The following is a 72,089-nucleotide window of genomic DNA, read 5'->3' as shown; positions in this document are numbered from 1 at the left end:
ATTCTATATATTTGGTTTATGTATCTATCCTATTAATTCTATATATATTCTATTATCTCTCTATATTTTATTTTGTGAATATATCGTAGTTTATCCATTCACCCATTGATGGATATTTTTATTCTTTCCAGTTTGGGCCATTAAAAATAAAGATACTGTGAACATTTGTGTACAAACCTGAATACGGATATATTCTTTCATTTATCTTGGATAATGAAATGGCTGATAACCTTTAAAAAAAACCCATCAACTGTTTTTCAAAGTTGTACTATTTATAATTCTGGCATCGGTGTATGAGAGTTCCAGTTCCTCCATATCTTCACCAAAATTTGCTATGACCAATCTCTTTTTAATTACTTTTAATACTTAATTTTAGCCATTCAAATAGTAGATAGGGATATCTCATTGTGGTTTTCATTTGCATTTCTCTAATTACTAACAACATAAGCATCTTTTTATGTGCTTATTTGCCATTCATATATGTGTATGTTTTGCTGAAGTGTCTATTCAAATCTTTATCTCTTTTAAAAATTGAGGTATTTTATTTTCTCCCAAATTTTGAGGATCTTTATATATTCTGGATAGAAGTTTTTTTTTTTAATCATTTATATCATTTAGAACTATGTTCTCCCAGCCTGTGACTTCTCATTTTTTAACATCATCTTTTGAAGAGCAGAACATTTTAATTTTGATAAAGTCTAATTCGTCTGTTTATTCTTTCATAGATTGTACCTTTGATGTATCTAAACAATCTTTGCCTCTCACAAAGTCAGATATTTATTTTCCCATGTTTTCTGCCAGAAGTTTTATAATTTAAGGAGTTTACAGTTATATCAGCGATCCAGGCAAAATTAATTTTTGCATGTGATACAAGATATAGATTGAAGTTTATTTTTTGCCTATGGCTATCTAGCTGTTCCAGCATTGTTGTTGAAACGACTGTCATTTCTCCAGTAGATTTCCTCTACACCAATGTAGAAAACTTAGTGTATTGCTCTATTTCTTCATTGATCTATTGGTATGTATTTATACAAATACCACATTCTCTTAATTACTTATAAGAAGTGTTATAATAGTGTGGTGTTAAATCTTTGACTCTGTTCTTCTTTTCCAAGGTTGTTGTTGACTATTTTAGGTTCTTTGGATTTCCATTTGTGTTTTTGTGAATTTCAATTTGTCATTTTCTACAAAAAGCCTGCTGGAATTTTGATTGGAGTTGCCTGTCATTTGTAGATCAATTTGGGGAAAACTGACACCTTAACAATATTGAGTCTTCTGATCAATGCCTATATCTTTCTATGTATTTTGGTTTTTATTTAATTCCTCTCAACAATGTTTTGAGGTGTTTAGTGTTAAGGTTTTCCACATCTTTTGGGTGATATATCCCGAGATATTTTATATATTTTTGATGCTATTATAAGTAGCATTTGAAACATTCAGTTTCCAATTACCATTTGCTAATGTATAGGAATTCAGTTGATTTTTGTATGATGATCTTGTACCTGAAAACTTTGCTAAGTTCACTTTTTAGTAGCTTTTACTTTAAGTTCTGTCAGATTTTAATACAGATGATCATATTGTCTGTGAATAGAAGTTTTATATGCCTTTTATTCTGATTTGTATGCCTTTTGTTTCTTTTTCTTTCCTTATTGCACTGGCTAGAATCTCTAGTAAAAAGATTATTAGAAGATGAGAGTGGATATTCTTGTCTTGTTCTAGTCTTTCATCTTTATGATGTTGGCTGTAAGTTTTTCATAGATTTTTTAAAAATCAGATTGAGGAAATTCCCTTCCATTTCTACTTTGCTGAGTGATTTTATCAAGAATGCATATTGGATTTTTGTCAAGTGCTTTATGTGCCTATTTTGCAAAGATTATATGGTTGTTGTGTTTTTCTTTTAGTTTGCTAATATAGTGAATTACATGAATGGATTTCAGGTGTTAAAGCAAGATTGGATTCCTGAGATAAACCTCATTTGGTCATGGTATATTATCCTTTTTTTTATATATTATTAGATTCAATTTGCTAAAATTTTGTTAAAATATTTACATGTATTTTTATGAGGAATATTGGTTCACAATTTTCTTGTTTTGTCTTTTAGTTTGGTATTAGGGTAATATTAGTCTCATAGTAAAATTTGGGAAGTATTCCCTCCTTTTCAATTTTCTAGAAGAGATAATGTAGCATTGGCATCATTTGCTTCTCAAATGCTTATAGAATTCCCCAATAAAACCATCTAGGCCTGAAGTTTTCTTTTTTGTTTAAATTTTTTTTTTGATGTGTGTTATTTTAATTTTTTGAGAGAGAGAGAGAGAGAGAGAGAGAGAGCGAGCAGGGGAGGAGGAGGAGAGAGAAAAAGAATGCCAAGCAGGCTCCCCACTATCAGTGCAGAGCCCAATATAGAGCTCGATCTCATGAACCATGAGTACATGACCTGAGCCACAATCAAGCATCAGATGCTGAACGACCTGAGTCACCCAAGCACCCCTAGACCTGAAGTTTTCTTGGACAGAGGTTTTTTAATAATGAATTTGATTTCTTTAATTGATTTAGAGCTGTTCATGTTATCTACTTCTTCTTGAATAAGTTTTGGTAGTTTGTATCTTAAAATTTTTATTTCATCTAATTTGACATATTCATAAGCATAAAGTTGTTTAGAATTTTCCCTGAGTATCATTTTAACATGTATAGAATTATTAGTATTGCCACATCTTTATATTTAGTGTTTCTTTTTCTCTTTAATTATTTCATTTTAACTATTCTTTGTTTAGATTCCTAGAGTAGGAATTGAAATCATTGATTTGAATTTTTTCTTTACCTGTAATATGTAATTTAATATATTTTGAATTTTCTTTATTTCTTTATTTCTAATATAACACATTTACTATGTCAAATTTCCCCCAACTTCTGCTTTAATAAAATCACATTTGTACTTTTTTTTTTTTTTGGTATGGCTTCTTATTAAGTATAATTATTTTGAGATTCATCATGATCAGAACTCCTCTATTCTGCTCCTGATTTTCTGTGTAATTTTCCTTTTATTGAGAGTGGGGTGTTTCAATCTCTATCTATAAATGTGCATCTAAATTTCCTTTTAGTTCTATTAGTTTTGCTTCATGCATTTTGGAGTTCTGTTATTAGGATTATTGTATCCTTTTGATGATTTGACCCTCATTGCAGAATGGCCCTCTTTATTTTTGGTAATATTCTTCCCTCTAAAGCCTATTTTATCTGACATAAATATATCCACTCCACTTTTATTTTTATTAGTAAGTTTGATCCTTTTACATCCTTTGACTTTTAAGCTTATTCATATCTTCATATTCAATAAATGTTTCTTGTAAGGAACATCTTTGTTGGGACTTGATTTTTCTTTAAAATTCAGTTTGCCTAACTCTGGAATGTTTAGACTGTTTGTGTTCAGTATGATTTTTACTATGGTTAGGTTTAAACTTACCATCTTGATACATGTTTTCTATTTGTCCTATCTATTCTTTGTTCCTTCTTCTTTTCTTTAAAGTTTTTATTTAAATTCTAGTTGGTTAACATACAGTGTAATATTAGTTTCAGGTGTACAATATATAGTGATTCAACACTTCCATAGAATACCTGGTGCTCATCACAGGTGCACTCCTTAATCCCCAGCACCTATTTCACCCATCCCTCCATCCTCCTCCCCTCTGGTAACCATCAGTTTCTTGCCTGAGGTTAAGAGTCTGTTTCTTGGATTGCCCCTCTCTTTTTTTTTTCCCTTTGCTTGTCTGTTTTGTTTCTTCAGTTTCACATATGAATGAAACCATATGGTATTTGTCTTCCTCTGACTTATGTCACTTAGCATAATATTATCTAGCTCCATCCGTGTCTTTGCAAATGGCAATATTTCATTCTTTTTTATGGCCGAGTAATACTGTATTGTGTATATATACCACATCTTCTTTATCCATTCATCAGTTGATGGACACTTTGGCTGTTTCCATAATTTGGCTATTGTAGATAGCAATGCTATCTACAGCTATAGGAATGCTGCTGTAAACATCAGGGTGCATGTATCCCTTTAAATTAATATTTGTGTATTCTTTGGGTAAATGCCTAGTAGTGCAATTGCTGAATCACAGGATAGTTCCATTTTTAACTTTTTGAGGAACCTCAATACTGTTCTCCACAGTGGTTGCATCAGGTTGCATTCCCACTAAGAGTGTAAGAGGATTCCCCTTTCTCTGCATCTTTGCCAACACTTGTTGTTTCTTGTGTTGTTGATTTTAGCCATTCTGATAAGTGTGAGGTGACATCTCATTGTAGTTTTGGTTTATATTTCTCTGATGATGAGTGATGTTGAGCATCTTTTCATGTGTCTGTTGGCCATCTGTATTTCTTCTTTGGAAAAATTTCTATTCATGTTTTCTGCCCAGTTTTTAATCGGATTATTTGTTTTTTGGGTGTTGAGTGTGATAGGTTCTTTGTAGATTGTGGATACTAGCCCTTTATTGGATATGTCATTTACAAATATATTCTCCCATTTCATTGGTTGCCTTTTAGTTTTGTTGATTATTTCTGTGCTGTTTAGAAACCTTTCATTTGGATGTAGTTCCAATACTTTATTTTTACATGTGTTTCCGTTGCCTCAGGAGACATATCTAGAAAGAAGTTGCTATGGTTGATGTCAAAGAGGTTACTGCCTATGTTCTCCTCTATGAATTTTATGGTTTCAAGTCTCACATTTTGGTCTTTAATCCATATTGAATTTATTTTTGTGTTTAGTTTAAGAAGGTGGTCTAGTTTCATTCTTTTGCAAATTATATTACAGAGTTGTAGTGATCAAAACAGTGACACTGGCACAAAAACAGACACACAAATCAATGGAACAGAATAGAAAACCCAGAAATGAACCTACAACTATAAAATCAGTTAATCTTCAACAAAGAAGGAATGACTATCCAGTAGGAAAAAGACAAGTCTCTTCAACAAGTAGTGTTGGGAAAACTGGACGGCAACATGCAAAAGAAGAAACTTCTTTTTCTTTTTTTTCTTGCCTTCTTTTGGATTAATTGAACATTTTTTCACGATATCATTTATCTAATTTTTTGGTTTAAGGCTATAACTGTTTATTTTATTATTTTAGTATTGCTTTAGGATTTATTGTATACATATTTAACTAATAAATGTCTACCTTGAAGTGATATTATCCCACTTCACATATAGTATAAGACCCAGATAAAGCTATATTTTCATTTATTTCTCCTAATCGTTATGCTACTGTTAGTATATATTTTACTTTCACATATTCTGTAAACTGAATGCTACATTGTTATTTTTTGTGTAATAGTCAATTATCTAAAGAGATTTAAATAAGAAAACTATCTAATATATTTGGTCAAGTAGTTACCCTTTCTGGTGCTTTTAATTCCTTTCTATACATCCATATTTCCATCTGGTATCCATTTGCTTCTTTCTGCAAGACTTTCTTTAGCATTTCTTGTGGTATGGGTCTCTTGGTGATAAATCCTTGTAGCTTTTCTGTGTCTGAAAAAGTTATTTCACCAATGTTTTTGAAATATATTTTTACTGGATATAGAATTTAAGATTGACACTTTTCTTTCATACTTTAAAGATATTGCTTTACTATCTTCTTGATTATATTAATTCCCATGGAAAATATGCCATTTACTTTGGTTATTTTTAGTATTTTCTCCATATAACTGATTTCAAGCAATGAGATTATGATGTGCCTTGTTGTGGTTTTTCATGTTCCTTATGCTTAGATTTCTTCCTGTTTCTTGAGCTGTTTCTTGATAGATTTTATCAAGCTTATGGTTTTCTCAAGCTTAGAAAATTTTTGCCATAATTTCTTGAAACTTTCTCTGTCCCATGCCTCTCTCCATTCCTTTGTGAACTCCAATTTCACATATGGTAGGCTGCCTGAAATTGTCCCAAAGTTCATTGATGCTAAAAATTATCTTTTCTCTCTGTTTTCAGAGAGACATAGATTAGATATCTATATATATTGTTAGATAGTATCTATAGCTTTAAGTTCACTAAAGCTGAACTTTGTTTTTCCCTGTTATGTTTAATCTGCAGTTAATCCTCTCCAATGTATTTTTCATTGCACACATTGTATTTTTATCTCTAAAAGTTTGATTTGGATCTTTTCTATATATTCCACATCTACACTCAACTTTTTCAACATATAGAATGCATTTACAGTAACTCTTGTACTTGTCTGTTAATTCTATAATCTGTGTTAATTTTAATTAGTATTTAGTTAATTGCTTTCCTCATTATGGGTTATATTTTCCTACTTTTTAAATGCTGGAAAATTTTGATTTCATGTCAGATGTGAGTTTTACTTTTTTGCTTCCTGAATATTTTTTATATTCCTCTAAATATACCTGAGTATTGTTTTGGGATTCCATTAAGTTACTTGAAAACAGTTTGATCCTTTGGGTCTTGCTCTGAACACTTGTTAGGTGGTAGCTTGAAAGTACTCATTTTAGGGTTGTTTTCCATTACTGAGGTAAGACCTTCTGTATACTTGTCCAATGTCCTGTGAATCTTGAAGTTTTCCATTCTGTCTGGTGGGAATGGACATTATTACTGATAAGCCTGTGTGGGTACCAGGTACTCTTTCTTAAGGATGATTCTTTTCCTGGATTTGGATAATTTCCTCACATGTCTGTGCTGATCAGTACTTTGCTGAATGTACAAGGCTGACCAATGGTAGATCTCTTAGGTTTTCTCTGTGTGCCACTCTCTCTTCTCTTCTGCAATAAGCTCTTGTTGCCTGGAGGGTTTTTGGCCCTCAACACTGTCTCCCCAACTCAGTGTGTCTCTTGGTCTCTACCTGGGGTTTCTCTTATTGGAAATTCTATCTTAAGGCCGATTCCTAGAGTTTGCCTCATTCTTGCCACCCTCAAGGTGAAGGAATCTCTATTCTTTATTGTCAGTGACTTTCACACCATTGCTTTGTATATTTTGTCTGTATTTTGTTTGTTTCAGGCAGGAGGATAAATCTAGTCCCTGTTACTCTATCATGGCCAGAAGCAGATTTAGATTGATTTATTTTTTGAGTGTCAAACCAACCTTGAATTTCTTCAAATTCACCCTACTTGACACACCCCATTTGACCATGCTTTAAAAAAAATTTTTTTTAATGTTTATTTAGTTTTGAAGGAGAGAGAGACAGAGCATGAGTTGGGGGAGGGCAAAGAGAGAGCGAGACGGAGACACAGAATCTGTAGCAGGCTTCAGGCTCTGAGGTGTCAGCACAGAGCCTGGTGTGGGGCTCAAACTCACAAGCGTTAAGATCATGACCTGAGCCGATGTCAGAAGCTTAACTGACTGAGCCACCCAGGCGCCCCATGATTTTTTAAAAAATAATGTTGGTTTTAGTTTTTAAAAGAATTTTCAGCATATATGAAGGATATTGGCCTTTGTTGTTTTTTGTTTGTTTGTTTTGCTTTTTGGTCAAGTATGTCATATTCTTTGTCAGGTTTTTGTTCCAGAATTATGCTGGCCTCATAAAAATGAGTTGGGAAATGTCAACTCTACTGAAAGAGTTTATGTATTATTTGTATTTTTTTTCTTCCTTAAATATTTAGTAGAATTCACCTGTCAAGCTAACATTGCTTGGATTTTTTTTTTATGGAAAACTTTTTGATTACATATTTAATTTTTTAAAAAAATGTTATTTATTTTAGAGAGAGAGAGAGAGAACATGCATGCAAGCAGGGGAGAGGCAGAGAGAGAAGGAGACAGAGGATCCAAAGCAGGCTCTGTGCAGACAGCAGAGAGCCCAATGGGGCTCGAACTTACTAACTGTGAGATCATGACCTGAGCTGAAGTTGGTTGCTTAGCTGACTGAGCCACCCAGGTGCCCACATATTTAACTTTTTAACATATGTTTAGATATTCAATTTCTTGCATTGTAAGTTTTGAAATTTGTGGTTTAGAAGAAATGTGTCCATTTCACCCAAGATACCGTGTCTATTGACATAAATTTTTTAATAATATTTCAGTATCATTTTTTTTTTCAAATCTGGAGGATCTGTTTCAATATTCCTTCTTTAATTCCTGATAGTGATAATTTAGTTTTATCCTTTTGGGGCATCTGAGTGGCTCAGTTGGTTAGGCATCCGACTTTGGCTCAGGTCATGATTTCATGGTTTGTGAGTTTGAGCCCTGAGTTGGGCTCTGTGCTGACAACTCAGAGCTTAGAGCCTGCTTTGGATTCTGTGTGTGTGTGTGTCTCTCTCTCTGCCCCTCCCTGGTTCACACCCTGTCTCTCTTTCTCTCTCTCAAAAATAAATAAACATTAAAAAAAATTAAAAATTTACTTTTCTCCGTTTTACTTGGACAAGCTTGCTTAGAGTATATTTATTGAATTAATTTCTTGAAGAACCAACTTTGACTTTATTTTTTAATCTTCTCTTTTAATTCATTGATTTATGCTATGCTGTTTATTTTCTTTTACTTACTTTAGGAATAATTTGCTGTTTTCTAGTTTCTTAAAGCTTAAATAATTGATTTTATACTGATCTCTTAAAAATAAGTTCTTAAATTACAGATTAGTTTTTAAGCACTATTGTAGCTGCAACTCACACATTTTGATATGCTATGTTTAATTATCTTAGTTCAAAATATTTTTAGTTTTCCATGTATTGTTTCCTTAATCTGTGGTTTGCTTAGAAGTGTGATGCTTATTTTCTCAATATTATATCTTATTTTTATTGATTTGAACTTATTTCATCATGGTCAGATAAAGTACTCTGCAGTATTTGGCTCCTTAAATAATTGGGACTTATTTTAAGGAATAGTATATTATTTATTTTGGTGCATGTTCAGTGTGCACTGAAAATAATGTGTATTTTGCTATTGTTGAATGTAGTGTTTTATAAATGTCAAGCAAGTCAAGCTAGTTGATAGCATTGTTCAAATATTCTGTATACTTTCTGATCTTTTTATTTTGGGGTTTACATATACCGAGATTTTAAAATTTCCAACTATGAATGTAAATTTGTCTATTTCTGCCTTTAGTTCTGTCAGTTTTTGCTTTATTTACTCTAAAAAAATCTGTTTGGATGAGTATACACTTAGTATTCTTATGTGTTCCTAATAAATTGATCCTTTTTGATTTTGAAATTTTCTCATTCCACTTTCTTCTGGATTTCATTGTTTTTAATGATTTATCAGACATAATTCTCATCTTTTTTTTTTTTTTGTATGTAATGTTTCTGTTGTCTCTGGCCACTTTTAACATTTTTTTTTTTAACCATCTTTGACTCTCAGCATTGTAACTCTGGTTTACATAGGTGTGGCTTTTTTGTGTGTTTATCCTCTTTTGGAAGTACTACAATTCTTGATTCTGAGGTTTTTTATCAATTAAAAAAATTCTTGGTCATTATGTCCTCAGGTATTTCAAGTGTACTTGAAAGTTTTTTAGGCTATTTAACATTATCCTACAGATCATGGACTCTTTTCAATGTTTCCACTCTTTTTTTTTCCCTTTTAGTTTCATTTTGGATAATGACTTAAGTCTACTGTTTTTATTTGCTCTTAATAGTCTATTGTTCATAAATGTATTGTTTATTGCTGATATTATATTTTCATTTCTGGTATTTCACTTTGGTTCCTTTTTATAGTTTCCATTTCTCTGCTAAAATTCTCCATTGATTGATGCATGTTGCCAACTTTTTTCCACTAAATTCTTTGACATGGTTATCATAATTATGCTAAAATTATTTCCTGAAAATTTTAACTTCTGGGCTCTCTAGGGTCTGATTGTATTGACTGTTTTCTTATTTGGTTGCTCACATTTTCTTGCTTCTTTGTGTGCTTCATAATTTATTAGACTGCATATTGGTCATTGTGAGTGAAAGAAAAAATAAGTAGAGATTGAAGTAATGAGTATTTCTTCCAGAAAAGGGCATGCCCTTTCTTCTGTCAGGTCTTGATTTGGGAAGGTTGAATGAATCTGATGCGTGTTTGAGTTGTGTGCGTATTGCTTCAGCTTTAGGTTGATTTATCATTGACACTAAATATTTTGGGGAACATAATCAGGACTTTTCCATCATTAGGGCTTGTAATCTCAGCACTGGCAAGATTTAGAAATCTCTTAATGCTTCCAGCCTGTTTTGGTTGCTTAGGAGTTCTCTTTGTTTTCTTGATCCTGATTGTATTCATCTTGGGAGGTCTTTCTTCTTTCTGATGCTCGCTTCCAGCTTTTGGCATCCAGTGCAATGTGCTTAATGAAAGTCCACAGTACCTTTAGGAATTCCTCTCAGGTCTCCTACGTCATTTCTGGTTTCCATTGCAACTGTCTTAAGTGAAAGCCCAGGTTTTCTACCCAGACTCCAGAGATGTTGCCTGCATTTCGGGAAATTCTCATGTGCCTCAGGGATATCTCTCATAGATTCCTAACTTTCCTCTAGTCTTTAGTATTGTACTCCTATGTCTCTGAGGAATGCCTACTATGAAGTGTTGGCAGGTAGATGCAGCCACACTCTGTGGATGGGCTCCTTGTAATTCCAACGTGTCAAACCAGTCTATACACAGGTGCTAATAGTTCTTTAAGATTCATATAATTTCTCCCCCCCCCCTCAATAATGCATTCTCCTTCATGACACTTTACCAGGGATGAAAGCATTCATTGGTCCCCTCTTTCTTAGAATAGGATCGTAAATATAGATTTTAGTTAAGTTAGCTTTGTGTCCTCAGCTCTCTTTATGGGTTAAAAAACTATGATTTTGTGTATTATCTGCTTTTCCCTTAGTCTTAAGTTTGAGCAATCATCTCTATAATTCCTAAATTTCAACTTTCTTGTATAATTAAAAGTTCTTAAAAGCAAGCATTGTGCTAAAGTCAGATGATGGGTTTTTTAGGTAGAGTACTACTTTTTACTGTTTGTGTAGCTTTGGGTAAATTAGTTCTGTGAACCTGCTTTGCCCACTTCACAAGGTAGACTTTTAGCTCCACATGGGCAAAGACTAGGTCTGTATTTGATTGTCATTGCATCCTCAGTGTCTAGCAAATACTAGTATCTAGTATGCATTAGGAACTAAGTGGATTGTTATTGAACCAATGAAAGCAATTTGAAAGAGAAAATGGATATGATTTTATAGATTTTTAAACTCCATTTTTTAAGTCAAGTTTTTTGTTTTATAAGTTTAATGATTGGAATAAGTCTTTTAACCAGGAGTCCATAGAATGCTGTAGATCTGCAGATGTATTCAAGGTTCATAAATATTGGGTTAGAAAATGGATGAAAGATTGGTGTTTGTGTGCTTATTAGAAAATCTGAATAGGAAGTGTGATTCTCACAGGAAAGCCTTAATTGAAAGAAAGATGAGGTCTGTGTTCTGCACTGCAAAAATATACTGGCTTGATACAAATTCCTGCCTTAACAGGGTTCTAGTCACATTGAAGGATAGGAAACAGGCAGAACCCTTGGATTTGTACCAGAGCTCCAGGAAAAGAACTGAGAGAGTATGCTCCTACTGTCTTAAAGTATAATGATAATATGAGGTGGGTGGGCCGGGGGGCAGATCATGGTATGTGTATATAGGTATATATACAAAAGATGTATGGAGAACTCTCAGTCCTTTGAAATAATGTTTATGGAAAGTCTTTGTCCAGAATTTAGCTAAGCTACTCTACTGCACTGCTATCTTGGCATCCATTTTGTTTGTCTAAGCAGCCTGTGAGGGCCTTAAACTGACACTAGTCCCCTCATGTAAGTGCATGCCCTAGAAAACAACCTGCAGAGTCACAAACAAGTATAAGTTCCTGACACCCTCAGTAGCCCTTTTGATCAATGATGTCCCCTGCCTCACATGTCTTCATTTGTGCCTACTTAGAAATTATTCCCATGGAGCTTACCAATACTCTACTCTTTTTGGATAGAATTGACCAATCCGGCCTTAGCCTAGAATGCCAAAGCACTGTATCATGGACCCTAGTAAAGGCATATGCCCCAGGTCCTATTGTTCTCTCTCTGCCTGCACCCTGCTTTGACCTTTCAGCATGACCTCCCAAGGCATGTTGTATACTTTCTCTAGTACCTGTAAGTAATAAACCTGTCTGTGTTTCTGTTATAGTCTTTTGTTGAACCATGGCTCACTGTCTGGTACCCTGTGTTCTCCTTAACAAATGTCAACATTTATTGAATGCTTTCTCTGTGCCACTCGCTTTTCCAATTTTTTCCTAAAAAGTAATTCATCTAATCCTTATAGTAATAGTAGGAGACTGGTTTTTATCCTCATTTTTCCAACGAGGAAGCTGAAACACATAAAAGTGCAGAAACTTACTTAGCATTTTACAGCTAGTAAGTGATAGACCTGGGTTGGGACCCAGATAGTCAGGATCTAGATCTTGTGCTTATGACATCTCTTCTATGGTGCCTCCCAGGAGAACATCTTAGTACTTCCATTGTTGTGTCTGTTATTATTTTCTTCTTTTTTTTTTATCTCATTGGTGGAAACTGGCTCTGAAGTTGTACTTGTTGGATTCCTACAGTCTTTGCTCCTTACCAGGCTTAGTCTCTTGCCTTTTTTTTTTTTATATTCCTTTCCCTCCCCCAAATTTTAGAGATCTTATCTTTTTGACAGATGAAAATTTTATATATTTAAGGTATGCAGTATGATGTGTTGATATACATATACATTGTGAAGTGGTTATCATCATTAAGCTAATTAAGATACCCACCACCTTACATAGTTAATTTTTTGTGGTGGAAATACTTAAGATCTACTTTTTAAGCAAATTTAAGTGTATAATACAGTATTATTAATTATAGTCACCCTGGTGCACATTAGATTTCTCTTATTCATCCAGTATAACTGAAACTTTGTCTCCCCATTGCCCCCACCTCCCTGGAAACCGCCACTCTACTATCTATTTCCAAATTTGGCTATTTTAGCTTCTGCCTTCTCGATTGTCACCTGGGCTTAGCCAGGGCTTTTTTGTTACCTTTGAAATGGCACTGAACCACCAAAGCCCGGTTGTTACCTTTGAAATGAAAGCTGAACTCACAAAACATGTTGCAGTGCTGCTAGTAGAATGACTCTATGTTAGAACTACCACTCTTTTTTCTGAATCTAGTGCCATAGCCATTTGAACTAAGGATATTTAAAAATATCAGTAAAGGTTCTGGAGCAGCAGCGGTGATAGCTTCAATAGTGGTGACAATAGTGAATTTGGCTGAGTCTATGAATGAGATAGACAGATTTATTGACGGCAGAGGAAACTCTGGGATTTAACATTTTATTCCTTCAAAAACTATTTACAGGACACAGATACTGGGTACCGCAAGTCCAGTGAGAATAATACAGACACAGTTCTCACCTTCATGTACCTTACAGTGTAGCGAGGGGAGATCAATAGCTTATGGATAATAATAGCAAACACCATTCATATACAACTTACTATGTGTCAGATGCTTTCCTAAATGCTTTACATGAATTAACTTACCTCCATCAATTAACCTAAGAGATGGGTACTCCGGTCTCCAGTGTACAGATGAGGAAACTGAAGCACAGAGGTTAAGAAACTTGTCCAAGATCTCACAGCTAGTACATGACAGAGCTGATATTTGAACCCAGGAAGACTGGCTCAAGAATCTGGCACCCAAACACTATCCTAGTGTATGGGCAGTCATGAGTCACTTGACAGCTGTGGTAAGCACTACAAAGACAATGAGAGGATGAGGGGGACTGAACCTTGTTTGGAGGGTCTGGGAAGGCTCGTCTGATAAAATGATGAGGAGGGATTAAAAAAAAAGGGTCACGAGATGAAGGTGTGTATGCATGCGTGTGCATGTGTGGTGGGTGGTGGGTGGTGGGTGGGTGGTAGAGACACTGGAGGAGCATTTCAGGGAGGGGGAGAAGCTTATCTGTAGGACTTGTGGAACACATCTCTGTAAATATCTTCGAAGCAAATAGCAATTTGTGATTCTTTTAATGAAAATTCACTTCCTCTACAACTTTCAGGGCCTATTTTGTAGCATAGTTCAAAGTGGTGCTGGGTTTGTATATGATTTTAAGCCAACTGTGGAGTATGTACGTCTGGTGTTTCCTGCTCTATAGGCAAGGAATGGGAAGCAGCCGATCTTGGGAATCCTGGAAAGCTAAGTTCACATCCCAGCTTCTTAGTCATGGTCGTTTCTTAGTTATTTAAGGTTGTGTTCTCTGTTTTCTGGATTAATAGAAAATGCATTAAAAGTGCATAAAATATAAAAATTACCTCAGATTGCTGCAAACGTCCTCATAGCTGAAGGTTTTCATTGCTTCTAGCTGTCTGGTAACCCTCAGACCCCTCCAGCCAGCCAATCAGGTTGGTTCTGGGCCCTATCCTCAGTCGATGGGCCTTTAAAGACCAAGCTGTAGTTTACTATCAGTGAAGACAAACGGAATTTGGAGAGCTGTGGCTTTAAGCACTGCAAAGACAGGGTGGAGAGATTAAGTGAGAAAAGAGAAGGAAGAAGAAGACTGAAGCACCGAGACTACTTCTATGCCCAACTCGGTTCTGTTCTAACATTAAAAAAGAAGAGATGAACTAGGAAGCAAATAGAAATTAGATTTTTAGCAAGTTTTTAGCAGTTTCTCATCAAGTTACACATGTGGTATTTAGTGTTCCTAATGAGTTGGCCTAAAATTATTTTTACACTTTTGGACATCTGTGGAGTGGTAATTGTGTTCCTAAATATTACAAATAATTACAAGGAAATATGTTCATATAAATTCCTTTGGTACCAGGTTATGACTAGTTTTTTAAAGATATATTTTTTAAATGTTTATTTATTTATTTTGAGAGAGAGAGAGAGAGAAGGGAATCGAATCCTAAGCAGGCTCTGCACTGTCACCATGGAACCCAATGTGGGGCTCAATCCCATGAACCATGAGATCATGACCTGAACTGAAATCAAGAGTCAGATGCTTAACCGACTGAGCCACCCAGCCACCCCAACTAGTTTTGTTTAATCAGGGTTTTAGATTATACATGACTTTCTTTCCTCTCTCTCTTTATTCTAATTAATTGAGAGATGACTGTATTGGGTGTCTGAACTTGAGTTTCTGCACCAGATCTCTTTGAACCTTGGCTTCCTAACCTATGAAAATGAAGCCAGTACCCCTATCACTCAAGATATTTGTAAGGATGACATAAAATAATATGCAGCAAAGTGACATGTGTGAGGTCTGGTACAGGATGGATACCCAAATCATTTTAATTCCCTTCCTTCTTTCTTCTCTTCCTTTCTGTCTTTCTTCTTGCCTGCCTCCCTTTCCTCCCCTTCTGGTAAGGGTGTAGAATGTAAGGAGAACAAATCTGAAGTTTGCTACTCAGAGGCTGGTGAGCTTGGCTTAATCCTTCTGCTCCTTAGTTTTCTCACTGTTAAAAGGAAAGAATTCATTAAGTAGATCCCCTAGGAGCACTGCAGGTTATCAAATTCTACAAGTCTATTTTCTTTGATTCTTGAATTATGCATGAAAATATTTCACTGTACTTTCAGTCAAAAAGTTGTTTCAGTTTTTGCCATCTAAAAGAAGGTTGTGATCCTAGCTCCCACCCATTGTACACCTGGGAAAGATTTTCACAAATACAGCTTTTGTTGCCTCCCAGCTGACTTAGCAAAATCCAGGCAGCAGAATGGATGGGCTTCTATTAGCACAATGATGTTTGATTATGCAGCTGCAGCACTGGGGAGAAGAGACTAAACCAGTATTTATGAGGTGGGACTGTGCCTTGAACTTTAAAACTGGTTCTCCTGGAGGATTTAGATCATTCTTTTTCATTTCCTTGGAAAAATGAATACCCATGTAAGGTTGGCCGAATAAAGTCCTCCCTCCCCCAGGATGTCCATTTTCTAGTGTTTAAAACCTGTGAGTATGTTAAGTAACATGACAAAAGAACTTTGTAGGTGTGATTAAGTTAAAGATTTTGAGATGGAGAGATTATCCAGGTGGGCCCAGTGTAAGCATAAGGGTATTTATAAGTAAGAGCCAAGAAAGCCAGAGTGAGTAAATGGTAATGTAATGATAGAAACAGAGAGAGGGTTGGGTGTTTCGCGGGTGGTTTGAAGATGCCACATTGCTAATGTTGAGGATGGATGGGTTCACAAGCCGGGGAAGGTAGGCAGCCTTTTAGAGCTGGGAATGGTAAGAAAATGAACTATGTCATAGAGCCTCCAGAAGGAATGCAATCCTGCTAACACCTTGATTTTAGCCTGTAAAAGTGTCTACTATTATATACTACTGCATTTGTAGTGATTTAGTAAGTAGCAATAGGAAACAGATATACCATGGCTCCTGGAGCAAAAACTATATTTTAAGACATTTATTCTTCTTCCAAATAAGTGTGGATCAACAGCTTTAAGGATGGGAGAATAATTTTACTCATTACAACTTGGTACATGGAGAAAGAACTTAGTGAGTGGAGTATTTTCAATACTTTGAGGTAAAAAAGCTTCAAAATTTCTAGTTACTGTGGGGCCTGAGGTAGGCTACAGCAGAAAGCTTCATTCAAGGGAGTTATTGATTTATTGAGGTGGAAATTGATTTCAAGGAATCTGTTTCCTGTTGGGAATCCATATAAGCTATTCAATTTCAGCTCTATTTCCTCTCCTGTTCCAGGAATATGACGCCCCAGAAAAGCCAATGGGTATTGAATGAGATGGTATTAAGACTATAGCTCCTTTCCCCCAATCCCACTTTTCTATAAAGCTTAGCAGGGTTTCTTTCCTTTGGTAGAAGTAGGAGACTGTTAGCAATAGGGTGCCTCTTTGTTGGAACAATAAGGAGGGATCATGGACAAAAAAGTAGCCATGGACCGACATTGGGTGTGGGGGTTTTCAGTGAGGCTTTTCCTTTCTAGGTTTCAGTCCAGTTTTTCTGTACATAAAGAGAGTTCCTTCTGTAGGTCATGTTCTGGGTAGTCAGCTCTGAGCCAAAATTTGTGGGCAGGAAATTTACTGAGAGTCTCTTAGGAACAATACTTGTTTGGGAAGCAGGATTGGACAGAAGGAGAGTTGAAAAGTGATTGAATCGCAACAGAGCCCTCAGCTGATCCCACATGAAGCTCTGAAGCGTGATAAGCCTACAGAGATGTCCTAAATTGAGGTGAGGGGATCGGGCCTTTGTGTCCCCACATTGCCCGGTCACTCGATGTGTGGCTGCCTCAGGTCAGTTTGCTTAGTTTGAGGTGAGGCAGCTCCCTTCTGCTGAGGACAATACCCCAGGAGAGAGTCAGCTGTGACCCACAGGCAGCCAGCACCTGCAGGCAGCAGGGAAATGAGGCCTCAGTCCTGAAGCAGTATACCCAGTCCTGAAGCTGGGCAGTATACCAGAGCTGTCCCACAGACCGGTGATTGAGTGTGGAGAAGGGAAAGCACAAAAGTGAGGTCAGTACCGAATAGAGCACTCAGCTGGATTCAGATTCAGAAAGACAGATTTATGGGTTCTATGCCATTGGCTTAACCAAGGTACTCGCTTAATTACTTAGTTCCACTTCCAGTGATCACCCTTTTCATTGCTTATACATCCCCATGAGGATGAGGAATAGAGAATTAAGATAGTTGAAAGTCAAAGATTAGCCTTATTTTAAATCTCTAATTTCAACCTTGATAAGAAACATTTCCATGTGTCTTCTCACATTTACCTTCTTTGAACATTTTCATCTTTGCCTTCTTTGTCTACTGTGATTGAAACAGTATTAAGCAAAAGAATTCTGCATAGTTGGGTATGAGGAAGGAAAATAAACACAAGTAAAGGACTTGGATTCAGTGTGACATATGTTTTTGGAACTTCTGTGTCCAGATCAAATATTTATTTTAGGTGATAGAAAATCCATAGGTTAAGAAAAAATCCGTAGATTAAGTAATCTTTTTACATGAAAGTAGGCAGCAGGTTTGGGCTGATAGCACATCAAGAAGGTCAGGAGTCTCTCTTTGGAAGTTCCTTATTCCTACAAGTTATTCTTAGTTTGTTTCTGTTGATGAAGAATCCATTTTCTTCTGTAACTTAAGTAATATTGTGAGGACTACTGAAGGTAGATTCTAGCTCATTTACATAAAGTTACCAGTCATTCTACATGTCTGTTAAGTCCTTTCACCCCAGTTGTTGTTAGCCTTTCCTTTTCTCCCATCTCACTTTTATATTTTACAAATGTTATTCCCATCTACCCTATCTTATTATTAATTCATTTAACTTCTGTTACAAAGAGACCAAGCATTCATTGCTTTTTGAACATTCACTTCCCTAATAAGCTTAGAAATATTTGACTGACAGCAACAGCTACCCCCATGAAGCCTGTGTAAACATGAGTTTATGGGCTGCTGTGCAGGCATCTTTGGTGATTTACTTTCTGGTTCTCGGGATTTATTTATTTTTTGATGGACTGGTAAATTATGAGGCTGTGGACCTTGCCAGGTTTTCAGGTATCAACTCAAAATGCCTTGCTGGAAAAACTGTGGCTGGCACTGCAACACAGAGAATGATCAATGATGCATCATATTTTTTTAATAGATATAATGTTTTAATAAACACTCTCCTCCTAAAGCAATGGATTTTAAAATAGGCTTTTGCCTTGAGCCATGTAGCTACCCAGCTGTGAGTTTTATAAGGCAACAATCTCCACATCATTAGATGTTATGACTAATATTCCAGCAACTGAAATAATAGCTATTTACATGAGCATAAAAAGTTAAAATGATGTTTAAGGTGCACTTACACTCAGAAAAGTGTTCTTGTAAAAGTGATACCACAAGTTCCTCATTCATTTTCCCCTTATTGAACTTTGTCTTGAGCTTTCTACTGAAGTTTCCTCTTCTGGGCAGGTGAAGAAAAGAGGATTGTAAGGATTCTTTGCAAGCAAAAAGGTGGCTTAGAAAATTTATCCCAGGCTGACACCAGGGACCTCCCCAACCTTGAGAGCAAGGTAGGATCGCCTCTCACCTCCAATCCCACTACCGTTTAAGAGGTTAGGCTTCCTGAAGATTCTGTTCATTTTGTTGGCTCATGGCTTAGAAGTCTGTTCCTGCATTTGCAAGGTGCCTGTGATGTTTTTCTTCAAGTTACCATTTTGCTCTTCTACTGGTTTCTATATGAAACCTACTCACATCAACATTTGCTGAGCTTTTTGTAGGTTTTACTAACAATTTGGAAGATTCTGACAAGTCAGTTGGTACACCTTATAGCCTGCCATTTCTGTGGCTCTGTCTGCTTCCCTCCTATCCTACCCCCCCCCGCCCCCCGCCCCCGCAACTTCACTGGAAAAACAAACATTCCTCTCCTTGTCTTATTCAGACCACTGCTTGGCCTTCTGAGATCTCATCTCTTATTCCACCAAACACTTCTCAAGGTGTATTTTTCCCCCTAAACAATGAGTCTGTTACCAATTATAACTATAAAGTTATTTTTCCCATCTCATTACATGTTTGAAGTCTTTTTAAAAAAATTCTTTTTAACATTTATTTATTTTTGAGAGACAGAGAGAGACAGAGCACAAGCAGGAGAGGGGCAGAGAGAGAGGGTGACACAGAATCCAAAGCAGGCTCCAGGCTCTGAGCTGTCAGCACAGAGCCCGATGCCTGGCTCGAACCCACAAACCATGAGATCATGACCTTCACTGAAGTCAGACGCTTAACTGACTGAGCCACCCAGGAACCCCAGAAGTCTTTTATTTTCTATTCCCGCTAAGTATTTTGCTCACAGGCATTCACTGGTTATATGGACATGGAAGGGGAATTTCTCTTGAACTTTCTACTGACGTTTCCTCTTCTGGGCAGGTGAACAAAAGAGGAAAAGTACTAGCAAGAAGTTCAGGATGGACAGCTTTTAGAGAGGAAATGCAGGTGTTTTGGTTTCCTCTCTCTAGTGCTACATGAAATGCTCAATTAAGAGATTTGCTTCTACTCAGTCTAACTGGCTCACCCTTAGAAACATGCAATCCAATCTCATCTATTTTTTAAACTGTAAATCTTTATCATTCAAATGACAACTAGGGGGCTTCATTCTATCTCCCCTGCTACTTTGGCTTATCACATAGACATTTTGATTCTTTTGGAAACACAGAACAGCATAATTTTTCCTCTTCATTTTCTTCTCACATCTTGCCATGGTCTGACTGCCTGTGTCCCTGCCAAATTCATATGTTCAGATCCTAATGCCCAATGTGATAGTATTAGGAAGTAGGGTCTTTGAGAGGTAAATTAGGTCATGAGGACACAGCCCTCATGAATAAGATTAATGTCCTTATAGAAGAGGCCTCTTTCCCATGCGAGGACACAGTGAGAAGTCTGTGACTCAGAAGGGGGCTTTCACCCACACGTGCTGGCACCCTGATCTTAGACTTCCAACCTCCAGAACCATGACAAATAAACTTCTGTTGGTTACAAGCCATCTGACCTGTGGTATTTTGTTATAGTAGCCCAAATGGATTAAGACACATCTCTTAAGTGATTTATCCTATTAAAAGAATAAACAGCATATTTGGCTCAACCTCTGCTATTTCATCTCAATAAAATATTCAAATATAGCATGAGTATCTGATTGGATTATGAAGATGTGAAGGGTAATTTACTTCCTAAACTTAATCTAGTTTTAGTTGTATAATCTAGAAAATTATATTTGATATGAAGGAACTGAATTTTATTCAAAAACTAAGTTTTTAAAATAATAGACTTCAGTGGATTCTATCCTAATGTTTTTCTTGTTTATTGTGTGTGAAAGTTGCACCTATTTTCTTTATCCCTGGAGAATGTGGATTAAGTATCAGTGACAATGTCAAGCTTTAAAGCTTTTATTTATTTTAAACTATAATTTTGGTTGTTTACAGGATTGTGTTGTTTTAAGGGTCCTTGTAAAGTGAGTGAATCTGATAGATCATCTTCCATCCTACTCTACATTCTAATTTTAATCTAAATATAAAATTCCTTTAAGTGGCCCAACCGCCACTCCCCATGGTATATGGAAATTCTTGAGAGACCAAGACCAAGAATGCATTTCCATCATAGCTTTGCCCATAATAGGTGATCAGTTTGCTCTGTAGAGTGAATTCTTCCTCTCTTAATTTGATAAGAGAGCATTAGCCCCTGAAGCTGTTTCATGCAGTTGTTTGTCAGTACAGAAGAAAATATGAATTGATCTGAAAATCTTTCTGCTCTTACACTGAACCCATCTTATATCAGGCATCCAAGAATTTTTTACTTGGTAACACTGAGTGTCCCTGCACACATCCCTTCCTCCTTAGTCATTTGAAACTATTAAGGCATTTTGTAAATAATGGGGAAAATCAGAGTCCCTTTTCTTAGTTCTCTGTGGTTTTATTGATATTAATGAAACAGCATGAAAATGTTGCTTGAAGAGAAAACAAAGTAGGCCAGTGGGTACCGAGCAAATAGAGCTGCCTTCTTGTCAGTATATAATTCCACTGTGAGTGAATCTGGTTGCTTCAAAAAGCAGGAGAGGTATTTCTTGTGATTTGATTTCCTCCCCCATCTTATCTGTAGGAATCCCAGGATTCACAATAGAGTCATCCTGGCATATGCTTTCTCCTTCACTGTTTTGATACTGAAAAAGGAGTACCGCATTGCCTAGCACAATATTTGCACAGCATGCCCACAGCTTCAGCTGAGTCTTGAAAGACTTTGCGGGTTATGACATTCCCCTAAATGTGCTGAGCTTTCTTTAACCTTTCATAAAACATTGTGATCTTTATGGACTGTATCATATTGTGCAGTAATGTGCTTTATTGTCCACAGAATAAGCTTTTCTTAAAGATAATTGGAAAGCTGGAAATGGCTGCTATCGGCTGATTTTTAAAAAATACATTATTTCTGAAATGGGGCTGGTGTAATAATGACCCTATCTGTTCAAGATTTAAGATTTGTCTTGGCAGAGAAAATTGATCCATTTCACCTTTGTCTAATGGAAATTTTTATCTAGGATTATCTGTTTATGTAAATGAATGTTCCTCTGAAAAGGGAACTTGAGAGGCTGTAAATCTTGGTGACACTTCAGTTTCATAGGGGAGACATTGGAAAGGATTTTAGTATTTATCTGCCTGAAATTGGTTATAAAAACAAAATTATCTTCATGTACCTGCAGCATCTGATGTTTCCTGGAATTTCATTATATTTTTGAATAATTCAGTGCAATAGTAAGAATGGTGTTTCTCTATTACCTCATTCAGGAGTTGTTTTTACTTCTATTTTCCAGTTGCTTTCTAATGCTGACATTAACAAGGAAGGAAAACCTTTCGCTTACCCACATTTTTAGAGATGAGATTTTTTTTCTGCATAATCTTAATAGTCTTCAGCCATTGTAGGCTCGTTATCTGCAGTTATATGAAATGTGTTAGCAGAACAGCCATCATTTCTCTTCTTAAAAAACTATGGTTTATATGAATTCTGATCTGTTGACCAAAATACTGAGGTTACTATCAGAATTGCTCTACATTAAACAAAATATTTAGGTTCTTCAAAGTAATCTTAGGGCCAGGCTTAATCTGTAGTATTTGGAAGTTGTAAGGGTGATAACTTTGAAGAGTCATCAGTGTTACAACAGATTCTTTTTCCTCAAGTCAAAGGAAAATTGGAGAGTAAGATGAAGTCATTTAAATGTCAGCTGATTAGAGAAAAATCAAGGGAGGCAAAAATGTAATTGCATTAACTTTTTTTGAAGAAATGCATTATTTTTCTTTATAGAGACTGCTAACTTTCTTATTACCTGGTAGTTATCAGAATTATACTGTTTTTGTGTTTCTCTTATAGCTACTTGCTTGGAAGTTTTACTCCTTAAGATAATATTTTAATTATCTCACCAAGACTTGGGGAGAAAATGTTGCAATCCAGAGATGAGATTAATGTAATTATTTAGTTGTGTGACATATAGACTAAAAATTGGTAAGAAATTTTATTTTTTCAGTATGAATCCATTTGTAATAAAGTATGGAAAGGCAGCAACCAGAAATAGTTTTGCTGCTTGGAATATTCATATTAAAAATCATATTTTGGTGCCTCTATTTAGGTTAATCATTGCAGTTACCTTTCAGTATTAAATGGACATGAACAATAAGTAAGGTACACAGTCATGCCTGTTTTCCAGGAAATTGAAGGAAAATGTAGCAGTGTGGTATACAAGACAGGGCTTGGGGCTGAGAGTCAGACCTGGGTCTGGCAGCTGGAGAATTGTGTGACTGTTGAAGAATCACTGCAGTTTACTGAACCCTAGAGTCCTCAGGTTTAAGATAAGCATTGAAAAGCAACTGTGCTGTGAAGAGTCAGAATCGTGGTTGTCTTGGTGGGAGAAACGATGGGGCAAAGGCGGGGGTGCACATCAATGGCTATGGGGCTTCTAGGATGCTGCCAGGGGTCTCTTTCTTGAGCTGGGCATGATTTACACAGTTATATTCACTTTGGGAAAATTTCTCAGGATGCATGTACACAATGGTCTGGCCACTTTTCTCATTGTGTATTCAACTAATGTTGAATTAAAAAAAGTTCCCTCAAATTCCTGTTTTTCACAAGATCATTTAAAAACGTGTAAAAATGGTAATATGCATTCCAATTTTAGGTAAAAGCTTCTTTAAAAATTTGTAGCTATTTGGTATAGACCACATGTATTACTTTCCACATACTTCTCACCTGACTTCTTATTTATTTTTTCTGTGTGTTTCAGTACCTTACGAAGTTCAGTAGCTGGATGTTATGAAGGTCCAATGAGTTTATTTCGTACATATAAATACATATAACGTGTATATGTACACATATGTATAAATATATATAATAAACTCTCTGTGTAATACACTCTAGTTAGAGCATTGGTTAAGAAAAAAGACCCCAAGGGGCGCCTGGGTGGCTCAGTCGGTTAAGCGTCTGACTTCGGCTCAGGTCACAATCTAATGGTCCGTGAGTTCGAGCCCCGCGTCGGGCTCTGTGCTGACTGCTCAGAGCCTGGAGCCTGTTTCAGATTCTGTGTCTCCCTCTCTCTCTGACCCTCCCCCCATTCATGTTCTGTCTCTCTCTGTCTCAAAAATAAATAAACGTTAAAAAAATTTATAAAAAAGAAAAAAGACCCCAAAATACAATCATATGCAGAACCAGTGACATTACCCAATCTGACACTCTAAATATTTCCTTTTACTGGAAGATGCTCTGAGCCCCTCTGATCATTGACTCCAGCATCTGCTTGGCACCTTTAAGGATGTAAATAGAAAACAAACTTTAATTTAAAAAACCTTTCATTTGCATGCTGGATGTGACCTTTTAAAACATCTAGTTCAAGTCCAACCTTCTAATTTTAAAGATGAAAAAAGTATAACCTCTTTAGTTTTTCATATCAATATTAAAAAGTAGCTCTAAGATAAAAATAGTCACAAAGTTACAATAGTTAGAAATATTTAAATAAAAGAAACCTTCCATTTAAATATTTACATTTATAAAAAACATAAGGGATAAACATTGAATCACTGAAGACTACTTTACAAATTATTTCCTTTAAATAGCAAGCCTCCTCCCCTGGTACAGTAAAAACTATTCCTGTATACATCTTTTGTATGAAGCTTGCAGTAGACATTTAGGTTAATTACTGCGAAGACATGTGAAGTCAGGAGGCTTCCCAGGAGCATTCCAGAAGCATCAGGCCTTTATGAGGCAGATTAATGTTAGGGTTGTGGTAGAAAGTAGGTGTTTTTTTGGGACCTAAGAATGGACAGCCCTTTCCAACTAAGCTGGAGCTCTGTAAGGACCGGGGCTCTGCACTATTTATCTTTGTGAGATATGAAGTAGCTTCATCTCGGAGGGGAAAAGAGTTCTGCAGTAGGCTAACCTGGGTTTGATTCTTATTAGCTGAGTGACTTTGGACACATTTCTAAGCTTCACTTTCCACAGCAGCAAAATATGCATGGGAGCACTTACCTAGCAGACTTGTGAGCACTCACCAAGAAGACCTTCGTAGAGTCAGCTGTCATGCATGGTACAGTGAGTTCCCTTCTCCCTACCTGCAATCTCATAGTCTGACATTGGGGTCAGCTTTGTTACTGATAAAAGCTGGCTTGGAGAATGGCTTACATATGCAACAATAAGGAACTTATTGATAGAGAATTCCAGAACTACATCACACATACCCCATCCCAGATAACACTAACCAGCCTTGGGCCTCCCCAAGTAGGCACCTGCCTCTTATTGACTGAGGATATTGAGAAGATATGGGTGTTTGCTCTTTTTTAACCAGTCTTGTTTTTAGAAGGAAGGAGAGCTGAAGAGGCTAAGCCATTCATGTTTAGTTTCTCCTTCCAAACTCATCAGACTGGTAAGTAAATTTGCCTCACTGGAGAAGTGAGAGAGCAGTAGAGGGAGACCAAGCACTAATGGATGTGCCTCCACGGGGAAGAAAATGTTAGCTGTGAAGATCAGGATTTCCCTCAACACCAGCATAGGGGGCATGATCCAGAGTAGGTGAGAGATGCATGTTTGATAGGTAAATGGGTTTGTATTTATCCCTAATAAAACTTCATTTTGTTGGAAGAAAAGGCTACGTTTCAGGTGGTAAAAAGTACTTTGGATTCTGGTTTTCTTATCTGTGGTAAAACTCATCCTATTCTGACATGCTTGTTGGATCAGCATGATCAATATACTATCCATGTCCTGGTTTGAGGTACCAGAGGCTGAACATTTTACAGTGCAAGGCTATAGGAAGGGGATATGGCTTAGTCCGATCCCTAGGAGTCAACCTGCTTTTCACGGTACCATCCCTTCACTAATTGTCAATGTTACTAACCCAGTTGGGGATCTTAGCTACACTAACTTTCTAATGCATGGCTGTCTATTTTGGTCACAAATGTATCACAAGATATTTGGTTAGATGCCTTGCCAACATCCAGGTAGGCTATTAAATATCAACAGTTTGGTGTAACAGAAAATACAGAGGTGAACTTCCAGCTCTACCATGACTTATTTAAATTTTAAAATCAAACACATAGGTAACAAACTTTCCACTTCTCATGATAGAATATTTTTATCTCAAAAGCAACCTGAAAAATCTCATAAAATTTCAACCTAATTTTTCACTGTCAACAGAGACTTGTTGGCAAATGTAATTATTACCATGTACTTATCTGTACTTTCTAGACATAGAGAAAGTAAAGACTTAGACGTTTTTCTTGAAAAGTCAGAATTCAAAAGGAACAGCAGGAATGCTAAAGGCTAGTCTGGGTGGGAGAGACATACTCTGCATGAACTATTAATTTTAGTCAGCCATGCTGAGAGCAGAAGTTGTTGCCAACTGGTTAGATCTAAAATAAATAAATAAATAAATAAATAAATAAATAAATAAATAAATAAATAAGTGTTTGTCAGGGTAGAAAAATAATGCATTGCAGTAATAAAATTCAGTATATTTGTTACCCAAACTAAATAGGGCATACTGTAAAGTTTGAGGTTTGCCAGGTTGGAGGGAGCAGAGAAGTTCTATATTTGTCAGGGTTCTCTCAAGGCAACTTTCCTAAGTGATATGTTATAACCCTGCTGGATTTTGGCACCTGAAGTTTATCCAATGTCCTCGTGGCCAAGTTTTCCTTAGAATGCCCTTTTATGAGTGAAGGAGAGTTCAGGGCACAAAGTAAAGGGTCAGAGGCCACAAAGTATCTGTTGATTTTTCTCTTCTTTTTCACTTCTCAAATTTTAGGGAAAACCCTCACTGTCTAGGTATAGTTTATTCAAATTATAACTCTGTCTCTGTCTCAGGTACTCTGCTAATTGCTGTCCCTGAATCTTCCTACATCATGGTGTAAAGTGACTCCCTATTGCCTACTCATCAAATCCAACATTTCTGGATTTCAAATCACTCATAGTCTTCGCTCCCCCTCTTAAATAAAATGAATGCTAAAACGTGTAATTTATATCAAAATAATGGTTAAAACATATATTTGTACACATCACCCACTTTAAGAAGTGAAATGTTGTAAATACCCAACCCATCCTCCATTGTATTGCATTGTATTCTCCTCCTAATCCCAAAGGTAGATACTGTTCTGAATTTGAGTTTAATATGCTAACGCAAATATATGTATCCATATGATATTATTTGCATAATTTCAAACCTGATATAAATAGTACTGTTATTATATATATTCCGTAACAAGTTTCATTCACCATTATTTTTGTGAGATTTATCCATTTAAATATGAATAGTTCTAGTTCATTTATTTTCATTGAGTAGTATTCCATTGTAAGAATGTTTCACAAACCTAATTCCATTCTCCTATTGATGAACACTTACATTTTCAGTTTTTACTACTAAAAACAACAGTACCATCTGAATTCTAGTACATAGCTCTTTGTACAGAAGTGTAAAAAAAAAGTTCTGTTTGTTTAGGGTGATTATCTAGAAGTAAATTTTTGGTTTATAATGTATGTTCATTCATACTAACCTCACTTAAAATAGTCCATTACTCTCTGACATGGTTGTACCTATAAATACTTCCATCCTCAGTAAGAGTTCCCTTTGTTCTATATCTGTTCTATATCTCTCTATATATAGAACAAATATATTTGTTCTGTATTTCCTGACATTGACCATTTTTGTCTATCTGATGAGTGGAAAATTGTATCTCACTGTGGTTTGAATTTTTATGGCAGAACATCTTTTCATGTTTCTTGGCCAGTCTAATTTCTTTTTCTGTGAATTGCCTATGTATATCTAAGGTGTTAGTACTATTTATTAACATAGTGATTCATTCTACAGCTGATAGACATTTGATCTGTTTTATGCATATGGCTATTGTGAATAATGCTTTGAATATTCTTTGACATGTCTTTTGATGTACAAATTCATTAATTTCTATTGAGTATACCTCTAGGCATAGAATTTCTGGGTTAACAGTAGCAGGTACAGCTGAATGGTCTTCCAATGTGGTTGTATTAATTTTCATTCCCACCAGCCATATACTAGAGTTTTGATATTCACTTTTCTTTTCTAATACTTGGTATTTTCAGCCTTCTTAATTTTAGCCAATCTGGTGTCCATATATGGTTTAATTTACATTTTGCTGATCATTAGTAAAATTGAGCATTTTTTGAGTTTACTGACCACTTAGATATCTCTTTTTTTGAAATACATGTACTATGTTTCGTGTCCATTTTTCCGTTTGTCTATATGACTGTTTTATTTGTAGAGGTTCTGTGTACATATGCAGTATGAGCCTTTTGTCAGTTATCACTGTTGAAAATACATTCTTACATCCATGGTTTGCTTTTTTGCTATCTTCTCTTATTTATTTATTTATTTATTTATTTATTTATTTATTTATTTATTTTTATGAGCAGAAGTTCCTATTTTAACATTATCACATTTGTAAAAAAAATAATGTTTTTGCATCCTATTTATTATCTTTCCTCACTTGACATCAAGAGACCCTTCTACAGGATCTTCTGGGAACTTTATAATTTATCCTTCATGTCATCATTCTATATTCTACTTACTAATTTTTAGTGTATGGTGTAAGGTTGAGGTGAGATTAATTTTTTTCAGGTGGGTATATTATTGTCTCAGCACCACTTACCGATGTTTTCCCTCTATGCCTTAGACATTTGTAATAAGTCAAGTGTACTTTTATATATGGATCCTTTCAAGGCTCTCTAGTCCATTCCAATGATCTGTCAATCCCTACACAAATACTATACTTTCAAAATTACTTTAGCTTTATAAAAAGTCTTGATATCTTGTAGAGCAGGTCTTCTCTATGAATGTGTTGCCTTTAAAAATATTTTCCCTCGATTTTAATAATGTTGGTACTATTTTAAATATCTTTTTTTATATTGTTAAAAAAATAATCTTTAGTTTGTTCCTGGCATATGACATAGAATAGAATGTTGAATATTGCTTTTGAATAATTAACCTTGCTAAATTCAATGATTTATTTTGATAATTTACCTGTATATTCTTTGGATATTCTACATATTCAGGCATACCTTCTGCAAGTAAGTTTTATTTATTACTTTCTATCATTGTATATTATTATTTTTTCTTCTCATATTGCACTGGTTGGGATCTTGAGGACAATGTTAAATATAAGGCATTAATAGGTATTTTGTAGTTTGTTTTAATCTAATAAAGGCTTTCAACATTTTAAATATGATGTTTGCCTTAGCTACTTTGTAGCCAATTTCCCTATTTCCTCCTTGTTCCCTTAGATCTACCATTAATCTTTCTCCTCTCTAATTTTTACCCTAGTCATTTGTACTGCCTCATTTGGACCCCTTGTCTACTGATTTCTGGTTGGGTTTGGCAAACAAGAGGTGTGGTAGAAAATCAGGAGGGTGAAAGGAGAAATGGGTGTGGTCCTTACCCTTCCAGATGCTTCCCTGTTGGACTTGAGGAAGTGACTGCATTCATCTAATAGGTTCTCAGGTTCTACTGAAAGGATTCAGCAGACTCTCTTGTAGCTACATGCTGTTGCAGAGTCCAGTAACTGTTTCCTCTCATTGTTCCTTCAGAGATGTAACAGCTTTTCTTTCCTGTTGTTGCTAGCTATGAGGTGCCTCACCATTCTTTGTGGGTTTCCTTATAAACATATGTTTATGAATAATTCATTTATTAACCGTATTGAGTGTGCGATTTCCTGTTGTGACCCTAATATAATATGATTATCAGATTAAGGGAGTTTCTTTCTGTTCTTTTTGCTAGTATTTAACAAAGTCATCATGGATATTAAATTATATCATTGATTTTTGTCTTTTTTGGATGATTATATGATTTTTCTAATTTATTCTGTTAACGTATTGGATTGCATTGGTTGATTTTGCTGTTTCTCCTATTTAGAATGTATCACATAGTGAAAAACATCAAAGTACCCTGTTTTAACCTCACTTGGAATAGTTACTCTCTGTAGGCTTGTTGTGGCCATACCTCAAAAATGGGATGGTTCAAAAATGGGATGTTATCAGAGACCGATGATGCTGTCTATACATGTACCAAAAGGGTACAAAAAGTTTGTTACTTGTATTATGAGACTTCCTGGGGGAGAACAGGGCAGGCCTCCCAAGATGGTCCAAAAATGGCTTGAAAGAGCAGGGAAAATAGACTGGTGTGGAGTTTTTATGGTGGTTAGGGAGTGGGTTGTACTGAGGGCTTTTGTGCATGAGTAGTGGTTTGCATAGTTTGAACCTCCCACTGGTGCCAAAGGAGGGGGCATCTGGGTTTTCTTATTAGTTTTCCCAGGTGTGGGGCAGAACGGGAAGAGAGAAGAGAGACTTACAGGATGTAAGAAATTACACATCAAAAATATGGAGTTTTTATTATAGGGGTTATATTACTAATTAGATACAGAATTAGATTCATTTGTCTTATTTTCATTTTTTCAAATTTCAGGATCACTATTTGAATATGTTAACTATCTTTAGGGAATTCATGAATTATTTGTAACGGAAAACAAGTCATTTGTAAGGGAATGTTAGATTGTCATCAGACTTTCCAGCAACAATGCTTTATATTCTTTCAATGTATAGTTTCAGGTCACTTTGACCTCAAGACAGTTTTCTTGAATTATAGTTTCTAGTATATGCTTTGCCCAATACTCATATGTTGAAACCCCAACCCCAGTGTAGTGTTATTTGGAAATGGGACTTTTGGGAGGTAATTAGTTTTATATATGGTCATGAGAATGGGGTCCTGATGATGAGATTATTGTCCTAGGAAAGAAACGAGAGAGCTTGTTTGTTCTTTCTCTCTGCCATGTAAGGATACATTGAGAAGGTAGCTGTCTACAAGTTAAGAAGAGAGTTTACCAACGAGTGGGATTGACCAGTATTTTATACTTGAACTTCCTGGACTCCAGAACTGTGAGAAATACATTCCTATTGTTTAAACTATTCAGCTATAGTATTTTGTGACAGCAGCTGGAACACGTATAAACAACAATACGTGTTGGATCTTCTTTTCCTATCTTTTATATCTAGCCTTTTTTTTTTGATCCTTTTGTATCTCTTATTTATTTTTTTATTTTAACATTTCCTTCTTTTCATTTTCTACCAAGTCATTGTCAGATGTGCTTATTCACTCCTGCATTCTTTATTTTTTAAATTTTTATTGATTTTTGAGGGGGGCGGTGAGCAGATAGAAAGGGAGACACAGAATCTGAAGCAGGCTCCAGGCTCTGAGTTGTCAGCACAGAGCCTGATGCGGGGCTTGAACTCACAGACCATGAGATCATAATCTGAGATGAAGTCAGACGCTCAACCAACTGAGCCACCCAGGTACCCCCAACTCCTACATTCTTTAAAATTTATTCTTGAGAGCTGGAGATCCAACATGGCAGAGAAGTAGGACGACCTGAAGTTCCCTTGTCCCTCAAACACAGCAGTGTTGAGGCCAAAGGACTTTGAATTCCAAGAGTCCAGGCTGCAGAGTGACAGAGACAGCTCCAGGGACCCATGAGGACAACCTGGTAGGCCATAGATGTGGGATTGCGAACTGGGAGAGATAAAATGGGCGGTGTAGGCACAGAGGGAGGGATCCCCTTCTGTGAAGAGACAAAGGGAAGAAAAAGAGAGTCTGGGGAAGTGAAGGACTGAATTTGGACGAGAGAAAAACCACTGACTGAGACAGAGATATATCTGGTCTCTAACTGCGGGGCTTTCTCTGGGCTGGGGCCTGGCTGCCCTGTTCCCACCTGGGGAGGAGGGGAGCCAGCCTGGGCTTGGTAACTAGTTCAGAGGCGCAGTCCTCAGTAGAAGAAAGAAATCCCCTCCCTGGAGTGCTGTGGGAAAAAGGTACATAATCGTTCAAGGGACAAAGACCGCCCGCGCCCACCAGCCAGGGACCATATATTGGCGCAGAGCAGCGCTTCCCCAGAACCGGGCCCAAGGAGCGGGAGCCTTTAAGACATCAAGGTTTAAATCCCAGCCAAGCACCTGGGAGGCGCAGGAGAAGGCAGAGTGGGACCAAGCACCTCACTGGCGCCTATAGCACTGTGAGAATGGCCTGAACAGAGTGGTTTGGGACACCCAGTCCGTGGAGGAGAGACTGGGGTGTTGCCATTTTTCGCCCCATCACCAACAAGGTGGGGCTTTAGTGAATGGAGGGCGGGCCCATAGTGGAGGCAGGACCCGACTACACCAAACCACGCCCCTCTGTGCCTCGTACCTGCATATCTACTAGAGCGGGATTGATGCTGACGAACCAGACAGCCCCTCCTCCAGACTAGTGTGGCCACTGGTTCTAAGGCACCCAGCAGTTTTAGCGATTTTGCATTTCCTGATTTAATTCTTGGACGATTCTTGTTAGATATATAGATATATAGATATTTATCTATATATCCTTTTATTTTTCTTCTTCTTTTTCTCCTTCTTATTTCTTCCCTCCTCTAGTCTGGTTATTCTGATTGTTGGCTTGTTTAAGCAGACATATTTAATCTATTCTCTTTATACCTGTTCTACATCTTATATTCTTCTCTCTTTCTCTGGATTAAGCTGTGTAGTTTCTCTGCCCTGTCAATTTTCTTTTCTTTTCTTTTTCCCCACCCCTGCCATTTCTCTTTCTGTATGGGATAAGGACTCTTCTATCAACACCACCCCCATCGCATGGTTTAGTTGTAGCTGGTGTTTCTGGTTTTTTGTTTTTACTCTTTCTTTGTTTTTGGTTTTTGTTTGTTTGTTTTTGTTAGTTTGTTTTCCTTTCCAGGGCTACTTCAGTGAACAAATCAAAGCACACCTGGTGGAGGATCCAAAGCATCACCATGAATAGGGAGATAAAATAGCCAAAGTCACAACAACAGAGAGCAACTAACACACTCCAAAAAACACCTCCTGAAGGGCCAGGCCCTGGACAGTGTATGACCACTCTTTAATATAGTAGTGCTTACAGGTGCAGGGCACATAACAAGCTTTTTGTAAAAAAATTTGTTTTAATTTTTTATTTACTTTTGAAACAGAGAGACACAGAACATGAACAGGGGAGGGGCAGAGAGAGAGAGAGAGACAGACAGACAGAGTCTGAAGCAGGCTCCAGGCTCTGAGCTGTCAACACAGAGCCCGACGCAGGGCTCAAACTCACAAACTGCGAGATCATGACCTGAGCTGAAGTCGGATGCTTAACCGACTGAGCCACCCAGGTGCCCCCACATAACAAGCTTTTAAAACACATAAGAGACAGAAAACTAGCTAAAATGATGAAACAGAAGAATTCTCCTCAAAAGTAATTTCAGGAAGAAATGACAGCTAAAGAATTGGTCAAAACAGATATAAGTAATATAATTGAACAAGAATTTAGAATAATAATCATAAGATTTATCACTGGGCTTGAAGAAAGCATAGAAGACTGCAGAGAATCTATTGCTGCAGAGATCAAGGAACTAAAAAATAGTCATGATTAATTTAAAAAAATGCTGTAAATGAGGTGCACAATAAACTAGAGGTGGTGACAGCAAGGACTGAAGAGGCAGAGGGGAAAATAAGTGAAATAGAAGATAAAATTATGGAAAACATAACGCCAAGAAAAAGATTAAAAAATTCTAGACCATGAGGGGAGAATTAGAGAACTGAGTGATTCAATGAAACATAATAATATCCATATCATAGGAGTTCCAGAAGAAGAAGAAGAGAGAGAAAGGGTTGGAAGGTGTACTTGAACAAATAATAGCTGAGAACTTCCCCACTCTGGGGAAGGAAACAGACATTGAAAATCCAGGAGGCACAGAGAATTCCCTTCAGACATAACAGGAATTGATCTTCTGCATGACATATCATAGTGAAACTGGCAAAATACAAAGATAAAGAGACAATTCTGAAAGCAGCTACAGACAAATGGGCCTTAACCTACAGGGGTAGACACATTAGGGTGGTCGCGGACCTATCTCCTGAAACTTGGCAGGCCAGAAGGGAGTGGCAGGAAATATTCAATGTGCTGAATAGGAAAGATATGCAGCCAAGGATCCTTGACCCAGCAAGCCTGTCATTCAGAATAGAAGGAGTGATAAAGGTTTTTCCAGACAAACAAAAACAGAAGTAGTTTATCAACACTAAACCAGCCCTACAAAAGATCCTAAGGGGAACTCTGTGAGTGGAATGTTGCAAAGACCACAAAGGACCAGAGACATCACTATAAGTATGGAACCTACAGATAACACAATGACTCTAAATCCATATCTTTCAATAATAACACTGAATGTAAATGGACTAAATGCTCCAATCAAAAGACAAAGGGTATCAGAGTGGATAAAAAAAAAACAAGACCCATCTATTTGCTGTCTACAAGAGACCCATTTTAGACCTGAGGACACCTTCAGATGGAGTGTGAGGGGATGGAGAACCATCTACCATGCTACTAGAAGTGAAAAGGAAGTTGGAGTAGCCATACTTAGACAAACTAGATTTTAAACTAAAGGTTGTAACAAGAGATAAAGAAGGCATTATATCATAATTATGAGGTCTATTCATCAAGAAGAGATAACAGTTATAAATGTTTATGCACCCAATTTGGAAGCATCCAAATATATAAAACGATTAATCACAAACATAAGCAATCTTATTGGTAAGAATGTGGTAATTGCAGGGGACTTTAATACTCCATTTACAATGATGGACAGATCATCTAGGCAGAACATTAATAAAGAAACAATGGCCTTGAATGATACACTGAACCAGATGGACTTGACAGATATATTCAGAGTTTTATCCTAAAGCAGCAGAATACACATTCTTCTCAGGTGCACACGGAACATTCTCCAAGATAGATCATATACTGGGTCAAAAACAGCCCTCAAAAAATATAAAAGAATGGAGATCATACCGTGCACATTTTCAGATCACAGTGCTGTGAAACTTGAAATCAACCACAGGAAAAAGTTTGGAAAACTGCCAATGCATGGAGGCTAAAGAACATCCTACTAAAGAATGAATGGGTCAACCAGCCAATTGAAGAAATTAAAAAATATATGGAAACACATGAAAATGAAAACACGACAGTCCAAACCCTTTGGGATACAGCAAAGGCAGTCCTAAGAGGAAAATACACTGCAATCCAGGCCTATCTCAAGAAACAAGAAAAATCCCAAATATAAAATATAACAGCACACTTAAAGGAACTAGAAGCAGAACAGCAAAGAAACCCCAAACCCAGCAGAAGAAGAGAAGTAATAAAGTTCAGAGCAGAAATAAACAATATAGAACCCCCCGGCCCCTCCCCTCCAAAAAAACCAGTAGAATAGATCAATGAAACTAAGAGCTGGTTTTTTGAAAAAATAAACAAACTTGATTAACCCCCAGCCAGACTTCTCAAAAAGAAAAAGGAGAGGACCCAAATAGATAAAATCACGAATGAAAATGGACTTATCACAACTAATCCTTCAGAAATACAAACAATTGTCAGAGAATACTATGAAAAATTATATGTCAACAAACTGGACAACCTGGAAGAAATGGACAAATTCCTAGACACCCACACACTACCAAAACTCAAATGGGAAGAAACAGAAAATTTGAACAGACCCATAATTAGTGAAGAAATTGAATCAGTTATCAAAAATCTCCCAACAAATAAGAGTCATGGGCCAGATGTCTTCCCAAGGGAATTCTACCAGACATTTAAAGCAGAGTTAATAACCATCCTTCTCAAGCTGTTCCAAAAAATAGAAGTGGAAGGAAAACTCTCGGACTCATTCTATGAAGCCAGCATTACCTTGATTCTCAAACTAGACAGAGACCCCTCAAAAAAGGAGAATTATAGGGCAATATCCCTGATTAACATGGATGTGAAAATTCTCAACAAGATACTAGCAAATCGAATTCAACAGCATATAAAAAGAATTATTCACCATGATCAAGTGGGATTCATTCCTGGGCTGCAGGGCTGGTTCAATATTCGCAAATCAATCAATGTGATGCATCAATCACATTAATAAAAGAAAGGATGGGAACCATATGATCCTGTCAATAGTGCAGAAAAACATTTGACAAAATACAGCATCATTTCTTAATAAAAACCCTCAAAAAAGTCAGGATAGAAGGAACATAACTAAACATCATAAAAGCCATATATGAAAAGCCCACAGCTAATATCATCCTCAATGGGGAAAAACTAAGAACTTTCCCCCTGAGATCAGGAAAATGACAGGGATGTATACTCTCACCCTTGTTGTTTAACATAGTGTTGGAAGTCCTAGCATCAGAAATGAGACAACAAAATGAAATAAAAGGCATCAAAATTGGCAAAGAAGAAGCCAGACTTTCACTTTTCATGGACAACATGATACACTACATGGCCAAAAGACTGCTATAACTAATACTGAATTCAGCAAAGTCGTAGGGTACAAAATCAATGTACAGAAATGAGTTGTATTTCTATACACCAATAATGAAGCAACAGAAAGAGAAATCAAGAAACTGATCTCATTTCCAATTGCACCAAGAACCATAAAATACCTAGGAATAAACCTAATCTAAGATGTAAAAGATCTGTGTGTTGAAAACTATAGAAAGCTTATGAAGGAAGTTGAAGACACAAAGAAATGGAAAATGGAAAAACATTCCATGCTCATGGATTGGATGAATAAATATTGTTAAAATGTCAATACTACCCAAAGCAATCTACACATTCAGGGCAATACCAATCAAAATTGCACTAGCATTCTTTTCAAAGCTAGAACAAACAATCCTAAAATTTGTATGGAACCCAAAAGACCCCAGGTAGCCAAAGTAATACTGGAAAAGAAAACCAAAACTGGAGACATCACAATTCCAGACTTCAGCTTCTACTACAAAGTTGTAATCATCAAGACAGTATGGTATTGACACAAAAACAGACACATAGACCAATGGAATAGAATAGAGAACCCAGAATTAGACCCATAAATGTATGACCAACTAATATTTGATAAAGCACGAAGCAGTATCCAATGGAAAAAAGACAGTCTCTTTAGTAAATAGTGCTGGGAGAACTGGACAGCAACATGCAGAGGAATGAAACTAGACCACTTTCTTACACTGTACACAAAAGTAAACTCAAAATTCATGAAACGCCTAAATGTGAGACAGGAAACCATCCAAATCCTAGAGTAGAAAGCAGGCAACAACCTCTTTGACCTCAGCCACAGCAGTTTCTTGCTCAACACATCTCCAAAGGCAAGAGAATTCAAAGCAAAAAATGAACTATTGGGGCCTCATCAAGATAAAAAGCTTATGCACTTCAAAGGAAACAATCAACAAAACTAAAAAGCAATTGATGGAATGGGAAAAGACATTTGCAAATGACATATCAGATAAAGGGTTAGTATCCAAAATCTATAAAGAACTTACCAAACTCAACAACAGAAAAACAAATAATCAGTGAAGAAATGGGCAGAAGACATGAATAGACACTTTTCCAAAGAAGACATTCAGATGGCCAACACACACATGAAAAGATGCTCAATGTCACTCATCATCAGGGAAATACAGATCAAAACCACACTGAGATACCACCTCACACCAGTCAGAGTGGCTAAAATGAACAACTCAGGAAACAACAGATGCTGGCTAGGATGTGGAGAAACGGGAACCCTCTTGCACTGTTGGTGGGAATGCAAATTGGTGCAGCTGCTCTGGAAAACAGTGTGGAGGTTCCTCAAAAAGTTAAAAGTAGAACTACCCTATGACCCAGCAATAGCACCACTGGGAATTTATCCAAAGGATCCAGCAGTGATGATTCATAGGGGCATATGTACCCCAATGTTTATCACAGTGCTTTCAACAATAGCCAAATTATGGAAAGAGCCCAAATGTCCATCAAGTGATGAATGGATAAAGAAGATGTGGTTTATATATACAATGGAATCCTACTTGGCAATGAGAAAGAATGAAATCATGCCATTTGCAGCAACGTGAATGGAACTGGAAGGTATTATGCTGAGTGAAATCAGAGAAAGATAGATAATCATGTTTTCACTTGTGTGTAGAACTTGAGAAACTTAACAGAAGACCATGGGGGAAGGGGAGGGGAAAAATTAGTTACAAACAGGAGGGAGGGAGGTAAACCATAAGAGACTCTTAATACAGAGAACAAACTGAGGGCTGATGGCAGGGGGTGGGGGTGAGGGGAAAATGGGTGATGGGCATTGAGGAGGGCACTTACTAGGATGAGCACTGGGTGTTGTATGTAAGTGATGAACCACGGGAATCTACCCCCAAAACAAGAGCACACTGTGCACACTGTATGTTAGCCAATTTGACAATAAATTATATTAAACAAAAATACTTATAATGAACAAGAAAACAATAGAAATGTAGTAATGAGCAGGATCACGAAGAGAAGAGTATATAAATGTCCAAAAAACACACCAGAAGTTGTTTAAGCAGATATTTTTCAGGTATGACATTTGTTAGGACTTAAACATTAACATTTTTAGTATCAATATGAGTGTGAATTATACACTGATATCTTTTTAGAGTTCAAGTTAGTAATATAATTTGAGCTTATTAACTTAGATAGTTATCCTAAGAAAGTAATTAGATAAGTGTGTGTTTACGTATAAGGGTGCTTATTGCAGTTTTGTTTGTATTTCTTAAAGTGATAAGAACTTAATGTCCAATGATTGGGGGTTTATGACCATTTAAATTTTTTTTTAAATGTTCATTCATCTTTGAGGGACAGAGAGAGAGCATGAGAGGAGAAGGGGCAGAGAGAGGGAGACACAGAATTGGAAGCAGGCTCTAGGCTGTCAGCACAGAGCCCGATGCGGGGCTTGAACTCACGAACTGCGAGATCATGACCTGAGCCGAAGTCGGACGCTCAACCCACTGAGCCACCCAGGCACCCCATGACCATTTAAAATGGGTGACATTAAAAAGTATACATACCGGGGCACCTGGGTGGCTCAGTCCGTTGAATGTCTGGCTTTGGCTCAGGTCATGATCTCCCAACTCGTGAGTTTGGCCCTGCGTCGGGCTCTGTGCTGACAGCTTAGAGCCTGGAGCCTGCTTCGAATTCTGTGTCTCCCTCTCTTTCTGCTCTTCCCTAGCTCATGCTCTGTCTCTTTCTCTCCTTTAAAAATAAACAAAAACATTTTAAAAAAAGTATACATACCACATTATTAAGAGAAAAAGAACAGGTTATGCAAATAGCTTAAGGCAGATAACCTCCAAGACTATTTTCTAAGGGTGCATAACTAGAACTATTAGTAGCAGCTATCTCTGGGTAGAAGATCTTCATTTTCTTCATAATCTCCTGAAAAGTTTGCAGTGAGGATGAATTTTTCTTAAATTAAAAAGATGAAAAAAAAAGATGACATGTCTATTTTCATTAAAAGAGTCTTATTTAACTAAATAAGTAATGAATGAAGTAATTCTTTTATGTTTTGACTTACTTTCATGCACTATTTTGTTGGGACCATGGAAGTTTTCCAACATCCAGTGACTTTATCATTTTGCTTGTAACTCTTCAAAAAAAAATGACTTTATTCATTTCTAGATAGCTTTATTTTAAACAATATGTATCACTTGAAAGCCATTAAAATATTAAAAAAATTTTTTTAATGTTTATTTATTTTTATGAGACAGAGGGAGACAGAGCATGAACGGGGGAGGGTCAGAGAGAGAGGGAGACATAGAATCTGAAATAGGCTCCAGGCTCCGAGCTGTCGGCAAAGAGCCCAACGCAGGGCTCCAACTCACAGACTGTGAGATCATGACCTGAGCCGAAGTCAGATGCTCAACTGACTGAGCCACCCAGGCTCCCTGAAAGCCATTAAAATATTTAAATAAATGACTGAAATTAAAAACAAACAAAAACAAAACAAAAAAAATTGACAAAATTCAGCACCCTTTCATGGTAAAAATTTTCAACAAATCAGGTATTGTAGTATGTTACCACAACACAATATATGCCATGTAACTCAAACTCAACACCTTACTCATGCTCAATGGTGAAAAACTAAAGCTTTTTCCTGGATAATTTTAATAAGGAAAAAATCACCATTCTCATTTCTCCTATTCAATGTCATATTGGAATTGCTAGCCAAAGTAATCATATCAAAAAGATAAAAGGCATCCAAGTCTGAAAAAGTACATAAATAAAATTTAGTCTTCTAACATTCTAAAATCTAAAATTCTATTTTTCTTTTTATTTCTAATTGTTTCCCAAGCTCTGTTACCTCTCTTTTCAAAGGTGCCAAATGTTCTCTTTTTTTTCAAACATCACATTTGTATATTTTTTCTAATTCTTATATATGTTTTTCATTCATACTTCTGTCATTTCTTCTAATTCTCTTTGATGTCTTTGGTTACAATTTTTACCTATTTTGTTGACATGTCTTTATTTTGATTATTGATTATTGTTCTTTTTTTCCATAAAATAATTTCATAAAATTTGAGCACGATCCTTTACTCTTGCTAGTATTTATGAGTTTTCTCATAATTTCGAGAGATTATGATAAGCAATGATGTCTTTTCTAGCTTCACTGTTTAACACTCTGTCTTGCGTTTTTCTCATACTATTATGTCTGTTTACAGTTGCCCATTGAACAAGGTGGAATTTAAGGGCACTGACCTTCTGCATAGTGAAAAATCCATGTATAGCTTTTGGGTCCCCCTAAACTTAACTACTAATAGCCTGCTGTTGACCAGGAGCCTAACTGATAACTCAAATAGTTAACACATGATTTGTATGATATATGTATTAGATACTATATTCTTGTAATAAAGTAAGCTCGAGAAATGGAAATGTTATTAAGAAAATTGTAAGGAAGAGAAAAAACACTTAACGATACTGTACTGTACTTATTGAAAAAAAACCCATGTGTAAGTGGATCTGTGCAGTTCAAACCCATGTTGTTCAGGGTCAGTTGTACTTCCAAAATTCTGTGTCTTCTGCTCTCCTTCCACACTTTATCTGGGTCTTCTTTATCTTTTGCCTCCATTCTCTCTATCCTGCTCAACTAGATTCTATTCCAAGCATTTTTTTTTCTTGATGTGGATTTTGTATTGTAAATGAGATTTGGCATGCTAATTTTGATAGTTTACTGGGCCGAGACTGTTCCAGCACCACCAGATCTTGTTGCTGTCCCGTTGCATTCACATAGAATTGGATTCTGTAGAACACCCCCGCAGTTTCAGTTGCTGTTCTTATATTGCCCCACTGCATTTACTGTTGGAAAATTTGAGAGTCTCTTCATGTAAAGCTATCACAATCCCTATTGCCTTCCCTCTGTTTCTCCTTAGATTGTTTCTGTTACTACAGGGATTTTGCAGCTGATATTACAGTGAACAGTAGTTTTCCTATACCTATTCATATTTTCAAGTTTCCAAGGCTTCCACATCACTTAGTTTTGTTGTAGATGTTGTCTGAGGGTTGTTGGTTTTGCCATGCTATTTTCTGTGTTTGTTTTCATGAAGAGATTTAGATGTTAAAGATATTAAGAGATATGTTAAGATAAAGATATCTTAAGAGATTAAGATACTAAAAAAAAAAAAAATCTTGCTCCAGCTTCTTTCTTCCCAGAATCTTTCTGATCCCCCATCTGTAATTATTTAATTGACATCTTTCCCTCATTAAAATGATTTTGAGACATTTTTCGGCAGGAAAAAATGCCCACTTTCAGAAAGTAATCGCTTATTTTGAAAAAAAAAAAAAAAAGTTTGAACATATATACACCAAAATAAGTAAGTAAATAAATAAATAAAGTAACCATGTGAGGTAATGGATGTGTTACTTAGCTTGATTGTGGTAATCATTTCACAGTGTATACATATATCAAGTTATCACATTTTATACCTCAAATATGTACGATTTTATCTGTCAATTATACCCCCAATAAAGCTAAAAAACAAAGTATCAATACAATAAAGCACTGTATAACTTTTCCCTGGATTTGGCAATTACTATCATTTTGCCTTTTTTGCTTTATTACTCTTTCTCTCCACTCATATAGACACATAGATATTCATATTGTATTACTTTTGTTATTGTCTTGCTGAACAATTTGAAAATACATTACAGATATCATTTCCCTTAATTTTTTTTTTTAATTTTTTTTTTCCAACGTTTATTTATTTTTGGGACAGAGAGAGACAGAGCATGAACGGGGGAGGGGCAGAGAGAGAGGGAGACACAGAATTGGAAACAGGCTCCAGGCTCCGAGCCATCAGCCCAGAGCCTGACGCGGGGCTCGAACTCCTGGACTGCGAGATCGTGACCTGGCTGAAGTCGGACACTCAACCGACTGCGCCACCCAGGCGCCCCTCCCTTAATTTTTAAAACCTTCATCCTGTTGTGAGGAATGAGGAAATTCTCTTTTATAAACACATGCATTGATCAAATTCAAGAAATTTAATGTTGAAACAATGCTATTATCTCAGACATACTCATATTTCACCAGTTGTTGAAATAATGTCCTCAATTTTCCAAATTCAAGATCCAGTGCAGGATCTCCCATGGTTTCTTTAGCCTCACATAATCTAGTATAGGTTCAGAGTTCAGCCTTTCTTTGTCACAACATTGTCATTTTTTTTTTTTTTTTTAAAAGAAGGGAATCCAGGGGCGCCTGGGTGGCGCAGTCGGTTAAGCGTCCGACTTCAGCCAGGTCACGATCTCGCGGTCCGTGAGTTCGAGCCCCGCGTCGGGCTCTGGGCTGATGGCTCGGAGCCTGGAGCCTGTTTCTGATTCTGTGTCTCCCTCTCTCTCTGCCCCTCCCCCGTTCATGCTCTGTCTCTCTCTGTCCCCAAAATAAATAAACGTTGAAAAAAAAATTAAAAAAAAAAAAAAAGGAGAAGGGAATCCAATTGTACTGTGGAAAGTCCCTCAAATGGTGTTTGTCTAATTTTTTTCTTCATGATTAAGTTATGCATTTTTTTCAGAGTTATGACACAATACAATTGATGTTGTGTCTCCTCAGTGTGTGTGTCAAGTTGGTTTCATTATTGGTGATATTAGTTTGATTGCTTGGTTTAATGTGATGTTCATTAGTTTCTCCACTGTATAGTTATGATTTTCCCTTTTTAATTAATTGTTTGTGGGGAGATGATACAAGACTCTGTGGATATCTTATTTTCCATCAAGATTTCACTTGGTGGCTTTAGCATTTCTTTTTGGTTCTTATGTGTAGCAGTTATTACTGTGATATTTGTAAAATAATTTTATGACTGTATCTGTCTTTCTGTACTTACTATTTGGCATGTTAATATAAGGAAGAGTTTCCCTTCTATCATCTTAAATAATTAGTAGTATGGTCTTACAAATGTAAAAAAAAAAATTAAAATGGTTATAATTAATTATTATCACCTTGCATTTTTGTACTCAAATTGTCTCAGATTTGGCCAATGGAACCCCTCTATGCTGATTTCTAAGTTTTTTTTTTTTTTATGTTTCTATAATTTTTGAAGACTTCTTAACCTTCTGGAACAAAAAGACATTCCTGGAATGTTGTATTGCAAGGAGACTTGGTTCTTTTTAGTAGGGTGTGATATCTAGAAACCAAGATCTCAGTACCAGGTGTGCTCATGGCTATTGCAATATCATTGTTTTGAAACCCCCTCATTTTTTTTTTTTTTAGAAAGAGCTAGAAAATCTTTGTCTTTAATTTTCTCGCTTCCTTTCTCTCTCCCTTATATTGATACTACAAGGTTATTCATTACTTTCTCCCATTCCTTATCTGTATCACATTCTTCCACAGTAAGAAATTCGGCTCCTCAAAATAGAAATTTATTTACTTGATTTACTCATTTGCCTCATCATATTATACACTTAGTTTTAGAATACTTTTATTTTTTTAATTTAACGTTTATTCATTTTTGAGAGACAGAGAGAGACAGAGCATGAGTGGGGAAGGGGCAGAGAGAGAGAGGGAGACACAGAACCCGAAGCAGGCTCCAGGCTCTGAGCTGTCAGCACAGAGCCCAATGTGGGGCTTGAACTCATGAAATACGAGATCGTGACCTGAGCCGAAGTCAGATGCTCAACCGACTGAGCCACCCAGGTGCCCCTAGAATACTTTGTCATTACTAACATTGACAACTAACTTACTAAGTAGAATTAATGATTTCTTTGTGGTTCTTTTTATCTTTAGACACTAAGTTTGTAGTCAAATAGCCCCCTTTTTCCTTCCTTTTTATGGCTAAATTTATATATATATATATATATATATATATATATATATATATATATAGTCAATCACATTTTCTTTATCAGTCAATGGACACTTAAGTTGTATATCTTGGCTATTGTAAATAATGCTGCAATGAACATGGGGTGCTTATATCTTTTTAGGTTAGTGTTTTTGTTGCCTTTGGATAAATATGCAGATGTGAGATTGCTGGATATATTTCTATTTTTTTTTTTTTTCTGAAATTTATTGACAAATTGGTTTCCATACAACACCCAGTGCTCATCCCAAAAGGTGCCCTCCTCAATACCCATCACCCACCCTCTCCTCCCTCCCACCCCCCATCAACCCTCAGTTTGTTCTCAGTTTTTAACAGTCTCTTATGCTTTGGCTCTCTCCCATTCTAACCTCTTTTTTTTTTTTTTCCTTCTCCTCCCCCATGGGTTCCTGTTAAGTTTCTCAGGATCCACATAAGAGTGAGACCATATGGTATCTGTCTTTCTCTGTATGGCTTATTTCACTTAGCATCACACTCTCCAGTTCCATCCACGTTGCTACAAAAGGCCATATTTCATTTTTTCTCATTGCCATGTAATATTCCATTGTGTATATAAACCACAATTTCTTTATCCATTCATCAGTTGATGGACATTTAGGCTCTTTCCATAATTTGGCTATTGTTGAGAGTGCTGCTATGAACATTGGGGTACAAGTGGCCCTATGCATCAGTACTCCTGTATCCCTTGGATAAATTCCTAGCAGTGCTATTGCTGGGTCATAGGGTAGGTCTATTTTTAATTTTCTGAGGAACCTCCACACTGCTTTCCAGAGCGGCTGCACCAATTTGCATTCCCACCAACAGTGCAAGAGGGTTCCCGTTTCTCCACATCCTCTCCAGCATCTATAGTCTCCTGATTTGTTCATTTTGGCCACTCTGACTGGCGTGAGGTGATACCTGAGTGTGGTTTTGATTTGTATTTCCCTGATAAGGAGCGACGCTGAACATCTTTTCATGTGCCTGTTGGCCATCCGGATGTCTTCTTTAGAGAAGTGTCTATTCATGTTTTCTGCCCATTTCTTCACTGGGTTATTTGTTTTTCGGGTGTGGAGTTTGGTGAGCTCTTTATAGATTTTGGATACTAGCCCTTTGTCCGATATGTCATTTGCGAATATCTTTTCCCATTCCGTTGGTTGCCTTTTAGTTTTGTTGGTTGTTTCCTTTGCTGTGCAGAAGCTTTTTATCTTCATAAGGTCCCAGTAATTCACTTTTGCTTTTAATTCCCTTGCCTTTGGGGATGTGTCGAGTAAGAGATTGCTACGGCTGAGGTCAGAGAGGTCTTTTCCTGCTTTCTCCTCTAAGGTTTTGATGGTTTCCTGTCTCACATTTAGGTCCTTTATCCATTTTGAGTTTATTTTTGTGAATGGTGTGAGAAAGTGGTCTAGTTTCAACCTTCTGCATGTTGCTGTCCAGTTCTCCCAGCACCATTTGTTAAAGAGGCTGTCTTTTTTCCATTGGATGTTCTTTCCTGCTTTGTCAAAGATGAGTTGGCCATACGTTTGTGGGTCTAGTTCTGGGGTTTCTATTCTATTCCATTGGTCTATGTGTCTGTTTTGGTGCCAATACCATGCTGTCTTGATGATGACAGCTTTGTAGTAGAGGCTAAAGTCTGGGATTGTGATGCCTCCTGCTTTGGTCTTCTTCTTCAAAATTCCTTTGGCTATTCGGGGCCTTTTGTGGTTCCATATGAATTTTAGGATTGCTTGTTCTAGTTTCGAGAAGAATGCTGGTGCAATTTTGATTGGGATTGCATTGAATGTGTAGATAGCTTTGGGTAGTATTGACATTTTGACAATATTTATTTTTCCAATCCATGAGCAGGGAATGTCTTTCCATTTCTTTAAATCTTCTTCAATTTCCTTCAGAAGCTTTCTATAGTTTTCAGCATACAGATCCTTTACATCTTTGGTTAGATTTATTCCTAGGTATTTTATGCTTCTTGGTGCAATTGTGAATGGGATCAGTTTCTTTATTTGTCTTTCTGTTGCTTCATTGTTAGTGTATAAGAATGCAACTGATTTCTGTACATTGATTTTGTATCCTGCAACTTTGCTGAATTCCTGTATCAGTTCTAGCAGACTTTTGGTGGAGTCTATCGGATTTTCCATGTATAATATCATGTCATCTGCAAAAAGCGAAAGCTTGACTTCATCTTTGCCAATTTTGATGCCTTTGATTTCCTTTTGTTGTCTGATTGCTGATGCTAGAACTTCCAGCACTATGTTAAACAGCAGCGGTGAGAGTGGGCATCCTTGTCGTGTTCCTGATCTCAGGGAAAAAGCTTTCAGTTTTTCCCCGTTGAGGATGATGTTAGCTGTGGGCTTTTCATAAATGGCTTTTATGATCTTTAAGTATGTTCCTTCTATCCCGACTTTCTCAAGGGTTTTTATTAAGAAAGGGTGCTGGATTTTGTCGAAGGCCTTTTCTGCATCGATTGACAGGATCATATGGTTCTTCTCTCTTTTTTTGTTAATGTGATGTATCACGTTGATTGATTTGCGAATGTTGAACCAGCCCTGCATCCCAGGAATGAATCCCACTTGATCATGGTGAATAATTCTTTTTATATGCCGTTGAATTCGATTTGCTAGTATCTTATTGAGAATTTTTGCATCCATATTCATCAGGGATATTGGCCTGTAGTTCTCTTTTTTTACTGGGTCTCTGTCTGGTTTAGGAATCAAAGTAATACTGGCTTCATAGAATGAGTCTGGAAGTTTTCCTTCCCTTTCTATTTCTTGGAATAGCTTGAGAAGGATAGGTATTATCTCTGCTTTAAACGTCTGGTAGAACTCCCCTGGGAAGCCATCTGGTCCTGGACTCTTATTTGTTGGGAGATTTTTGATAACCGATTCAATTTCTTCGCTGGTTATGGGTCTGTTCAAGCTTTCTATTTCCTCCTGATTGAGTTTTGGAAGAGTGTGGGTGTTCAGGAATTCGTCCATTTCTTCCAGGTTGTCCAATTTGTTGGCATATAAGTTTTCATAGTATTCCCTGATAATTGTTTGTATCTCTGAGGGATTGGTTGTAATCATTCCATTTTCATTCATGATTTTATCTATTTGGGTCATCTCCCTTTTCTTTTTGAGAAGCCTGGCTAGAGGTTTGTCAATTTTGTTTATTTTTTCAAAAAACCAACTCTTGGTTTCGTTGATCTGCTCTACAGTTTTTTTAGTTTCTATATTGTTTATTTCTGCTCTGATCTTTATTATTTCTCTTCTTCTGCTGGGCTTAGGCTGCCTTTGCTGTTCTGCTTCTAGTTCCTTTAGGTGTGCTGTTAGATTTTGTATTTGGGATTTTTCTTGTTTCTTGAGATAGGCCTGGATTGCAATGTATTTTCCTCTCAGGACTGCCTTTGCTGCGTCCCAAAGCGTTTGGATTGTTGTATTTTCATTTTCGTTTGTTTCCATATATTTTTTAATTTCTTCTCTAATTGCCTGGTTGACCCACTCATTCGTTAGTAGGGTGTTCTTTAACCTCCATGCTTTTGGAGGTTTTCCAGACTTTTTCCTGTGGTTGATTTCAAGCTTCATGGCATTGTGGTCTGAAAGTAAGCATGGTATAATTTCAATTCTTGTAAACTTATGAAGGGCTGTTTTGTGACCCAGTATATGATCTATCTTGGAGAATGTTCCATGTGCACTCGAGAAGAAAGTATATTCTGTTGCTTTGGGATGCAGAGTTCTAAATATATCTGTCAAGTCCATCTCATCCAATGTCTCATTCAGGGCCCTTGTTTCTTTATTGACCGTGTGTCTAGATGATCTATCCATTTCTGTAAGTGGTGTATTAAAGTCCCCTGCAATTACCACATTCTTATCAATAAGGTTGCTTATGTTTATGAGTAATTGTTTTATATATTTGGGGGCTCCGGTATTCGGTGCATAGACATTGATAATTGTTAGCTCTTCCTGATGGATAGACCCTGTAACTATTATATAATGTCCTTCTTCATCTCTTGTTACAGCCTTTAATTTAAAGTCTAGTTTGTCTGATATAAGTATGGCTACTCCAGCTTTCTTTTGGCTTCCAGTCGCATGATAAATAGTTCTCCATCCCCTCACTCTCAATCTAAAGGTGTCCTCAGGTCTAAAATGAGTCTCTTGTAGACAGCAAATAGATGGGTCTTGTTTTTTTATCCATTCTGATACCCTATGTCTTTTGGTTGGCGCATTTAATCCATTTACATTCAGTGTTATTATAGAAAGATACGGGTTTAGAGTCATTGTGATGTCTGTATGTTTTATGCTTATAGTGATGTCTCTGGGACTTTGTCTCACAGGGTCCCCCTTAGGATCTCTTGTAGGGCTGGTTTAGTGGTGACAAATTCCTTCAGTTTTTGTTTGTTTGGGAAGACCTTTATCTCTCCTTCTATTCTAAATGACAGACTTGCTGGATAAAGGATTCTTGGCTGCATATTTTTTCTGTCTAGCACCCTGAAAATCTCTTGCCAATTCTTTCTGGCCTGCCAAGTTTCAAAAGAGAGATCAGTCACGAGTCTTATAGGTCTCCCTTTATATGTGAGGGCACGTTTACCCCTTGCTGCTTTCAGAATTTTCTCTTTATCCTTGTATTTTGCCAGTTTCACTATGATATGTCGTGCAGAAGATCGATTCAAGTTACGTCTGAAGGGAGTTCTCTGTGCCTCTTGGATTTCAATGCCTTTTTCCTTCCCCAGTTCAGGGAAGTTCTCAGCTATGATTTCTTCAAGTACCCCTTCAGCACCTTTCCCTCTCTCTTCCTCCTCTGGGATACCAATTATGCGTATATTATTTCTTTTTAGTGTATCACTTAATTCTCTAATTTTCCCCTCATACTCCTGGATTTTTTTATCTCTCTTTTTCTCAGCTTCCTCTTTTTCCATAACTTTATCTTCTAGTTCACCTATTCTCTCCTCTGCCTCTTCAAGCCGAGCTGTGGTGGTTTCCATTTTGTTATGCATTTCGTTTAAAGCGTTTTTCAGCTCCTCGTGACTGTTCCTTAGTCCCTTGATCTCTGTAGCAAGAGATTCTCTGCTGTCCTGTATACTGTTTTCAAGCCCAGCGATTAATTTTATGACTATTATTCTAAATTCACTTTCTGTTATATTATTTAAATCCTTTTTGATCAGCTCATTAGCTGTTGTTATTTCCTGGAGATTCTTCTGAGGGGAGTTCTTCCGCTTGGTCATTTTGGATAGTCCCTGGCGTGGTGAGGACCTGCAGGGCACTTCCCCTGTGCTGTGGTGTATACCTGGAGTTGGTGGGCGGGGCCGCAGTCAGACCTGATGTCTGCCCCCAGCCCACCGCTGGGGCCACAGTCAGACTGGTGTGTGCCTTCTCTTCCCCTCTCCTAGGGGCGGGATTCACTGTGGGGTGGTGTGGCTCGTCTGGGCTACTTGCACCCTGCCAGGCTTGTGATGCTGGGGATCTGGCGTATTAGCTGGGGTGGGTAGGCAAGGTGCTCGGGGGCAGGAGGGGCAGGCTTAGATCGCTTCTCCTTAGGTGATCCACTTCAGGAGGGGCCCTGTGGCAGCGGGAGGGAGTCAGATCCGCTGCCGGAGGTTTGGCTCCGCAGAAGCGCAGAGTTGGGTGTTTGCGCGGAGCGAGCAAGTTCCCTGGCAGGAACCGGTTCCCTTTGGGATTTCGGCTGGGGGATGGGCGGGGGAAATGGCGCTGGCGAGCGCCTTTGTTCCCCACCAAACTGAGCTCTGTTGTCAGGGGGCTCAGCAGCTCTCCCTCCCTTTGTCCTCCAGCCTTCCCGCTTTCCGAGCAGAGCTGTTAATTTCTGACCTCCCAGACGCTAAGTCGCGCTTGCTGTCGGAACACAGTCCGCCCGGCCCCTCCGCTTTTGCAAGCCCGACTCGGGGGCTCTGCTTGGCCGGCGAGCCGCCCCTCCGCCCCGGCTCCCTCCCGCCAGTCCGTGGAGCGCGCACCGCCTCGCCGCCCTTCCTACCCTCTTCCGTGGGCCTCTCGTCTGCGTTTGGCTCCGGCGACTCTGTTCTGCTAATCCTCTGGTGGTTTTCTGGGTTATTTAGGTAGGTGTAGATGGAATCTAAGTGATCAGCAGGACGTGCGGTGAGCCCAGCGTCCTCCTAAGCCGCCATCTTGCCGCAACTTCAAGCTGCCGACTCTTAATCTCCCGATATATTTCTATTTTTAACTTTTTGAGGCACCTCCATACTGTCGTCCATAATGGCTATATCAATTTACATTACCATGAACAGTTTACCATAGTGCCTTTTCTCCACATCTTCACTATACTTGTTATCTTTTATTTTTTGATAAAAGCCATCTTAACAGGAGGGAGGTAATATGTCATTGTGATTTTGATTTACATTTTCCTGATGATTAGTGATGTTGAGCCCACTTTTTTATACCTGTTGGCCATTTGTATGTCTTCTTTGAAGAAATATCTATTCAGGTCCTTTGTTCATTTTTAATTGTTTTTTAATTTACTTTTTATTTATTTGCTTTTGAGTTGTGAGTCCTTATGTATTTTGAATATTAATTAGCCCCTTACCAAATATATGGTTTGCAAGTATTATCTCTCATTTGCTTTTTAATTTGGTTAATTGTTTTTTTAATAGTTTTTTTAATGTTTTTATTTATTTTTGTGACAGAGAGAGACGGAGCATGAGCAGGGGATGAGCAGAGAGAGAGAGGGAGACACAGAATCCAAAGCAGGCTTCAGGCTTTGCGCTGTCAGCACAGAGCCCAACGCAGGGCTTGAACTCATGGACCGTGAGATCATGACCTGAGCCGAAGTCGGATGCTTAACCGACTGAGCCACCCAGGCGCCCCTAGTTGTTGTTTTTTTTATTTTATTTTTTAATGTTTTATTTTTTGAGAGAGAGAGAGAGACAGAACATGAACAGGGCAGGGGCAGAGAAAGAGGGAGACAGAGTGTGAGGCAGAATCCAGGCTCTAAACTGTCAGCACAGAGCCTGACATGGGGCTCCAACCACAAACCGTGAGATCACGACTTGAGCCTAAGTTGGACACTTAACTGCCTGAGCTACCCAGGTGCCCTTAATTTAGTTAATTATTTATTGTAAAGATTTTTAGTTTGATCTAATCCTACTTTTTAAACTTTTGATGACTTTTTTTTTTTTTTGTGCCTGTTCTTTTGGTATCATATCTAAATACCGTTGTCGAGACCAATGACAAAGTTTTTTTTCCTTATATTTTCTTCTAGGAGTTTTATGTTTTCAGGTCTCATGTTTAAGTCTTTAATTCATGCTGTTCAGCATCTATTGAGATGATCATATAATTTTATTCTTTATTCTGTTAATTTAATGTATCACATTGATTTGTGTATGCTGAACCATCCATGCATCCCATTGATAAATCCTTCTTGGTCATGGAATATGTTCCTTACAGTGTGCTGTTGAATTTAGTGTGATAGTATTTCATAGAGCATTTTTTACGTCTATGTTCATCAGGAATATTGGCATACAATTTTTCTTGGAGTTTCCTTAACTGGCTTTGGTATCAGGGTAATGCTAGCCTAATAAAATGAGTTTTGAAGTGTTTCTCCTGCTTCAGTTTTTTGGAAGAATTTGAAAAGGATTGGCATTAATCCTTCTTTAAAAGGTTGATGGGAGGCACGCCTGGGTGGCTCAGTTGGTTAAACATCTGACTTCAGGTCAGGTTGCAGTCTCACAGTCCGTGAGTTCAAGCCCCGCATCGGGCTTTGTGCTAACAGCTCAGAACCTGGAGCCTGCTTTGGGTTCTGTGTGTGTCTCTCTCTCTGCTCCTCTCCAGCTCATGCTCTGTCTCTGTCTCTCTCCAAAATAAATAGACATTAAAAAAATTTTTGAAGGTTGATAAGATTCACTGGTGAATCCATCTGGTCCTGAGCTTTTCTTTGGAGGTTTTTGATTACCGATTCAGTACACTTACTTGCTATTGGTATGCTCAGATTTTCTATTTCTTCATGATTCTGTCTTTTTTCTTATTTACTTATTTAATTCCAGAATAGTGAAATACAGTGTTATAATAGTTTCAGGTGTACAATATAGTGATTCAGCAATTCCATTTACACTCAGTGCTCATCAAGATAAATGTACTTTTAATCCTCTTCACCTATTTCACCCATCTCCCCCCATCACCCACCTCCACTCTGGTAACCATCTGTTTGTTCTCTATAGTTAAGAATCTGTTTGTTGCTTTGTTTCTTTTTTTTCCTTTGATCACTTGTTTTGTTTCTTAAATTTCACATATGAATGAAATCATACAGTATTTGTCTTTCTCTGACTGGATTATTTTGCTTAGCATTATACTTTTTAGATCCATCCATGTTATTGCAAATGGCAAGATTTCATTTTTTATGGCTGAATAATATTCCATATATATATATACCACTTCTTTAACCATTCATCTATTGATGGGCACTTGGGCTGCTTCCATAATTTGGCTATTATAAATAATGCTGCTGTGAACATCAAGGTGCATGTATCCCTTTGAATTAGTGTTTTCATATTCTTTGGGTAAATACCTAGTAGTGTGATTACTGGATCATATGGTAGGTCTCTTTAATTTTTTTAGGAACCTCCATACTGCTTTCCACAGTGGCTGCACCAGTTTGCATTTTCACCAAAGGTGCATAAGGGTTCCTTTTTCTCCACATCCTTGCCAACACTAGTTGTTTCTTGTATTTTTGATTTTAGTCATTTTGACAGGTATGAGATGATATCTCCATGTAGTTTTAATTTGCATTTCCCTGATGATGAGTGATGCTGAGCATCTTTTCATGTGTCTGTTGGCCATCAGTATGTCTTCTTTGGAGAAATGTTTGTTCATGTCCTCTGCCCATTTTTTAATTGGATTATTTGTTTTTTGGGTGTTGAGTTTTATAAGTTTTTTATGTATTTTGGATACTAACCCTTTACTGGATATGTCATTTGCAAATATTGTCTCCCATTCAGTAGGTTTTCTTTTAATTTTTGTTGGCTGTTTTCTTTGCTGTGCAGAAGCTTTTAATTTTGATGTAGTCCCATTAGTTATTTTTGCTTTTGCTTCCCTTGATTCAGGAGACATATCTAGAAAAATGTCATGGTCAGTGCCAGAGAGATTACTGCCTTTTTTAGGATTTTTATGGTTTCATGTCTCATGTTTAGATCCTTAACCCATATGACTGTATTTATGTGTATGGTGTAAGAAAGTGATCCAGTATTATTCTTTTGCATGTAGCTTTCCAGTTTTCCTATCATCCATTAGTTGAAGAGACGTTGTCCTATCACATATTCCTGCCTCCTTTTTTGAAGTTTAATTGACCATACAATTTTTTTGGTTTATTTCTGGGCTTTTGATTCTATTATGTTGATCTGTGTGTCTTTTGTGTGCCAGTACCATACTGTTTTTATTACTACAGCTTTGCAGTATATCTTGGAATTTGGAATTGTGATACCTTCAGCTTTGTTTTTCTTTTTCAAGATTGCTTTGGGGGCGCCTGGGTGGCGCAGTCGGTTAAGCGTACGACTTCAGCCAGGTCACGATCTCGCGGTCCGTGAGTTCGAGCCCCGCGTCAGGCTCTGGGCGGATGGCTCGGAGCCTGGAGCCTGTTTCCGATTCTGTGTCTCCCTCTCTCTCTGCCCCTCCCCCGTTCATGCTCTGTCTCTCTCTGTCCCAAAAATAAATAAAAAACGTTGAAAAAAAAAAAGATTGCTTTGGCTATTCATGGCCTTCTGTGATTCTATACAAATTTTAGAATTATTTATAATAGTTCTGTGAAAAATGCTGTTGGTATTTTGATAGGAATTACATTAAATCTGTAAATTACTTTGGGTAGTGTAGACATTTTAACAATATTTCCAACCGTGAGTATGAAATGTCTTTCCATTTGTGTTGTTTTCAATTTCTTTCATCAGTGTTTTAAAAAATATTTATTTATTTATTTATTTATTTATTTATTTAGAGCAGAGAGGGGTAGAAAGAGAGGGAAATAGAGAATCCTGAGCAGGCTCCGCACTGTCAGCATAGAGCCCAATGCAGGGCACGATCTCCTGAGCCTGATATCATAAGCTGAGCCAAAATCAAGAGTCAGATGCTCAACCAACTGAGCCATCCAGGTGCCCCATGTGTTTTATAGTTTCAGAGTACAAGTCAGTCTCCTTCTTGGTGAAGTTTATTCCTAGGTATTTTATTATTTTTGGTGTAATTTTAAATGGGATTGTTTTCTTAATCTTTCTGCTGCTTCATTATTGGTGTATAGAAATACAATGGATTTCTCTACATTGATTTTGTATCCTGCAAACTTACTGAATTCATTTATCAGTCCTAGTACTTTTTTGGTGGAGTCTTTAGGGTTTTCTATTTATAGTATCATGTCATCTGCAAATATTGAAAGTTTTACTTCTTCCTTACCAATTTGGATCTTTTATTTCTTATCTGATTGCTATGGCTAGGACTTCCACTACTGTGTTGAATAAAAGTGGTTAAGAGTGTACATCTTTTTCTTGTTTTTGACCTTAGGTGAAAAGCTCTAAGTTTTCACCATTGAGTGTGATGTTACCTGTGGGTTTTTCATATATGGCCTTTATTATATTCAGGTATGTTTCCTCTAAAACTACTTTGTTGAGGGTTTTTATCATGAGTGGGTGTTGTACTTTGTCACATGCTTTTTTTTTTTTTGCATCTATTGAAATGATCACATGGTTTTTATCCTTTCTCTTGTTGATGTGATGTATGTTGATGTGATGTTATATATATTCATGTGTGTTGATTGATTTATGAATATTGAACCATACTTGCATCCAAAGAATAAATTCCACTTGATCATAGCAAATGATTTTTTTTTAATTTTTTAATTTTTTTTTAATTTTTTTTCAACATTTATTTATTTTTTTTGGGACAGAGAGAGACAGAGCATGAACGGGGGAGGGGCAGAGAGAGAGGGAGACACAGAATCGGAAACAGGCTCCAGGCTCTGAGCCATCAGCCCAGAGCCCGACGCGGGGCTCGAACTCACGGACCGCGAGATCGTGACCTGGCTGAAGTCGGACGCTTAACCGACTGCGCCACCCAGGCGCCCCGCAAATGATTTTTTAAATGTATTGTTGGATTTGGTTTGCTAATATTATCTTGAGGATTTTTGCATTTATTTTCATCACAGATATTTGCCTGTAGTTCTCTTTTTTTGCAGTGTCTTTATCTGGTTTTGGTATCAGGGTAATCCTGGCCTCATAAAATAAAGTTGGAAGTTTTTCTTCCTCTTCTATTTTTTGGAATAGTTTGAGAAGGGTAGGCATTAACTAAATGCTTGGTAGAATTTGCCTGTGAAGCCATTTTGTCCTGGACTTTTATTTGTTGGGAGTTTTTTGATAACTTATCCAATTTCATTATTGGTAATTGGTCTGTTCAAATTTTCTATTTCTACCTGATTCACTTTTGGTAAGTTATATGTTTCTAGGAATTTTTCCATTTCTTCTAGGTTGTCCAATTTTGTGGCATATAGTTTTTCATAATATTTTCTTACAGTTCTCTGTATTTCTGTGATGTTGGTTGTTATTTCTCCTCTTTTATTTATGATTTTGTTTGAGTCCTCTCTCAATCTTTCTCTTTCTTTTTCTTTTTGTTTGATGAGTCTGGCTAAAGGATTATCAATTTTGTTGATCATTTCAAAGAACCAGCTCCTGGTTTTATTGGTCTGTTCTATTGGTTTTTGTTTGTTTGATTTTAGTTCCAGTATCATTTATTTCTGCTCTAATCATTATTATTTACTTCCCTCTGCTGGTTTTCTTGCTCTTTTAGATATAAAGTTAAGAGGTTTATTTGCTTCTTGCTTCTTGAAGTAGACCTATAGTGCTATATATTTCCCTCTTGGGAAATGCTTTGGTGCATCCCAAAGATTTTGGGTCATTGTTTTCTTTCTTTTCTTTTCTTTTCTTTTCTTTTCTTTTCTTTTCTTTCTTCTTTCTTTCTTTCTTTCTTTCTTTCTTTCTTTCTTTCTTTCTTTCTTTCTTTCTTTCTTTTGTTTCCATATACTTTTTGATTTCTTCTTTGGTTTCTTGGTTGACCCACTTATTGTTTAGTAGTGTGTGATTTAACCTGCATGTATTTATGGTCTTTCTAGATTTTTTCTTGTGGTTGATTTCTAGGTTCATAGTGTTGTAGTTAGAAAAGATGCATGGGATAACTTAGATGTTTTTGAATTTGTTGAGACTTATTTTGTGGCCTAATATGTGACCTATTCTGGAGAACATTCAATGTGCACTTGCCAAAAATGTGTATTCTACTGTTTTAGGATAGAATGTTGGGAATATATCTGTTAAATCCATCTGGTTCAATGTGTCATTCAAAGCCACTGTTGTCTTGTTGACTTTCTATTTGGACTATCTGTACATTGATGTAAGTGGGGTGTTAAATTGCTCTACTATTCTTGTATTATTATCAATTAGTTCCTTTATGCTTGTCATTAACTGTTTTATGTATTTAGGTGCTCTCATGTTGGGTGCATAAATATTTACAATTGTTATATCTTCTTGTGGGATTGTAACCTTTATCATTATATAGAGTGCTTCTTTGTCTTGTTACAGTCTCTGTTTTAATGTCTGTTTTGTTTCTGTAAGTATTGTTGCTCTGGTTTTCTTTTCACATCCATTTGCATGATAAATATCTCTCCAACCCCTCACTTTCAGTCTGCAGGTGTCTTCATGTCTGAAATGAATCTCTTTAGGAGCATATAGGTGGATCTTGTTTTTTACCCATTCCATCTCCCTATGTCTTTTGATTGCAGCATTTACTCTATTTATTTTCAGGGTAATTATTGATGTGTATTTATTGCAATTTTGTTACTTGTTTTATGATTATGAATGTAGTTCTCTGTTCCGTTCTTCCTTTACCTCTCTCACAATAAGTTGGCTTTTTAGTGATATATTTAGATTCCTTTCCGTTTATTTTTTGCATTTATTACTGGTTTGTGATTTCTGGTTATCATTAGGTTTTGTGTACCATCTTCTGCATATAGTGTCTATATTAAGTTGATGATCACTTAAATTTGAACCTATTCTTTACTCCTCTTCCCCCCGACCCCTGCATTTTGGGTATATGATGTCATACTTTAAATCTTTTTATTTTGTGATCCCCTTGATTATTTTCTACAGATACACTTATTTTTACTGCTTTTGTGCTTCTTACTTTTCTTATTCCTACTTAGAGTCTTTCCACTCAAAATGTCCCCCTTTAACATTTTTTGTAGGGATGGTTTAGTGGTCATGAATTCCTTTAACTTTTGTATGTCTGGGAAGCACTTTTTCTCTCCCATCTATTTTAATTTTTTTTTAACATTTATTTATTTTTGAGAGACAGAGAGACTGAGCATGAGTGGGAGAGGGGCAGAGAGAGAGGGAGACACAGTATCTGAAGCAGGCTCTAGGCTCCTGATGTGGGGCTCAAACTCACAAACCATGAGGTAATGACCTGGGCTGAAGTCAGACACTTAACTGACTGAGTCACCCAGGTGCCCCTCTCCATCTATTCTTTAAAAAAATTTAAGTTTATTTATTTATTTTTGAGAGAGAGAGACAGAGAGAGTGAGCAGGAGAGGGACAGAGAGAGAGGGAGAGAGAGAATCCCAAGCAAGCTCCACAATGTCAGTCTGGAGCCCCATGTGAGGCTCAAATTCACAAACTGTGAGATCTTGACCTGAGCTAAAAAAAAGAGTTAGACACTTAGTCCACTGAACCAGCCAGGTGCCCTCCTCTCCATCTATTCTTAATGATAGCCTGCTGGGTAGAGTATTCTTGTCTACAGATTTTTTTTTTCCTTTCAGCGCTTTGAATATGTCATGCCATTCCCTTGTAGCCTACAAGGTTTCTGCTGAAAAATCAGCTAGTAACCTTATGGGGTTTCCTTGGTATAGAACTGCTTTCATTTTTCTTGCTGCTTTTAAAAATGTCTTTTTATCACTCCTTTTGCCATTTTAATCACTGTGTGTCCTGGTGTGGACCTCCTTGGGTTGATTTTGTTGGGGGAATCTCTGTACTTTCTGAATCTGAATTTTCACTTCCTTTCCCAGATTCAGGAAGTTTTCAGCTGTGTTTTATTCAAATAAATTCTCTGTTCCCTTTTCTCTCTCTTCTCCTGGGACTCCTATAATGCAAACGTTATTATGCTTGATGGAGTTACTGAGTTCCCTAAGTCAACTCTCATTTTGCACAATTTATTTTTTCTCACCTGCTCAGCTTGATTACTTTCCATTACCCTGTCCTCCAAGTCACCAGTTCATTCCTCTGCTTCCTCTCTGGTATTTATTTCATCTAGTGTATTTTTAATTTCATTTATTGTGTTATTCATCTCTGATTGGCTCTTTTTTATCTCTTTGTTAGGGGTCTCACTGATGTCCTCCACTCTTTTCTGAAGTCCAATGAGTATCTTTATAATCATTTTAAATTCTCTATCAGGCATGTTACTTATATCCATTTCACTTAGGTCTCTTGCTGTGGTTTTGTTCTGTTCTTCATTTGGGACATATTCCTCTGTCTTCTCATTTTGTGTACCTCTCTGTATGTGTTTCTCTGTGTTAAGAAAGTCAGCTATGTCTTCTGCTCTTGAAAGTAGTGGCGTTATGAAGAGGTCTTATAGTGCTCTGCAGTGCAGAGTTCCCTGTTTATTGGAACCTGGCACTTCCTTTTGACAATTTCATAATGAGTATATTGATTCTGTTAATGTGTCCTCATAGGCTTTCTTCATTTTTCATTTTTTTTCCCCTCCGATTGGATAATTTTTAGTAACCTGTCTTCAAGTTCACTAATTTTTTCTTCTGCTTGATTGAATCTGTAATTGAAGCTCTATTTTGAGTTTTTCAGTTAAGTTGTTGCATTTTTCAGCCCCAGAATTTGTTTGGTTCTTTTTTATGATTTCTATATCTTTGTTGAACTTCTGATTTTGTTATTATTTTCTTGATTTAATTTATTTTTCTCTCTATGTTGTCTTGAAGCTCAGTGACCAACTTTAAGACAATTATTTTGAATTCTTTGTGAAGTAACTTATAGATAAGCATTTCTTTGCAGTTATTGGAACTTCATTTTTTTCTTTAGTGTTGTCATATTTTCTTGATAATTTTTATGTTCCTCTAAGCTTTGCATTGCTGATTTAACATTTGAAAAGCATTCACCTCTTCCAGTCTTTGCTGACTGACTTCAGGAGGGAAAAACCTTCACCCATCAGCCTATATAGAGATTCTAGAGGTCTCTCAACCTTTTCTATGGATGTGCCTACTTCGTTCCTCTTGTCCTTTTTTGAGGGGGAAGTCACAGGCTTGTATGCCTGTTCTCAGTCCCACAAAGCTAAGCTGGATGCCAAAAGACTTCCATTTATTTTTCTTAGGGCAGTGCCCTGAGATATTTAAGGTTGAATGCTTCCCAATCCAGTAGAATCAAATTGCATGCTTATGTCCATGTACTCCTGTGGATGCTTACAAGCTCTATCTGCAGAGCAGCAAGGGGTTCTGGCTATAGGGGAGATGTGTGGAGTGCTGGGGGCAAGCAATAACTAACTGTTGGGGTTCACAGTTAAGACATCCTAGGGGTTCATGGATGGAGCTCTTTGTGGTGACTATGAGCTGTTAGTACAATCTGTAACTGAGATCCACACATTGGTTCTTTCCCCTGAGTCTAGCTATCCCCAGACTATTCTTCTGTGTTGATCCTCCATGTGTATTGGGTGAGGTGAGATAGAAATGGGCCTTTTTGGAAATGTCCTGTAAGGCTGGAGAAGTCACATGCTCACTTCATTTTTACTTTCCCCTGTGGGAAAAATCAGCCTGAAGGGGTCTCTCTTGGGAGAGAGCTGTGCTATCTTGGTGAAGGGGTGATGTGAGTTAAATAAAACTGTTCTTAACTTCCTCAGTGTCTCTATTCTCAGATTTTTTGCTATATTCAGTTGCTGGAACCTCTCACTGAACTCCAGGGCTTCTGTAAATGTTTTCTTATCTGTGGGTGGTTGTTAAAATCAGTGTTCCTGTGGGGTTTGAGGGCTGGAACCTATTATTCAGCCATGTTGCTGATATCACTGAATATTCATTGTTGAATGAATAAAGTTTATATTTAACTTTTGGTAGTTTCTCTCACCCTTATTGATTTAATTATTCTTTTGAATACATAAAACATTAATATGGTTCAAAATATCAAGACTATACTAAAATATTTAGAAAATTGTCACCTCTTCATCTTTTTTATCTTGTTCTGACCCCCATTCCCAATACACACTAGTAACCAATGTTATTAATTTTCACTTTTCCTTCCTTTTGTTGCCTTTTGAAAAACAAGTATATTTACTTTCCTCATCTTTCTTACTCAAGGCCACACATTTTTTTTTTACTTCATTTATTTTGTATGCTATATACTCTTTCCCCACCCCCAATAGCACAGAAAATCTTTTTCTATATTTCATAGAGACCTTTTTTATTCTTTTTTTTACATTATGTTGATTTACCATTTATTCAATAGTCTCCTGTATTTAAGCATTTAGGATATTCCCATATTTCATAATTATAGATAAAGCCACAGTGAATAACTTTTTATATATGTAGTTTGATAATGTTAGAAGTGTATTTTCAGGGCAGTTTCCTAGAAGTGTTATTGTCATGTTAAAGTATAAATGCATATGTAGTTTTCTTGGATACTGTTAAACTTCCCTTCCCACATTGTACCATTCTGCATTCCCAGAAGTAATGTATTAGAGTGTCCATTTCTCTATAGCCTCACCAACAGAATATGTTGTTAAGCTTTTGGTTTTTTTCCCATTCTGACATGTGAGAAATATTCAGTGTAGTTATATATAAAAATGCAGTCAAACATCTTTTCATGTATCTATGATCCATTTTTTAATAATTGTTTTGGTCAGTTGTCTGTGTATTTTGCTCATTTTTCTATAAGGTTTATGGGTCTTCCCCTTGACTTTAAGAATTCTATTTAAAAGGGGCATCTGAGTGGCTCTGAACAGGTCAGCATCTGAACAGGTCAGGTCATGATCTCACAGTTTGTGAGTATCAGCCCCGCTGTGGGCTTTCTGCTGTCAGCTTAGAGCCTGCTTTAGCTCCTCTGTCTCTTTCTGTCTATCTGTCCCTCCCCTACTTGCATGGGAGTATGCATGCTCTCTCTCTCTCTCAAAAATAAACATTAAAAATAATTCTATTCATTAGGAAAAAAAATCTATTTATTATGGGAACTAAATATTTTCATTTTATATATTGTAAATATTTTCCTTATTTTCATTTGTCTTTTCATTTTGCTTATGGTATTTTCTTAAATGTGTATGTATTAAAATCTATCAATATTTCTTTAATATGATCTGAATTTTAAGCCATAGTTAGAATGCTTTTTTCTACCAGCTCCCTTCTAGTATATTTATAATTCCATTTTTTTTTTACATTAGATCTCTGATCCATTGGGGTTTATTTTTGTATATGATGTGAGATATTCTATCTTATCTTTTAAATATATATTTTGTAGTACCAAAATAACTTATTAAAAATATAATTACACTAATAATTTGAGATGTTACCTCTATTATATTGTAAATATCCATATGTATTTGAGTCTATTTCTGGACTTTCTATTCTATTCTTATGTAACTATTCATGCCCGAGTGTCATCCTGTTTTATTTATAGTATTGTCAAAAGTTCACAAATAACGGAAGTAAAATCAATGAAACATTAAAGTAGTCATTAGAAAAAGTTTATTGTGCACAAACCAGAAAGACAGTTTGCAAACCGGGAGCACTCAAACCAAAATACGGAATGAGGCTCAGTAGTATATTTCTATAAAGCAGCTTAAATAGCTGGAAGGCAATGCTGATTTATTCTTCACAGTGATTGGTTATATTAGAATTTTCTTAGATGATAGAGAATAGGTTAATGGTCACCTCCTATCGATTTAAGAAAACAGTGAATATTTTGCTTATGATTTTCAGATTCATAAGCAAGAAATGACCCAGGTCAAGTTAGTCTTGCAAAATAAGCTGAATTAGTGTTTTTTTGTATGACTAAACTGGTTTTATCTTCTCAAGGAATTTTTAATGCTGGTCTCTTTTTAATTTTAACAGTATATTTAATATCTTCCATGTCTTTTCCCCCAATAGTTCTTTTTTTCTATTGTTTTTGTAGTTATTTTTGCATGTTATTTAAAAAATATGAGCTTTTGTACAAATTTGTCTAGTTTCACAAAAATGGTTATTTTTATTAGTATTACTTTACATTTGTGAATTAAGACCACCTTGAGTTTTAAATTACTGTTAAATACTTACTACTTAGCATGTTGCCAGACTCACAACAGACATTTAACAAATATGTGTTGGAAGGAGGGCACTTGTGATGGGCACTGGTGTTGTATGTAAATGATGAATCACTAAATTCTACTCCTGAAACCAATTTTACACTATATGTTAACTAACTAGAATTTAAGTAAAAACTTGAAACAAACAAGCACAAATATATGTTGGATGGACAAATGGATGAATAAACTAATACTTTTATGGTTTACATGTTTTATAACTTGACTCAAAGAGGCATAATTTTGAGTATGTTTTATTTTAGTTACAAGGTAAAAACTACCTTCTTGTGATAAAAGAAATAATTACAATATTTTGAAAAGGTTTTTATTTATTTATTTTTTTAACGTTTATTTGTTTTTGAGAGACAGAGACAGAGTGCGAGTGGGGGAGGGGCAGAGAGAGAGGGAGACACAGAATCTGAAGCAAGCTGAAGGCTCCGAGCTGTCACACAGAGCCTGATGCTGGGCTTGAACCCATGAACTGTGAGATCATGACCTGAGCTGAAGTTGGGTCAACTGACTGAGCCACCCAGGTGCTCCTTTTATTCATGTATTTTTAATTCCAGTATAGTTAACATACAGTGTTATATGGGTTTCAAATGTGCAGTATAGTGATTCAATAATTCTATACATTATTTAGTGCTCATCAAGATAAATGTACTCTTTATCCTCTTCACCTATTTACCCTCTTTCCTCACCCAACTCTCCTCTGGCAACCACCAGTTCTGTATATGTATTTGAGTCTTTTTTGTTTCCTTTTTTATTTGTTCATTTGTTTCTTAAATTCCACATATGAGTGAAATCATATGGTATTTGTCTTTCCCTGACTGATGTATTTCATATAGCATTCTGCCTTCTAGATCCATTCACATTGTTGCAAGTGGCAAGATTTTACTCTTATTTATGGCTGGATTACCATATGACACAGTAATTTGACTGCTGGTTGTTTACCCAAAGAAGATGAAAACACTAATTCAAAAAGATATATGCACCCCTATATTTACTGCAACATTATTTACAATAGCCAAGATGTGGAAGCTACCTAAGTTGTCCATCAATAGATAAATAGATAAAGAAGATATGGTATATATGTACAAACAATAACAGCATTAACAAGCATATTTTTCTGTCTTAATAAAAAGGTCCTTATGAAGAATTATTAAGAAACAAACACCAACTGGCTCCTGTGGCAACATTGAATGTATTTTAAAAAGCACCCTTTCCTCAAAAACTTTACTATCATTTGATGGAAAATTATCCTAATACCCTGATTTTTTTTTTAAAACGACATTGCTTTATTATTTAAATAAATATACAAATATATGATTTCTGTCATGTGACTAGTTCCCCTTTGGGTCATGGAGTGTAGAACACTCAGAGGTGTACAGGACTGTCTTGTGTAATAGTGTTTAAAACAGATTTGAAGTGGGATAATGACATGAGCAATAATAGTGTCATTTCCACCTGAAGATGATATGCCTAAACACTAGCAATAGGTATATTGTTCTGTGATTTTTTTTCCTTAGTCCTTTCCATCAGCTTATCTATACCGTTTTATGACATAATCCCTGTATCCTTTCAAGGGAAGGTTTACTTACGCCTTCTTCCATGTGTACCCACAAGTACACAATTCCTTTAATTTTAAGAAATCCCAATAGACTTTTCAATCTCTTTGTGCCTCTTTCACTGCTGAAATGCAGCTGCCTCAGCTATGTAAGACAGCAGCCAATTGGCACAAAACAAGAAGTACAACAGTTGGCAGAAAGGAAATTTTGTTAATGACACCAATAATGTGAGTCAATTTTCCTCTTAAAAATTGCATGATTAAATCTTTGATGGAGCAATGGCAAACTTTTCTTTTAGTCATCTCTTCACATACATGTTAGTCTTTCTTACATTTGATTTTTCAATATCAATAATATTTCTTTTTTGAAAAGAAGAGAGTAGAGGAAACCACTCACCAACAAAAGGTAAAAGCTGTAAACATAGTTTGCCAAACTTTTTTGTTTGTTTATGAAAATACACTATTGTCATCTGCAGTGCTAGGTGATCAATTAAGGATTTCCCTGGACTTATGGGAAGTTTTCCTCACCTACTCATGATTGTGGGCAAAGTTAAAAGTATAGGGTTTGAGACCCGATGACTGGTATAGCTACTGGAGCATGTTTCATTCTTGCATCATAAACTCCATGGAAAGAGTTAAGGAATTATAGTATAGGCTGCACACTGATACATTGTTTGGAGAAGCTCCCATGAGCTTTCATCAGGCACCTAACTCAGCTAGAGATAGTCTTGCATAGTGGTTAGGGGCAAAGAGTTTGTCTCCAGATAGACCTGGTTCATGTCCTGTCTCTGCTGAAATCTTTTAACAAGTTGATAAACTAACTCTTCTAAATGTTAACTTTGTCATGAGTAAATCTGGAATGTGGATATGATATAACAATACACTTGTGTTGCAAGCACTAGAGTAGGGAATGCTTAGTCTTCTGCTAGCTGTTATATTCATTAAGTAGGTAGGACAGCTGTTTACAAATGTGAACTAGTCAAACAAAGTACAGAAAGTTAATGGAACCATACATTTGTTCTAAGTCTATATGTCACTTCAATTACACAGAGGAAATGAGAGTCTAAAATTTAATATTCAGTTACTTAATTGTCTGTAGACAGTGGTCACCACAGATTTTCAAGTTTTCATAGGTGAGTTATTCTGGTGCCTTCCAAAAAAAGAGTATTGATCCTGTTGTAAAAAAGTCTTATAGGATGTTTGTAGGAAAGAAAAAAGTATTGACCAACTTAAGAGGTGTTAAGAGTCAATAAAAATTATGGCAGAAATATCCACTGCTGATTAAACCATTTTCCCTGGAGACAGCAATATTCAATAGAAATTGCTGTGGTAATATAAGTGTTCTATTTCTATGCTGTGCAATATGCTAGCCACTAGCCATGTGTGGCTACTAAGCACTTTATATGTACCTAGTTTAATAGAGGAACTAAATGTTTAGTATTGTATAATGTTAGTTATTTTAAATAGCCAAGGGTAGCTAGTGGCTATTGTATTGGAGAGTATAACTTTATGGTGTCCAGTCCACAATTGAAGGTATAAATTATTCTAAAAGGAAAGCATCCCTTCATTTAACAAATTTTAAAAAGATCAAAGGTATGGGGGCACCTGAGTGGTTTAGTTGGTTAAGTGTTTGACTTTTGATTTTGGGTCAGGTCATGATCTCACGGTTAGTGAGCTCAAGTCCTGCGTTGGGCTCCTCACTGACAGCATGGATCCGGCTTGGGATTCTTTCTCTTTCCCTCTCTCTCTACCCCTCCCCTGCTTGCACACACATACACTCTAAATAAATAAACTTAAAAAAAAGTTTGAAAGATCAATGCTATGCAGTGTACCAAAGGTGGTTTTCTCCTACGTAATGTTTGTGTATATCTGTAGCATAATTCTTGAGACACGGTTTGCCAGCGTTGGATAAGTATAGTTCTATAAATTTGTTTTTTGGATGCACTATAGTTCAACAGGACTGAACACTCACCTGACTAGGGCAGCTTGGCTGTGAAACCTTCATTCCCCCTCCCCCCAAGAGCTGTTACAAACCCTGGAAAAAAATTGTGGACCATCTGTAGCTGCAGATGGGGATTTGTGGACGGTGTACAAGTTGCAGTCATAGAATCAGAAGAGATGCCCAAAATATGTCATCCAAACTGACCAGTCAGGATGGTGAGCAGAACATTATCTTGTTCAGATACTTGGTCTCACAAACCTACCATGGTGAATGGGCCCTTCATGGGGTGACAGGCTCGTTCTCTTTCCCCATTCTCTGATAATACTACTGCTTTAACTTTCAACAGTCTGGACTCAGAGATTCAGGGACAGTTTCACTGCGTGGCCATTTGAAATACTACAAAATATATTGCTAATGTCATTTTTTACCATTTTATTTTTGCTGCACAAAATATGTGGTGAGCAAGTAATCTTTTGACTTGTTTGAAGCAATAAGCACTGTGGGAAATGGCTGTACTGACTTGATCATGTTGGTGGAGTAAGTTTATTTTTTTTATCCATCATCTTTGAGGTTTTCTTGTGTGGAGCACCTAATATATATCACTTGCCATGTCAAGATTAAAATCACATTGAAGTTAATAGATTAAACTGTTTGAATTTGCTGAGAAGGCCACAGTTAAATAGGTAGTTGTAAGCTTCAGAACATGAGGGCCATTTAAAGAAACTCAATTTATTTGTGAGGCCAGCATCCCCTTTCTCTGAGGCCAGCAGCCCCTTTCTCTCAGACCGAGAATTTTATACTTCTCTAAGATGCCTTTGTTTGGATTTGTTTATCACATTTGTATAAGATGCATTGCAGGGATGTTGAACATGGGCCAGTTTGAGCCCATGAATCTAGTAGAATGAGCCCAACAGAGAATACCAATGTGGAATTAAATAAACCAGAGCACCACTGGCCTAGGTTTTTATCTGAGAAGGCTGGGCTAAGGAGACTCGGAAGGAGCATTTTAACTTGGAGAAAGATGTGGAATGTTTTATGGTTCAGCAGGAAGTGGTTGGCAAAAGCTAGCCAATTTCTGGAATACCTGGTACTTGGTTAAGGACAGTTGTCAGAGAACACAGAGTTTGTTGTGTGGCCAAGCAGTGATTGTTGGGCAATTTGGATCTTATCAGGAGGGCTGGAGAGGAACAGTTAGGGGGTAAGCCTGTGTGCAAGAGGATGGGGAGGAGCAGTGGCAGGTTACAAGGATGTGCAAGGGCCACTGTGGAAAATCCACAGTCCTTCAGTGTCTCTCACAGCACGTTATGCAATTAAATAGTTAAATGGTGCTTTCTTTCAAGGAAGCAAAATTAGGCTAACATGAAACCCATAGTTCTGTGGGTTTTTGCGGATTGAAGAAATCCATATTCTGAAGTGGGATCTGAACCAAGCATTCTGGGGGCACAGTGGTTGTAGCCATGCTTGGTGGGAGTACTTACTCCCCACGCCTGTCTCCAGGGAGAAGCTTGATTAGAGAATCCCTACTGGCCCTTCTCTGTCCTTGGAGAAGGAGAAAAGTCTGTCCTGACAGGTGAGTTGAGAGGAGAGGCAAACAGCAGGACCCAGTCCTTCCTAGGCCTGCATAGAGGGTGCAGTCCAGTCAGCTCACCTCATTTGGCAGTGAACTTGGCAGCACAGCTCTGCCCTGTGCTGGTCCAGGTGCCTGTGCCCAGGTGTGTGAGTCTCATTCATGGGAGTGTCAGCCAGCTTTGTGGTTGCAAAGCTCACCCATATTCTCCAGCCCAACTTTACCCAGTAATACAATTGACATTTTGATCTCCATCTGTCTGAATTATGCATCTACTTCTTTATTAGTTCCAAACTCAGGATGGAGAATAGGACAATTTAATTATTGACCTGCCAAACCCCAACAGGTCTAGGAATTATTAGGATAAATCTTAAGTAATACAGTACTACTTGAATAATACTACTAGTATGTGAAGAAAAATATATTGGCATCATCTGGGCTACTTTCCGAATTAATTTCCAACTAAATAACAACAACAACTATAATTAAATAGTTAATATGTGCCAGGTAATGTCCTAAGCATTTTTTTTTTTTGGTGGAGAATGTGGGTAGCCTAAGCACTTCATGTATGTTTTCTCAGTTCTTACATTAAGTCTATAAAGTATATATAATTAATCCCATTTTTTTTTCAGGTGAAAAGACAGGTTTAGAGAGATTGGGTAGCTTGCTCAAGGTTGCACTGCTCTAAGTGGTTATTAATGCCATATAGTTTCTCATACTCTTGAACTCTGCATTTGTCTCCGTGCTCTGGACTCACCCATGCTCTCAGTGTTTCCTGGTGACTCACACAAATGGCCACTCTAGGGGTGGCCTTGAAACTGCCTTTACCTTCCTCCTTATTCTCTTGCACTTGCTTTTTTCTTTCTCTGGTTCAGACTCAGATAGATGCCTATGACCTCACTGTGTTTCAGTGAGCCTCTGAACTCTGTCTCTTTTTATACCTTGGTTTTCTCGTGTAGTATTTTACTTTGATCATATGCTTGGCTCTGTGGTCCAACTTACCTTGGTTATAAACATCAGCTACAATTTTAGCTCTGTAGAACTTTGTCTCTCTTCCTACAAGAGGAATATGATTCAGAGGGGTTGAAGGAGGGGTAAACTCTTATATATGCAGTGTTCAAAATAGCTGTGTGTTCCTGTGGTCAGAAAATAATTCTTCCTCTGTATCTGCTTTAGTACAAAGCAATGCCTTTTTGCCTTTTGGAGAAAAATACCCAGCAAATGATCATGTATTGCTGTTAGTACCCAGGCAGTAGTAGCCAAAGTGATGCTGAGATGCCTGGGCTCAGAATCAGGTGCTGGGAGACTGTGGAGGACACCAGGAACCCTGATAAGAGTGGAAGCAGGTAAAACACTGTTGGTGAGTCCCCTGGAGAAATCAGTTCCACATGGTAAATGTGAGGACAAAGCTCAAGAAAATGTGACATCAAAGCCATCAGAAGTACATGAAGAAGAAAATTCTGGGGTCCTTTTGAAATCCAAGGCCCACCTCTCTCACCATGGGGTCCACCAGCCATCTCCCAAGTACCAGGACTCATGTTAATTTTAATCCATTTTGTTCATCTGGGCAACCAATGAATATTTATTGGATCTTTATTATGTGCACAGTACTTGCAGGGAGTCGATTTACTAGTGAAAAAATATTATGTTTATTATTTATTTATTTTGAGAGACAGAGAGAGTGAGCAGGGGAGGGGCAGAGATAGAAAGAGAGAGAGAGAGAGAGAGAGAGAGAGAGGAAGAGAGAGAGAGAGAGAGAGAGAGGAGAATTCCAAGCAGGCTCCACACCATCATTGCAGAGCCTGATGTGGGGGTTAAACTCATGAACCAGGAGATTATGACCTGAGCTGAAATCAAGAGTCAGATGTTCAACGACTGAGCCACCCAGGCACCCCACTAGTGAACAAATTTTAGATGCTAGTGAGGGAAATAGAGATTAGTAGTCAGAATACAGTGCAGGAAACCCTTTCATAGGGCCCTTCAGGAGTGCCAAGGAGGGAGGGGCATCTACCCAACTGTCCTGGAGAGGTCAAGGAAAGCTTCCTGTAGGCAGTGCTGTCTAGTCTTTGAATTTCAGGATGAGTAGGGGTCAACAAAGTTTGGGGAAAGGATGTTGAGTGTTCTGGGTAGAGGGCTTGAGAGCCCAAGGGTAAGGAAGAGCATGCACACTGAAATTACCCAAAGACGTTCAATACAGCTCAGTCATAGAATGTGATATGAGGACCATCAGGCATTGACTCTGGAGAGGACAGCCTGAGTCAGATTGGCCATGACTTACAGCTTATGGTAAGGACCCTGGAAGCCACCAAAGGATTTTGAGCAGGACAGTGACCTGGTCAGGAGTTTGGTTTAGAGAGGAGGATCCAGCGGCCAAGCTGCTCTGCTTATAGCAAAGCCCCATTCTCAAGTGGTCACATGTAGTGCCTGGAACATGGGACATTTGTCCAGACTGCTACTTAGTAACAAGTGTCCGGGCCTCAAAAATCAGGGTCACTTCAGATGGTAGGGACACTTGTGAGCATAGCATAACCTGTAGAGAAGTTGAATCACTGTGTTGTACACCTGAAACTAATGTAACATTGTGTGTCAACTGTACTCAATAAAACATTTTGAAAAAAAAATTAAAACTCAGTGTTTTGTTTATTGACTGATTGAGGTATAATTGATATATAACTGTCAGTGTTTCTTTTCAGTCTTTAGGTTTCAAAATCCCAAGTTGTCTAGAATTCTCAATCAGACTCTCCCATTCTGGATATTATGATTCTGAATCATGTGAACAAATACAAAACACCCTAAGCCAATCCTTATCCCCTAACAGAAAACAAAGAAACAAAAAAACCCTTTCAATTTAAAAAGGTATTCAGGAAATAATTTTTAATTCTTATATTTAAGTTAAAAATCTAAAAACTTTGATTTAAAGTCTACTGAATAAACAGTTTAGGAATTGAATGGCTTTTTAAAATAAGCTTTGGTTTAAGATAATATTTAGAACTTTAATTCATGTTCTTCAAGTAGCAATTCACATAAAGCTTTACTAAAGCAATCTGGCTACAAACTGTAAAAACACTTTTTAAGCAAATTCCAAAAGATTTATTTTTTGTCAGTATGATTTCAAATATGCAAAAAGAAAAAAATAGTTATAGTTATTTGCTTTTGTTTAATAAAAGATTCTTTGTGCCTGAATAGTCTATGGATTATTTTTTTAAATGTTATATTCTTTTTTTCAATCTGAATTCCCTGGATGAGAGTTCTTGCTTGTTCAAGGTTTTTGTGTTGAACCACAAGTATTTGTTTGTATACATATGAATCTCTGTGTGTTTAAATATCATACACAAATAGATGCAAAGCATAAATATACTTGAGGGCCATAGTTGAGAATTGATAAAACCACACACTGAAAAGAGGAGGAATGTTTGATCTTTCCTCTCTGTTTCCTCTCCTCTTGCCCCTACATTTCTCTCTCTACCTCCTGCTCTTTCTCCCCACACTTCTCACCCTTACCACTGGTCCTGCCCTGCCCAATAAAGCTTCTGCACCTTCCTGCTTGTAATTTGTCGCTAATCAGCTGTCACTGTCATAGCCATGATGAGAGGTTCATCTCTGGCTGAGGGTAATGGCCTTAAAAGTCACAGAGTCAATGTCAATGGGATCGCTCCAATTCAATCACTGAGCTGAATGAGGGATGGCACCTGCTGACATTAGCACTCATTTTGAGCTCAAGCATCTGGGCCCCAGTAAATAACCATCAGTGGGTGGGTCTGGGGGACAGGTCATTAGCCCCACGAAAAATAAATATCGCTTCCCTTGATGGCTGCGAGTAATTTAGCTCAGACGAGGAAATTTCACCCTAGATTAAGTATGATGAGCCAATATCAGTCAGAGGAGGCCAAACAGTGAGAGCTTGATGAGATAGAGGGAAATTTATATTCAGCTGGCTGCATGTGAGATGAGCTCAAAGAAACGACTTACCCTTCCGGCCCATCTTCATGTGCACACTCAGTGATGGGCTTATCTCATTGTTTGCCTTTTGTTTAATTTGGGTGGGGGGGGACTGGTGTTTGAAGTGGAGATTGGAGGCCAGAGTAGGGTGAAGAAGAACAGGGTTCAAATTTTTCTCCACTTTGCTTTTGTGATTTTGTCCTCTAACATGTAATGTCACAGCTTAGCCCTTGTGCCAGCACTTGGCTAGTGGAAGGGCTTTGCCATGCCTGCCGGCTTTCACATGCAGACCTCCCCTCCTGAGAGAGCAGACCCAGCTTTAATTGTTTTGGAGGCCCTGGAGGCTCCTTTCCAACATTAGTAAATGGGTTGGAGAGGGAGGTAAGGTAGTGCTGGATCCTTCCTTTTTGATCCTTGGGCAGGAAGAGCCACCACCCTCGATTCACAAGAACATCTTTTTATTTGTCCTACTGATGTGATCCATCAAATCCAGAAGGGTTATTAATAGAAGGTCTTTATTAGAAGCAGTTTAGCTCACTTTAGAATCATATTTTATATCTGTAGGGACCTGCCCTCGGTCCACCCTCTCCCTCATTGAACTAGATATATCTCAAAGCTGGGTGGATCAGGTTCCCAAGCAGTTTTTTACAATAGTAACTGGGGACAATATTATTTCTTTTGCCACTGCCTTTGATAACAGACCTTGGAAGGGGTTC

The sequence above is a fragment of the Prionailurus bengalensis genome, chromosome B1 (genome assembly GCF_016509475.1).
Source record: "Prionailurus bengalensis isolate Pbe53 chromosome B1, Fcat_Pben_1.1_paternal_pri, whole genome shotgun sequence".
NCBI lineage: Eukaryota > Metazoa > Chordata > Mammalia > Carnivora > Felidae > Prionailurus > Prionailurus bengalensis.
Note: the sequence above shows the minus strand (reverse complement) of the source record.